The sequence below is a fragment of the Cupressus sempervirens genome, chromosome 5, assembly GCF_028749045.1.
Source record: "Cupressus sempervirens isolate cs-2001-9-10 chromosome 5, ASM2874904v1, whole genome shotgun sequence".
Classification (NCBI taxonomy): domain Eukaryota; kingdom Viridiplantae; phylum Streptophyta; class Pinopsida; order Cupressales; family Cupressaceae; genus Cupressus; species Cupressus sempervirens.
In genome coordinates, this window is record NC_143122.1 from 1,028,756,741 (window position 1) to 1,028,828,829 (window position 72,089).

A 72,089-nucleotide genomic window follows, 5' to 3' on the forward strand; every position below is an offset into this window, starting at 1 on the left:
ATGCAATCCTTTTGCATAAAAAAATACAATGTAGACATAGAATGACCTTTTCCACCTGAAGGCATAGAGTCATGCCCTAGACTATCAAAGGAAATTTGAAAAATTCTCTCATAAATTAGTGTACTTCATCAAGTAGCGTAGGAACATGATCAAAAGAAAAGAAAAGAAAAATAAAAACACTCACTAAACAATGTGAGCCAACAACCATTATGATCCTTTATTACTTGCTTTATTAAGTGTTGTTTGGGATTTCAATTTATTCTTATTTGATTAATGTTTGATAGGTTGATTGTTGAAGGTTGGTTCAAGTAGTTATATGTGCTTTGTCAAAGCATGATTTTGTTAAAGTGCCAAGTTAAAATCTGAATTTGCATGTGCAAGTGTTTAGCAAAAGGAGTGATTATTGATGATAATTATGTGCAATGTTTATTGCAAGTTTTCAGATGGTGTTGTTTTTTTTTGGGGGGGGAGGGTGGGGAGGTTCAAAGGTATTTTTTTTTTTTATGGTCTAGGTCTTTTTCAGGTTCATATTTTATTTTTAATATTTTGTTTAAGACATTTTATGATTTTTAGGGATTTTTCCAGGACAAGTTATGTTTCATTTCATTATTTTTTGCAAGATCATATGTGAAAATTTTAGATTTCTTTAGGATCATGTTTGATTTTTTATTTGGTATCATATGTGATTTTTTTGAATTTTTTAGGATCTTTAAGGTATGTACAAAGAAAGAATTTCCCTCGATGTCTAGCAAGGCTAGGGTACTGTGGATGGATGAGTGGAAAAGTAGATGGATAATGGATAAAGGTAACTTAGAATTTTTTCAAGGTTTGTTGGGTCACCAAGGACTATCCACAAAAATAGGAGGATATATTTTATGAAGCTTGAGGATTGGATATGATAATGATAGGCATTTAAGAATTTCAAAATAGATGGCAAGCAATGCATGAGGATAGAAATGCCAAGAGATTTTTTTGAAAATATGTTTTTCATTTTGTGTCTTTATAGGAATTCGGGAATAGATGGCAAGCAATGCATAGGGATAGAAATGCCAAGAGTTTTTTTTGAAAATATGTTTTTCATTTTGGGGATAGGAATTGTGATAGGAAAATGATAGGATATGCATAGGACAAGAAAGATCAATAATGAAAAGGGGATATGGACTAGAGGTTATGATTGGATAAGAAAAATATGGACCAAAGGGAATAGGATAGTATAAAACAGATAGGATAAGATGTGCTTCTAGGGGATCTATATCTTTGTCAATATCAAAGCTGGAAAAAAGGAAATGTGGAATGCTAATAGGATAGGGGGTATAAGGGAAATAGGATGATAGATGAAATGATAGGGATGACATGAGTAAAATGTGCCCCCAAGTATTGAATGCAAGATGTTCATAGACTACACATGATGCATGTTTGCCAGGTTTTCATCACACTACTTGTCCAAAGTGCCTATTTGCTAGGTTTTCACTGTTGTATGAGATGATTTCTCTTTATTCTTCTTTTTTTCATTTTTTTTTTAACATTATTTTAACTTTTTGACACTTTTTAGAAGACAATAGACATGTGAAATGACATGGATGAAGGACTCAAGCACCTTTATTCTTTGAATAGTTCTCTTGAAAGATGTGCAATAAGGGACCATGACTATGATAGTATACTTAGAGACATTGGTAGGATAATGAAAATGGAGATGAAATGGATTTAGGAAAAGGATTGGATAGGATTGATGAAAGGATTGGAAAATTATGAAGGAAGAGGGAGGGAGTGGAAGAAGGATTGATGTTTATTGGATGGAAATGGATGCAAGAAAAAAATTGGCACACCTTGCAGGGTGATAGAATTATGGAGGAAAATGAGATTTTGGATTTGATAAAGGAAGGGAAGTGGATTTTGGGACACAATAGTCCATAATAGATTTGGAAGATGGAATGATTTTTTATGGAGGGGTAACAATTTTGGATGCCAACTTTGATCTTTCTCTAGGACTTTGTGCTTGAAGAACCTTCTTGGGAATCCACACGTATTTTGACTTTTCATTCTTTTGTGGGTCCTTAGATTGTATTGATTGTAAAAGAGATTTAGGAACCCATATTTCTTTTGAATTTTTTTTTTTATTGATGGGCTTTTGTGGCCTTTTTGATAATTATTTTTCTTTTTGGATCTCATTTTTCTTTATTTTTACATGTCAATTAGACTAGACATGTTGATCCTTTATTTCATGTGGATTTCTTAACTTATAGATTTTATGCTTGGCATCCAAATTACTTGGAGATGGAATGGAGTTCATAGATGGATAGGAATTTTGTGGAGGAATTATGGATGGGTGGAAGGATCTCCAAGATATGTGCCTTTTTTGAATTGCATATGGGAAAGGGTTAGTGGATTGTGAACTAGTGCATGAAGGAACATATGGACCTAAAATGGATGGAAGGGGTGAAGAAGGAGGCATACATTTGGATGTTAATTTGGAAGGGATATGAATGCCTTGAGAGTGAGCTACAGGACTGAAGTCATGACTTTTAGAAATCTCTTTGATAGGTAAGGGTTTTGACATACTTTGTTCTTTAATGTTGGACCCTTTGACTTGATAGTGCTTTTGACCAGGGTGATACTTACTACTAGATGTGAGTCCATTTTCATGTGTATATGATATGGAAGACCTAATAGGATCATGAATTGGACTAGATTTTATAGAATAGGGGTTCATGAACATCTTGCAAAAATGTGTGTAAACCATAAGGGGGATCAAGTAGAATTATGGGACCCTTCAATAGAATGGGAGTGTTGATAGGATCATCTAGTAGGATAGGATCTTGTAGAGGATCTTGAGGGGTAATAGGAAAATGACATGAAGGGATGGTGGGATCTTTTTGAGGATTTAGGAGTGAAGGAATACTTTGATCATGACTTGGATGTAAATCATTAGGGAAAATGGAAATGTAATCTTGATCTTTCTTAGGAAGTGAAAGGTAAAGGGAAAATGGATCATCTTGGATAATGGGGTTATTATGAGGCTTGAGGGAAATGAGGTCTTGGTCAAAAATTGGATTGGCTTGGACATTAATAAGATCTAGATCTTGATTTATTTCAAGACTCATTTCTTTGCTCTTTGAATTATCCTATTGACATGGCATATGAAAGTTTGAAAAGGGATTAGTATTTAGATATGATGGATATAAATGTTGAGTTGGACTATATGAAATAGGATTTCTTGGAGATGGAGAATATAATCTTGTTGGATCTAGAATTTGGGAATCATGAAATGGACTTATGTCAAGGTTGTGACTAGTTTGAAGTTTTTCTATGGATAGCCCTTGGTAGGTTTCATCATTAAAAGTTGTCAGTGACCAAATTTTCTTTCTTTATTAAATTCAAAAATTCAATCTATGCCCAAGGTATGAGATCAATGGTGCTCACAACAGTTGGGTAAATGTTATGTTAATTGGTTCCCTCTAAATTTTTATAGGTACAACTCCCTTTTCAATTTTATCAATGAATCTGAATTAACCAAAGAATAACAAAAATGCACACTTTTGCCTGAAAGTGCTTAAGGATCTCTCACATACTCTTAGGTATGGAGGTAAAATTCACAAATTTATAGATTAAAAAAATAACTAAAAAGTACACAATCTTTCCACAATAGAATGATTTAAGAATAATTTGAATTCTACAACATCATAAACTGATTTATACTAAGGAAGAAACAAGTATAGCAATCACAAGAAATAGTAATAGATATTATCCATGATTAATAATAATAGTCCTCAAAGTAACTAAAAATGATTGAGTTTAAACTCCAAGTTTCAAACCATGGAAAAATATCGATAGATATATATATTTAAGTAAATTTCTCAAGCACCAAGTCCTTAAAGAAATAACAGTTGCATATGTCACCACCTTTTATCTATTACTATCTCAGCAAAAAAACTTCAAAAAGATACTAAGCTATGAATTTTCTCTATCTCAATAAAATCTAACCCTTTCCTAGTTTAATGCTCCAATGTTTATAGTTTTTCACAAACTCGAAAAGGCCTCCATCAAAACCCAGCATTTCGGTTACAAATGGTTACAGATGAAAATAGTTTTAAATAGTTTTTCAAAATTTAGAAACTAAGAGATAATTGTCCATAAATAAACTTCTTCATTGGGCTTCTCCCCATAATAGTGGCTTGTTTGACTAACTTCTAGCTCTCAAAGTCACTTGAAAATTCTTGGGTTGTGTGAGAATGGGGGTTCTTCAGACTGAGCAACTTTGATTTGCATGCATCATTCTACCACATTAGTTCCCTGATCCTTTCACTCTACCTAGGCATGAGTTCTTTTTTAAGGTACAACATTGATATAATTTTAGCTATTGTGGTGAAGTCTCGAGAGGTAGGGCTATCACTATCTCTGATCCTAGATATAGTATCATTAAAGGTTTTAGTCAAGGTATTAGGATCCATTCTACCATCATCAAATTTAAAGATATCGGTGGGTTTTATGATCTACATATCTTTCAGTATCTCCTTCTACATTCTAGTAACTTCAAGTTTGACCACTTGCATTTCTTCTATGGTTACCCTATAGATAGTGTCCTTCTAATTCATGTTGCTTTTTAGGATGAATAGCATGCAAGAGTCCATAGCCTTCATAGGGTTTCTCTTAGGAACTTCAATATGCCATACTTCTCCACTTCATGTACCTAGAACATGACTGCCTATCACCAACTTTGATCTGCCTCCCACACTAGAATGAGAATCTGAACTTCTCCTAACAACACTTCTCCTTATGTGTATGTAGTGGTGAAGTCCAAAATAAATTTTCTTCCTTCTTTCATAATGGACTCCACCCACTCATTCATTACTTCTAAAAGAAACCTTCCTCTCTACATTTTCCTAACCAGTTGTTGATTGTCTAATGAGTTAGGATCAAAAGATTGTGGTGTTTGTACCAGTGGAAGAGCACCAACATTCATCAAAGAGTCTATATACTCGACCATGGTGATTATCAACTTCTTCAGTTCTTTCTTTTTCTTACTATCCTTTTTAGATTGAATTAATATATGGTCCATGGAAAACTTGAAAAAATGATTCCTAGTGTCTCTAGAGATGGCTCCCAAGGCCATGGTAGTAATCTTGAAGTCCTTAGCATCAATTTCCCATATACCTTCATTTTTCTTGTAGGTATCAACTTCCACTATAACTTTTCCCATTACTAGATCCTTGATCAACCATGCATCATTTTTCATCTTCTTATTCTTTGAGGCACAAGCAAAATACTTCATGACTATGTCTTTAATAGCCATAGACATGGGTTGGAGACTAAATTTTCTGCTTACTGAATTGGATAGCTAGGGTGGAATAGTAGAAGTGGCTGCTAATCCTTGACTATTTTTAGGATTCATGAAACTAGACTAAACTACATTCAGAGCTTCTATCAATTCCACATCACCCTCTTGGTTGTTTGATAGAGTAAGTTCTTCTCCTTTATTCTGCTCTTAAGCCATGGTAGTTCTTCTTTGAACCATTTTCTGAGCGAGTGTTGCAGACTTGGTTTTAGACCTGGTTATAGGAGTTATGAGCCACTTTAGATATGTCATGTCCTTCTGCTTCTTAGATGTTGAAATGTTACCTACAGCATGGGATTAAAATGGGATGTCAAAGGTTAGAGGTTGAGAGAAAGAAACTTCTTTGGGAGATTTCACAATCTATTTCTAGCTTATTGATCTCATACTCTTCCTCCTCAACCATTTGTATGTACAAGCCAAAATGGATCTAGTCCTAAGATTTATATCATCTTCTTTAGATCTACTCCAATCTACTTCACGTTGAATTTTCTCCTTTGCTTCCTTTCAGCCTGGTTCAATGATTTATGAATCATCTTCAATCATTCCCTATAACTTAAACTTTAGCTTTAATGAGGTAATATGGGGGAACGTCAACCTTAAATGGTCTCTCTTAACCACTTCACACTCATCACCACAATTTTCCCACAAATCCTCTATCTGAGGAGCTAACTGAGATTGGCCCTTTATCCTAAGCACTAATGTTGCAAAACCTTTACTATAAAAATCCCTCCTCCCTTGATAAAACTCAAGGTTGAAGCTGAGTAGGTTACTTCTTATTATGGAAGCATTAATCATAGTGCTATAGGCCAGAGGGCTAAGTTTGATTGGGAAAACAGACTCCCATTTTTCCTAAGGAAGATTATCTTTAATTACAAAAAACATCTACCTACATATCTCAGTGATGACGAAGCAATCTAGGGCATACCAAAGCAATTTAATAGGTTCTTCTTCAAATCCCCCCACTCTCAAGTATGTGAACCTTGGAAATTGAATGTAAAAGCTCCCATAGATTTGGATTAGTTTTTTATCTTTTGGGGATATCCTCGACATTGGGGTTTTTTTGAGTCTTAGATACACATTCCCTATCAAAACATCATGTACTTTTCTGAACTCTTCTAACACTTTGTCCTTCTATAACAAGGGGCAATATTAATAGATAGTTATATCCTCATTCGAAGGCTCATGAGGGATGTAAGTAATATTACTGACACATGCAATGCAATAAGTCAAGTAAGAGGATATATAGAATTCTTGTTTTGAGATCTTTGAGTGTTCGAGTTAATTTCATAGTGAGCTAGCTATCAACTCTGCCTAATCTAGAAACTTCTTCCTAGTTAGGATAATATATATGTAATGATACATCTAGTCCTCAAAAATTAAGACATTAGTGGACCCCATAGCTCAGTGTAACATAACCACTAGGTCATTTATATGAGGTTTTATATGATCTTTGGTAACTATTTTGGGTAGCCTTAAACTTCCTTTATATATTTTTTCCATCCACTTCCATGCCATAAGGTTGCAATACTTTGTAGGGTTCTCTTGGTACTATACTAGGGAATGGGTAGGGACATAAGTAGTAAAGGTTCATTGTGGTAAATGTAGGACTAACAAAATGGTTTCCTTAGTGATGGACAATATTGGATCCCCATTATTATTCAAAAAACTTTTGGATCTTGCATCATAATGGTTAATACATAGTTGAAGCAATTCTAGGCTTAAAAGGGAAGGGGGAAAGTAGCAGTTTCAAGAAAACTACTTGTCAAAACATCTAGACACGCTTTTTCCTCATCAACCTTGTTGGCGCTCAAAATTGCATTCCCATTTTGAGCATCCATTTGTGGTTTTGAGAAAATCAAGCCCTATTTATGCCTTAATATCTTGCACCCAGAATTGCGTCATGACTTGCCTCTTTGGGAGTGTCTAGTATCCATATCTAAAAACCTATGTTTCAGATTTCAAGTCATTTTGAGTCTATTTCACTAGGTTTTGAATCCCTCAAAGTTGGTTAGTTACTATTTTCATACTTTTGCAATTAATTCCTAATTCTAGGTAGCCTTGTTTAACATGCTATAAATTTTGACCAGTTGTCCAAAATGAGAAAATTCCTTTTGTTTTACATTGTAGATGTCAGAGACTTGTTATGTTTCAAGTTGTAGCTTTTGACGAATCCGTTTGATCAGTTTTCAAACATGATTCCAAATGGAATTTCTATCCTTTTACTGGTGTCTAAATTTGCAGATTTGTTAGTAACCCTGTTCGTGATGTCATAACTCCTAATCCATGATCGGTGAGATCGAATGGTTTGTTCCCCTGTGTTGTCCTCTAAAAATTCTCTGAGTGTGTTCGTTTTCAAGCCTTGAAAAATCCATCTTCATACTTTACCAAGGTCATTCCATTTGCAAAAATGTTTTCTGTCAGTGTTTCCAGTCTGCCATTTCTGAGTAGCCAACTTTAGACGCTCGCCAAACACATCCTGTGATTCATCATGAGCCCAAACTATAGATCCATAATGTCCTCATGACAGAGAATGAGTGCCCTAATTTTCATTTCCCCATGTGCTCATTCGCCCAATTTTTCGAGCCAATTCTGAGCCCAGTTTGTTGTTTTTTGACTTGTTTACTTGCAGGTAAATCTGACAAGGCAACTTTGACAGCGAATATCTTTTGACCTCAAATTCTTCATGAGATGAGATTCGACAGGGTAGGAGTGTATGGAACAAAGATTCAATGTGCTAGTTTTTAGAGCCTAGTCAGTTGTTCAATTCGGTTTTCAAAGGCAGTCAACAGACCTCCTGACATCAAATTGAAAACTTATAGAAAAATGAAAAAATATGTTTAAATGATCAAATTGATGATCAAAATAAATGTCAATGAGTATTAGAAGGTCACTGGGCTAGTTTGATGATTTAGTTGCCTGAGAACAAAAAAAAAATTTAGTCAGACCCACTTTGGGGCCCGACTAATTACCTTAGAATCCTGAGATGTGGATCAGAAATGGGAAATGCTTGAGCAGTAATAAGAATTTATTGATTATTACATCATCCTAGTAAGAATGCAAAACTTTGTGAATCAAAGTGAATTTTATAATTTCTTGATTCACAGATGATCATAAAATTAATTAATGAACATGCACAAGGGGGTTGTTGCAAGTCGCTACACCACTACAAAAGCAACTGCAGCAGTTATAGTCAAACAAGCACATGGAAAATTTCAAAATGATCAGAACCAAAATATAAGCAACAGAGAAGAAAGAATAAGTAAAAGACAAAAGGAATGGTACACCTACTGATCATGAAGAGAACATACCTCATGCAAAAGGAAAGTGGAAGCTTTAGTTGTTTGCCTAGCACTGTTAAATGGTAGGCTCGAGGGTCAAATATAATTGATTCTACATACATTTCAATGAGCATTTTAGTTTCTTTTCAAAGTTGAGAAGGGAGATGTTTTCAAAAGGAGATCTCACGTGGCTAATTACAAATTTGAAACTCGCAGTCAACAGCAAAAAAGCTTAGGGCAGCACCAGTCAATAAAAGAAAGCTCATGCTAAATTGGTAGGAAAATGTTTGAAGAGAGAGGATGCCATGTCAAAACATAGGGAGAAAGAGTATCCCTTTGTGAATTAATTCTTGCTTTGAATGCCATTGAACTTGTAGCCACTAGCTTAATGCTGCAAAGCTGAAAAAGAAAAGATGTTCAGAGTTGTTGCCGTAACTATGAAGTTTGTCATGAGGTGTACAGGTTAAGAGATAAACACTATTCTTTTTGCCATGGCACTTTTGAAAACTCACATAAGTTTGAAGTTAAATTTTCTCAGCATGTTCTCGATTGCAAAGAAAAGATCCAAGCTGGAGATTGGAAGGTCTGAGTTGAGCCTTGCCATCAATAGTTCAGTTTCTAAAAGTTGCAATTGCTGCAGTTGAGGCATCTCTTCCTTCAGAAGCACTTAAAACTTTTTGGACAGAGGGATATCGGAGGTCATGGGGCCTGTCTCTAAAATCTACAGTATCTCTAGTTGAACTCCTTGAGATAATAACACAATTAGAAGGAGCTATAAACTGTGATTGGCTTTCTCCAAACTATGTGACAACAAAAGAATTGTTATATTTTATTAGAGGTGTATTAGAAGCCTGCCATTGCAAAGAGGCCACGGTTTTAGAAGGAGCCTCACGCATAGAAGAGGGTATCCACATGCAAAAGATTAGGAAGCAATGGATAGAGCTATCCATTGCAGGGAAAGAGCCCACGACTTGGAGCAGGCAACATGAAAGCCGGCTAAAATTTGTGGGTAGATGCCATCAGAGCTGGAGCAAAATCCCGTAGTCAAAGATGCCATATGGAAAAATGAAACTTTAGTATCAAAACAGAGAACATGCATTTAAAGGAATCCACTTTGTAAAGAAAAACTAAGCCACTGGTAGATAAGTAGAAGCCCACTGCAATAAAAAAAGAACATTTCACGCAGTCAAAGGCACCATTCACACAAAAACAAAGGCCTCCATGTTTAGAGGCAACCAAGAAGCTCTGCTCATGCATGGAAAGGAAGTCATGCAGTCAAAGAACATAAACACCCATGCATGAGTGTTGTAGGCAAACAAAATTGTGAAAGGCGTTCCAGCATAGGAAAAGCAATTTAATAGATTTATCCCACATTGTCTGTGGGAGATGCTTTTCAAATATTTAAATACCATCGCACACTACCAATAAGATGTGTCAAGAAAAAGGCTTTTGGAAGCCAAGGTTGCATGCGGGTCCCAGCTAGTTGGAATGATGTCAGCATAACACAAGCATAATTTTGAACAGAGATGCAAAGACACTGATGTGACAAGTTGATGAGTGGATGCACGACATGATACCACGTGGCGAAGATCGACGGATGCTCGCTTCGTCACAATATGAAGTTGCGCCTAGTTTTAAAAATGTGAGAAAGCAGGCTAACGACATGTGGAATTAGGTCCCCCGCATGTAGTGACATGGCGCAGATGACCAGTTGTAGACAGAGGCACAAGATGCTACCACATAGCAAATTCAATGCATTCTGCATTTTTGCAAAATGAAGATGCGCAATGGTTAAATAATGGGGGAATGTGGGCAGTTGACACGTGGCAACAGAGAAATCAATTAGGTGACATGGTAGGGCTAGAGGTAATGAGGTGGCAAATCAGCCGACCAATTAGGGGCTGCCACGTGGCAGCCCAGGTGGCGCCCAGTGGGCCCAGAGAAGCATAGAGGAAAATTCTAAATTGCAAAAAATAATAATTTTAAATTATTATTTCAAAAATCTGATTTACATGTATTGAAATTTCAAAATGGATTTATTCTAAAGTGCCAACTTTAGATATTTTAAATTTTTGAAATTTAAATTTTAAAATTTAAGTGCAGACCTAAACATTTATAATAGAGGGGCATTTTTCAAAATGAGATTCAAATGGTTTCCTAAAGGCCAAATAGGCACTCCAATATACCGTCAAAACCGGGAGAACCTAAACTTTTCAAAGCTAAAGTCAATTTTTGCACAGGTATTCAATGTTTCGCGTTGTAGGTCAGTTTGTGAAAATCAGGGGCATTGGCAACAGAACAAGAAGTTTTGATCATGAGGCATCAAAATTGGTTAGAGGGAAATTCTAAAAGCTTTTTGGGATTCGAATGTGAAGAAAATTGTCCTTAAGAATTTTTCTTGCATTCTGGAAGTTTCATTGAACTAATTTGTTACCTTTATCGAATTCATTTTTTACACAAAAATTAGTTACTTTTCTCATCATTATATTTTCAGATATTTTGATGTCTTTAAGAGGTGGAATGAAGAGGATCTGATATGCAGTTGTAGAGAGAGAGAGAGAGAGAGAGAGAGAGAGAGAGAGAGAGAGAGAGAGAGAGAGGTTTTTTCATCTTCTTGAAGGGAAATTTTGAAGGGACGCTTGTCAACTACAAATTCAATCCGAGAATTGGCCCCTTCATATTTATTCTTTCTTCTTCTCTGAAAAAGGTTGGTTGGTTTTCAATTTCTAGTTCTTGGAGCTCTACTCAGGCTATGAAAGCCACACACCCAGCATTTCTCTATTGTATTGAACAATATTTCATGTTTTATGTAGATAGTTCTGGTCTGTTAGGTGATTTATGAGTTATCTTCTATACATTTCATGTATTTGGTTTCAAGGAAAGCAAATAAAGAGCAGCAATGGTTTCAAATTTAGTTTGAATCTTGTCTCCTGTTTGTGGATCTGTAATCTTTTCTAGTTTATGATCAAATACCATAGATTAGGTTGCATCTCATTTAGTGATGTATGTGATTGAAATACCTTGCTTATGGAACCAAGAGCCATGTAACTGCTTGATGTTTATCACAAGGTTTACTGATTTCATGATGGGATATTCTGAGTATGAGATTCATTTTGATGCAGATGTCTATTCACAAGGTGAAAGATAGATCAAGGTTCTGGATGTAGTAATATGTCTGAGATTTCTAGGAGATGTATGGTTATAATTCATTTAATTTCCCAATAGATAAGGCACTGATCACACATAGGATCATTAAATTTTGTTTCTCATACCTGGGTCTTGCTGTCATCAATCTTTTAAATCATTTTCATTTTATGTTGAAAGGTATTCAAAGTAAACCCCACACTTAGCTTTCCAGTTTCATGATTTATGTTCTTAGCTATTTCATGCTTGTGATCTCCTGGTTAAGCACAGAAGAATTAGGGGTTTCATCTACTATCATAGATCCTGATTATGTTTATTACACTGGTTCCATATGTTAGATCTAAAGAGGTTTACCCACCTAGGTTTTGCAGAGCCTGAAGTGCAGAAGGAGTATAGCCTTATAGTTGGCCCAGGTTCTCGGTAAATTGTGTCCATTATTAAAGATAGCTGCCCATAGATGCATTCTTGCCTTGCATACTTGGTTGTTCAAATTCTGTTAAATCGAGAGCCAACAAAATGGCGACTCTACTGGGGACTCATGAAGAAATTCACTGATAAAAGGACAAAGATCTCTGGTGTAATATATTTCAGTCCAAAAATTTGCATACTTAGTTTTGTATGCAAGGTTTCATGTTTCCCAGTCAAGAATGTGTTCTTTCACTTTGTTAAGGGTGTGATGTTCCAAGGTTGTGTGTGAGTTTTCAAATACTTGTTATAAATTCTGGACCAGCTTGTTGTCTTATGCAAGCTAGGAATATATTTTCTCATTTAATGACTGGTGACTCTAAAGTATATCTCTACATCAGTGTAACTTTTTGAAGTGAAGGGTATTGTGAAAATTGCAACAGTTGGAATACAAATTTGAAAAAGTTATCTCAGGCCCTTGGCAGTGGTTGAAAGAAAAGGGTGATGTTGTGCAAGAGTTACTAAATCAAGCATGATTTGAATTTGTTATTCTTTACAGCATTGAAGAAGTTTGCAAGCACCATGGTTAAGGTATTTTCCTCTTTCTTGAATTTCTTTTTCAAGAAAGTAAGTTATATGAAAGTTTTCTCCATCAAGTGATTTTAAGCACTACATAGGAGAAATGTTTTATGTATCTCAGCATATTCTGTGAAGGATTGTTTCAGAAAGTGTATTTACATCTTGGAATATGTTTGGAGATTTGAGTTGGTAGACAAAGTTTTGAGATCTACTGCAAGTTTTAAATCTAGAAAGATATTAGGTGAAGTTGTTAGTTTGCAAGAGATGGAAAATATCTATTCACCTAGTGTGCAGTCCATTGACCAAAATCGTAGATCCTTTTCTACCAAGAGATACATGCCATTATGTTTTGATGGTATCTATGGTTTCCCTAATGTCATCCCAGATGATATTAGAAAGCATTTGTCTAAATTCAGTGGAAACCATAATGTTTCAGCTAGTCAGCATGTTCAAGTTTTTAGTGACTTGATGGGTGACTATGAGATTCCCCATGAAGATGTACACATGAAATTATTTGTTCAAACTCTAGAGGGTGATGCTAGAGATTGGTTTTCATTTTTACTAGCATGTTCTTTTTCATCTTGGAGTGAGTTGCATGTAGCTTTCATGGAGCAATTTGGAGAGAGGGTGAGCTTATCTGATTCATTTGATAAATTTTTAAGGATTCATATTGAGGAAGATGAGCTTGTTCCTCAGTTTAATATCAGATTTGTAAGAACCCTAAATGGGATCCCTAAGAAATGTAGACCGGAGGATAAAGTGTGCCTAATAGTTTACCTTGGTGCATTTGATAAGAAAATGAGTTACCGATTGAGGAATAAGGAACCTCAGACATTATATCAGGCCTTTATGACTACCATGGACATTGAGAATAATTTGATGTATGGAATTACTAGGAGTCATTTCTCTAGGGTTGCATGCTTGCATAATGAAGATAAAAATCAAGAGCAATATTATGTTGATTGTTCCAATACAATTCAGAATGTCAACACCCCTGCTGTAGGTTTTAATCAGATTGAGAATTTAAATCACAATGTGTGTATGAGAAAGGCTAGTCTAGTTGCAAATAGAAATGCACATGTTCATGATGCTACATTAGTGAATAATATTTCAGACTCTTATAGGTTTCAGCAACATGTTGATTTTATAGATCAGACATTGGTTACAATAGAAATTTCTTCTCACGATAGTTATGTGTATGATGATATTACTAATGTTTCCAATTTTGAAGTTGCTCAACCTAGATCTCAGTCTTGTGCAAGTGAGAAGGCTGAAAGTTATCTCTTGGATCATGAGTTTGATGTTTTTGATCTGACATGCCATGGGGAGTTAACACAAAGTGAAGAGCATGAATCACAATCATCTCAGCCACAATTAGAAGAACATAATGCACCTGTTGATAATGTTTTAGTAGTAAATGGTAAGATGTATTCTTTTAATCAGTCAGATAGGCAAGTATTGAATTCTCTTATTGAGAGGTTGCATTATGTTAATAATGAATTAGAAAGATATGAATCTCAATGTAGGTATAAAGAAGTTGTAAGTCATCTTCCAAATGATGACAATGAAGTTGTTTATCTGATGTACAATGAAGAGGCATCATATGAAGGAGATGATGAGAGTGGTTGCTCAAATCATAGTGAGGAAAAGGACACTGTATGTTCACCTTCATATGAATTTGATTTTGATTGGGAGGAAGAAAGCAATGATGGCAGTGCACATTCATCTAAAGCTAAAGGTATGAATTCTTCCTCTAATTCTGAAAAGGAAGGTGCAACTCAGTTTTTTCATCATACAAATCAGTTAACCAATGAAGAGTTTAATAGTGATCTATCCCCAAGGTATGAAGATAAAAGAATGTTGAGTCAAGTTTAGGTTAATAATTCTAAAGATTTCAGTAGAAGGTTGTCAAATGCTTTTACATCAGACAATAAAAATCCAACATGTAGTGAGGTGTTTAGGAATGAATCATAGTTAGTTCGTAATGGTTATCCTAAACAAGTTGATAAAGAGGATGTAAATATAGACACTATATGTTTGGTAGAAGAAATAGAAAAGGAGTCTTCATACAGTTCAGACTTTTCTTCATACGCTGAAAGTTTTGATGAGGATAGGGTGGGTAATGAATTTCAAGTCTATAATAATGTTTTATATGATGATACTTGTGAGGATAAGCATCCCATGTTTTGTCCTAATGTTTAGAAAGGATCACTACATGGATTTATTAACCCATTGTTTGAAGATGACATGGAGGTTTCAAGTTTAGCAGGGTTAGATGCAAATGATGATACACTACCATACTGTTGTAGTAAATCAAATTATTGTTCTTCTATTTCTGATATTGAATCTTCTAATGATGCTATATTTGGTAAGTGTCAAGATGAAGTGTGCGATGGAGTTGTATTTGAAGAGAAATTGACACTTCATGGTAAGTTCTATGATCATTCAAATAAGGTAAAAACCAATCAGCACTTCAATTATGAAGATATATCAGGTGGTTGTGAAGTGATGTTAGATTTTGATGATGATGTCATGTGTGAATATAAATCTGACTACTCTTTTGACATTTAGCCGGAGATACTTGAAGAGATGCAATGTCAAGGTGAGTTGAAAATTCATGATATATATAATTTTTTCTATGGAGTTGAGAATGAGGACTTTGTGTTTTTGCTAGACAGCATGCATGAATAAGTCAATAGGGATGAGTTTCAGTTTGATGTAAATATTCATGAGCATGCTGATGTTATCTTTCATAGTAAGCAAGAGGTTAAAGTTATGCCAAGTTTTTAAATGCATTATGAAAGTGAAGTTGTTGATTTCATTTTTCCAAGTGATTCGTTACATGATGTTAATCTGATTGGTGAAATTGATAGAAGTAATTTCAATTTACCTCATGAGGAAAGGAATGAAAATCAGGTGTATGACAAAGGTAAACAATTTTGTTGAAGACTATTGGCCCGAGGTCATCATGTGTACATAGTAGTATAGTTGTTTCCCTACTTTCAATAAGTTGTTCGAGAGAGAAAGTTTTTGTTGTCAAGTGTGTGGTCTGCTTCTCCCAGAGATCTAAAAAAATTTCATACCTGCAAGGGACATGCATCCCCAGATAGAGCCACTGTTGGCACTCAAAATTGAATTCTCATTTTGAGCATCCATTTGTGGTTTTGAGAAAATCAAGCCCTATTTATGCCTTAATATCTTGCACCCAGAATTGCGTCATGACTTGCCTCTTTGGGAGTGTCTAGTATCCATATCTGAAAACCTATGTTTTAGATTTCAAGTTGTTTTGAGTCTATTTGACTAGGTTTTGAATTCGTCAAAGTTGGTCAGTTACTGTTTTCATACTTTTGCAATTAATTCCTAATTCTGGGTAGCCCTGTTTGATGTGCTATAACTTTTGACCAGTTGTCCAAAATGAGAAAATTCCTTTTGTGTTGAATTGTAGACATCAGAGACTTGTTATGTTTCAAGTCATAGCTTTTGACAAATCTATTTGATCAATTTTCAAACGTGATTCCAAATGGAATTTCTATCCTTTTACTGGTGTCTGAATTTGTAGATTTGTAACCCTGTTTGTGACATCATAACTCCAAATCCATGATCGATGAGATTGAATGGTTTGTTCCCCTGTGTTGTCCTCTAAAAATTCTCTGAGTGTGTCAGTTTTCAAGCCTTGATGAATCCGTCTTCATACTTTACCAAGGTCATTCCATTTGCAAAAATGTTTTCTCTCAGTGTTTCCAATCTGAGATTTCTGAGTAGCCAACTTTAGATGCTCGCCAAACGCGTCCTGTGATTTTTCATAAGACCAAACTATAGATCCATAATTTCCTCATGATAGAGAATGAGTGTCCCAATTTTCATTTCCCCATGTGCTCATTCACCCAATTTTTTGAGCCAATTTTGAGCCTAGTTTGTTGTTTTCTAACTTGTTTACTTGCAGGTAAATCTGAGAAGGCAACTTTGATGGCGAATATCTTTTGACCTCAAATTTTTCATGAGATGAAATTCGACGGGGTAGGAGTGTGCAGAACAAAGATTCAATGTGCTAGTTTTTAGAACCTGGTCAGTTGTTCGTTCAGTTTTCAAAGGCAGTCAATAGACCTCTTGACATCAAATTGACAACTTGTAGAAAGATGAAAAAATATGTTTAAATGATCAAATTGATGATCAAAATAAATTTCAGTGCCAGCCACGTGACAACCAAAGAAGCATAGAGGAAAATTCTAAAATGCAAAAAATAATAATTTTAAATTATTATTTCAAAAATCTGATTTACATGTATTGAAATTTCAAAATGGATTTATTCTAAAGTGCCAACTTTAGATATTTTAAATTTTTGAAATTTAAATTTTAAAATTTAAGTGCAGACCTAAACATTTATAACAGAGGGGCATTTTTCAAAATGAGATTGAAATGGTTTCCTAAAGGCCAAATAGGCACTCCAATATACCGTCAGAATTGGGAGAACTTGAACTTTTCAAATTTGAAGTCAGTTTTTGCATAGGTATTCAATGTTTCATGTTGTTGGTCAGTTTGTGAAAATCAGGGGCATTAGCAACAGAACAAGCAGTTTTGATCATGAAGCATCAGAATTGGTTAGCGGGAAATTCTAAAAGCTTGTTGGGATTTGAATGTGAAGAAAATTGTCCTTAAGAAGTTTTCTTGCATTCTGGAAGTTTCATTGAACTAATTTGTTACCTTTATCGAATTCATTTTTTTCACCAAAATTAGTTACTTTTCTCATCATCAAATTTTTGAGATATTTTGATGCCTTTGAGAGGTGGAATGAAGAGGATCTGATATGTAGTTGTAGAGAGAAGAGAGAGAGAGGTTTTTTCATCTTCTTGAAGGGAAATTCTGAAGGGACACTTGTCAACTACAAATTCAACTCGAGAATTGCCCCCTTCATATTTATTCTTTCTTCTTCTCTGAAAAAGGTTGGTTGGTTTTCAATTTCTAGTTCTTAGAGCTCTGCTCAGGCTATGAAAGTCACACATCATTTCTCTATTGTATTGAATAGCATTTCATGTTTTATGCAGATAGTTCTGGTCTGTTAGGTGATTTATGAGTTATCTTCTATACATTTCGTGTATTTGGTTTCAAGGAAAGAAAATAAAGAGCAGCAATGGTTTCAAATTCAATTTGAATCTTGTCTCATGTTTGTGGATCTATAATCTTTTCTAGTTTATGATCAAAGACCATAGATTAGGTTGCATCTCATTTAGTGATGTATGTGATTGAAATACCTTTCTTATGGAACAAAGAGCCATGTAACCACTTGGTGTTTATCACAGGATTCATGATGGGATATTCTGAGTATGAGATTCATTTTGATGCAGATGTCTATTCACAAGGTGAAAGATAGATCAGGGATCTAGATGTAGTAATATGTCTGAGATTTCTAGGAGATGTATGGTTATAATTCATTTAATTTCCCAATAGATAAGGCACTGATCACACATAGGATCATAAAAAAAATTGTTCATACCTGGGTCTTGCTGTCATCAATCTTTTAAATCATTTTCATTTTATGTTGAAAGGTATTCAAAGTAAAACCCGCACTTAGCTTTCCAGTTTCATGAGTCATGTTCTTAGCTATTTCCTTCTTGTGATCTCTTGGTTAAGCATAGAAGAATTAGGGGTTTCATCTTCTATCATAGATCCTAATTATGTTTATTACACTGGTTCCATATGGTAGATCTAAAGAGGTTCACCCGCCTAGGTTTTGCAGAGCCTGAAGTGCAGAAGGAGTATAGCCTTATAGTTGGCCTAGGTTCTTGGTAAATTATGTCCATTATTGGAGATAGCTTCCTATAGACGCATTCTTGCCTTGCATACTTGGTTGTTCAAATTCTGTTAAATCGGGAGCCAACAAGCCTATTCAAGGAAATTCCCTTGTAACTTGTCAACTCTAACTCCCATCAAGTTGGTATCAAAATTTATGGACCTTCCACATTGAAGACTGGAAACATTCCCAAAAAAATGTAAGACTTCATTTTAACAAAAAGGAATTAAAAACTCCAACACCACTCCATCTTTCAAAACAACAACATAGAAGGAGAGATGATTTTTCACATTCTCAATTGTAATCTGGTGAAAGAAAACCAAAAAAATTTCCTTCTTCCACTATTTCTCCAACTTCAATTAATCCTCAACATAGAATGAAACAATTAAGTTGCAAACTTGGCATTTAAAAGATAGGCTAACATATTGGTGAGAGTATTGCCTCATATTGAGGCATTTATGATGAGATCATCACAGCCTAGCATGCATGCTTAAAAGAGTGATGGTACTTCCTCATCAAATGATCACTTAAGGGAAACATCATTGCAATCATTGTAAACCCCCTAATAATAGATTTAGCTTCCAAATAAAAGATCTACCTTTAATCGCTCATGGTGCCAAATCACTGTCCACATCAAGTGATGATGAATTGGAATGGACATCTTCATTATTACTCTAACATTGTATCTAACACTTGGGAGTTTTTGTCTTTTCAAGAATCAATAATACTCATGGGTGTAAATCCTTAGTAGTAGAACTACTTTGAACTACTTTGAACCAAGGTTCAAATTGGTTCAAAGTGGTTCAAAAGAACACTATTATCACACTCAATGGATCTCATCGGTAAAATCAAGACTTGGTCTCAAAACATTGGTTGAACTATTTCAAATTGAGGTTCAAAGAAGTTCAAAGTTGTTTGAAGGAAAATTCATGAAGAGGCATCACAAAGCTTGACTTTCAAATATAAGATAAGATGACACCCAAACAGAGGGAAATACAAAAAACTTGATAACGTAGATTTTCGGAGCAAAGGATGATGATGAAAAAAAACACAAGGGCTTTGACTAGGGATTGTGTACATGGAGTGCACAGAGAACTTATAATATTGGGAATACAAAAATGACTAAAAGGGAACAAAAATAGGAAACAAAAGAAAATAACAACAATAGGAAAAACTAGAAAAATCAAAGAATATGTAGATGGGAAAAGACACTTAGAGAAACTACAATTTCAACAATTTTAGGTCTTGCCCATTATAAGTAAAGGGTAGATCTATACCATTTGAGTAAGTAAGGAAAAGAAAATTTGAACCATTTCTTCCATGATAATAAATGGGCCTTTCCATAATGAATCAAATTTACCATGTGCACCTTTTGGCTCCCTTCTTTTATCCCACAATAGAACCTCATCACCTTTCATGAAATTTAGGCTCTAGCTTTCATATCAAAGATCTACTTGACCTTCATCTAAATTTCACTAATATGGTCCACTAGTTTACCCCTTTCTTCTTTAAGCTTATTTAGATACTTTTTTCTTTTTTCTAGAGAATCCTGAAAAAATGGGTCCTCGATTATTGATTGCAACTTCGCAACACATAATTCCAATGGCAGGGAAACTTGAGCTCCTACTCCAAAACCAAACTCAAAAGGTTCCATGCCAATAGCTCTCTTCAGTGTGATTTTTTTAGCCCATAATGCTTGATACAACTTTATATGCCAATTTTGAGCATTGTCATTTACCAATTTCTTCATTATGGTGACCAAGTTCTTGTTGCTAGATTATGTCAGCTCATTGCCCTAAGGAAAATAATCTAAAGAATGAACCAAGGATATGTTATGTTCATAGAAAAACATAGAAATTTCTTTAGATGAAAAATAGGTTGCATTATCTACCACTATCTTCTGTGGAACCCCAAATCTGACAAATATAAACTCCATCAAGAAATCACACACAACTTGGGAGTTGGCTTTCTTTGTAGGGAATTCCTCCACCCACTTGGTGAAATAATCTGTAGTCATCAAGATATAGACATGACCAGCACTATATGGGGGGTTCAAAGGCCCTATGAAATCTATAACCCATTGGTGAAAATGCTCATCAACCACTACACGTCTCAATGATAATGTTGAGAGTTGAGGGTGACCTGTAAAAAGTTTACACTTCTCACAATTTTTCACATATAGGTATGCATCCTTGAACATGCCTAGCAAATAAAAATAATTCTTGGGAATTTTGAAGGCAGTTATCGTTGAGGAGAAATGCCCACCGCAAACATCTGAATGATATAGTTTTAATAACTTTTCCTATTTCTCACTATCCACACATCTCAGGATGATTCCACCATGCCTCTCTTGTACAATATACCCTACAAGATTACGTACTTGGCTTCTTTCAACTTGAGGTTGTATTTTTCTTTATAATTAAAATTCTTCAATCATTCACCATAGCTGCATTAGAAAACCAAGGATCAGTTGAACTAACTAGAAAAACTGTGGGTTCAACAAGTATATCTCTTGGCAAAGACTCTTTATTTTTTAACTGTCAATTTGGACAAGCCCTGACCACTAACCAAGTTAGTGGGTTTAATTGTAAGATCATATTCTTGGATCCAAGCCACCCATACTAATCTCTTGTTTACTCCAATCTCTTTTCAAGTCAGTAAACTTTTAATTGTAGTCTCAAGTACATACATAGTAGAATGGGAATGTAAAATATAATACCTAAATTGTTTTAGTGCTTTCACCATAATGAACACATGTTTCTCCACCTATGTGTAATTCAGCTCATGCTTTTTCAATGGTATGCTCATGAAGGCAATTGGAGCTTCTTTATCCTGATCATTTTTCTAAGTCAAGATGCCATATAGGGTATGCTCTGAGGTATAGTAGTATAAGATAAAATCTTTCTTAAAATCTAGGTTGACTAACATAGGAGTATTTGAAATAGCTGTCTTGATATCCTCAAAAGCCTTTTTTCCTTCCTCTTGACATATGAAAGGGTGCTTCTCACTCATCATATTCAACATATGTCTCACCTTCTCTAAGAACTTAGGAACAAAAATTCTCAAGAAATTTATCTAACCAAAGAAGGATTTCAAATCACTTCTATTAGTATTTAGGGATAACTATTGGATTGCATTAATCCTATCTAGATCAATTCCTATACCCTTCTTAGAAATGATGAGCCCCAGAAGCTTGCCTTCTTCAAATAAGAAAATGGATTTTTTAGGATTTAGAGATATCCCATGCTACCTACATTTATTTAACAACACTTTTAAATCTCTCAAATGGTGCTTTCTCCTCTTAGAGTACAAAGTTAGATCATCCAGATATATTACGATTATCTTGTCTCGTAGGTCTTTGAAAGAAGAGTTCATTGCTCTCTGGAATGTTGCCCCTATATTAATCAAGCCAAAAGGCATCCTATTGTAAGCATGGGTGCCCTAGGGAGTAATAAAGGTCATTTTGTGTTGGTCTTCTTGAGATACACTGATTTGATTATACCCTAAGTAGTCATCGAGCATTGACATGACCTCAGACCCAACAACAAATTGTAGAACATGAGCCATGGTAGGAGGTTCATAATTGTCCTTTAGACTAGCCTAGTTTAAGTTCCTAAAATCCACACAAATCCTTATTTTTCCATTTTTCATTCTTACAAGGACAATGTTCACTATCCAAGTCAAATGGTAAATTGGATAGATTATACAGGCTTTCAACATTTTTTTTCATTTCTTTCAAAATTGCCTCAGACACTTTAGGGTTATAATTTTAGAGCTTTTTTCGATAAGGGGTTGCCTCAGGCTTTAAAGGCATGTGTTGTTTGAACTCTCTGTTCTTGAAGTTTTTCAAATCATTGTACCCCCAAGCAAAGACATCTTTTTATCTTGATAGAAGCTTCACCAGACTCCCCTTTTCCCTTTTAGAATAAGTTCTCTCAATTGAGATTCATCTGGGATCTCCTTCATCACTGATGATGATTCTATCACTCTCCTTTAGACCATCATTGTGAACATCTCCTTTTCTAATGGTGTTGTCATCTTTTCGTCTAAACATATGTTCAAGAGAGACCAACCCCCTTGGGATTTTGTTTCCCTTCAACTAAATCACTTCCTTGGATTCATCTAATTCTTCACCTATTGGCTTGCCATCCTTTTCTGACCCTTCAAATAAAACATTAGTAAAGCTTCTAATACATCCAATAAAATCCTTTAGTTGTGAATCATTATCAAAGACCTACCAGTGATCTACTTTGTCTAGTACACTAGGCCTATAAATCATTTCTATCCTATAGTCATCATCCTTGAAATCAAGATGTGACAGAAATAATGAGGTAGAGATAGCTAAGGATTCAGCTCTAGAATTATGCAAACAAGGAATGAACTCAATGGAGAAAGCATCAAAGAATTCTAACTCATCTCAAACTAAGTTCCTATAATGCTTAAGTCTATCATTTTCTACAAAGAATTGATTTCTTACCTATTTCACAATCAGTTCAACATCACCTTTTACCTTTAGTTGCTTGATTCCTTTTGCTTTGGCTTCTTGTAGTCCCAACAGTAGGGCTTCATACTCTATTGTATTGTTTGTGTTTTTGAAATCCAATTTAAAAGAAAATGGAAACAAGTCCCTTGAGGGAGAAGTCAAAACCACCCCAATGCCCAACCCTAAATTAGAGCAACTATCATTGAATTCCATCACCCATAGGGCTATTGTCTTAGCTCCATTCTCACCCTCTTCAGGATCGTCATTAGGAAGGATCACATAGTTTTTGAATTGACATTCTTCGTAAATATTTGGCTTTGGGGTTTTTCGAAGGCACCATAGTATATCTGTTCTTTGGTTATGGTTCCAATTTAATCTTCTTTTTACCCACCAGAACCAAAGCCTCAAACTAGTCTATTTTAATCCCCCTCCCATGTCCTTGCAAAATTTTCTACTTAGCAGCATTCCATAACTGGCAGGGGTATTAGCCACCTAGATGGTTAATTTCAACCTCTTATCTAGATAGGTAGAGAGAACAGTTTGCACATCCTTGACCTAACCCATGAGAGGTATTTTCTTCCCATCCATAGAATAGTAGTTCTTTGAAAGTCTTGGTGAGAGGAAGGTCGAGGGCTTTGGCCACTAGAGATGGCATGATGTTATCGAAAGCCCCCGAATCTATAATGCAATTACTAAGTTTTTTCCTATTTAACAATAGAGATACATAAAATGAGTTGGGTTTCCTTTCTTAAACTTCTCCTTCCATGGCATGAGCATAAGGTGCTACATTAGGATCTTCCCCAATGCCCTCAAATACAAAGATGAGTTTTTCATGACCGTCTAGGTGTCTATGACATTATCAGTGAATTGCACATTTGGGAGAGGTTCCCTTTTCACATATTGGACTAGCTTATCTAATTCCTTGGTGTTCATCCTTGGATATTTTGCTAGAGAGAGAAATAGAAGAAGATTTACAGAATTTAAATATGTCAAAGGTAAAAGAGCTAGCTTCTAAATATATTCTAGATAAGATATTAATGTCTACAGTCTTCCCCAAATTAGTATGTACATGCTCCTTCCCTTTGGAACCTAGAGTAGCAGCATTGGTTCTTGTATAAATCTTTTGATTTCTTTGATTTCAAGTCAAAATAGTGTAGATAGGGTCTTGCAATGTGCCAAAAGAATCTCCCCCTCTTTTCATGTCAGACTCGTATTCTAGAAAATAAGCACCAAAACTTTTGGTTTCAACCCCTTCACATTCTACCGGTTGTTCTGCAACAAGAACATCCTTCATCATCTAAACGTGCCTTAACCAATGATTACAAGTTTGCATGTCATGGTCTATTGTTAGGTGAAATGAACACATGGTCTCCTTAGGAACCTCTTCAATTTACAACCTTGGCTAAGGGGCTATTAAGAAAGGGGTTTTTCCATGGCCTAGGTGTTGCTACCTTTGATTAATGTCCTGATATGGTAATTGGTAAGGAGCACCAGCTCTATTTTGTTGCCTTTTCAACATGGCCATATCATTCATCAATCTCTACATGAAGGGGTCAGTAAGGGTAGAAGTAGAGGAAAGTCTAGAGGATTGTATTTCTCTTCTCCATTTACCAGCTATGATCAAGGAATCTTCCAGTTGAATAGATTGTCTCTGAGCAGTGGCCAAATTAGCTACTACATCTTTCAGCAAGTGAAAACTTACATTAGGTGGGACAATGTTCACAAACAAAATATTATGATTTTCACCATTTGGTCTAGAGGCAATAGGGATTCTTTGTATCAATCTATTGAATTTAGCCACGAATTCTCTCATGGGCTCATGTATTTCTTTCTTCAGTTGGCTCAATTGAAGCAGCAAAGAGCATTCATTTTCAAGAGTTTTGAACCTACTTTCAAAAGTTGTCTTTATGTCATTCCAACTAGCTATGGAATGTTGAGGTAGGTGATTGAAGCAATATTGTTGAAGACCAATTTTTTTGTGATGTTGGTGATGATTGAATTGTTTGCACAAAAGCTTGTGAAATTGTTAGAGGATCACTTGATTGAAATGTAGTTAATATTTGTTCAAAGTTAGGGTTGGTCCCCATTGGATTGTCTCACATGTTGTTGGAGTGTTTGGTGGAGAAATCATGTTGCACATGTCATTTGATAAAGATGAGGTATGTTTTTAAATAGGATTGTATTGATCATTTTCAAGGTCTTCATTAAGTATTTTTTTGAAATTTCTTTTTGCCTTTGTGAGTTGTGCAATAAGTTTTGGCATTTTTCATCTGTCCATGAGATATTTTATGTGACCTTTAGAAAACTTTATAATGGATAGTTATAAATTTTAGCTATCTCATAGCCTCATTTTATAATGGATTCTTTTTTTTTTTTAAACCTTTTTCGATTCTTTATCCAATTTATTTTGCAACCTTTCTATAAGGAGTATGTGAGATTCAAGAAATTGATCCTAAGTTGTTGAGGGTGTCTTTTGCATTTGATCAAAAGAGGTAATGTCATGTGAAGTGTATGTCATGTTGAGGTCAAAACCCTGTGTTCAATCAAAAGGTGTTTGTGAATTATTTGTGGTGTTGAGTTAAAGACTTGTTGTTGCAAAGGCTTGTTTTGTCTTGGGTCAAAGAATGTAAGTGTGTTTTTGTCACTTGAATTGTTTATGGATTGGTATAGACCTTGTTGCCTTGTGCAAGTTTGTGATCTTTTCAAAATTGGCATGATTTCTAAATGAAAATGCACTTAAGTATGAGGTATGTATGCAAAATGCACTTTATTTTTTTAATTTTTGGATTTTGAAATGAAAATGCAAGATAAGGTATGCAAGATTTTTTAGATTTTTGAGTTAAGATATGAAAATACAACTAAGTTATGATAATGAAAAGGATCCAAAGGTATGGATTCCAAATGAAAATTTTGATTGGATTCTTTACTAATGTATAAAAATGCAAGTATTTTTTGTTTTTTGGAATATAGAAATGAAAAATGTACACTAAGGGTGTGTATGCAAAATGTTTTTGGAATTTTGGATTATGAAAATGTAACTATGGGTTTATGTATGCAAGTTTCAAAGGGGTTAGCAATGTTTTAGGACATACAAGATTGAAGTGGGTTCAATGATGTTTCATGTTGATGGGGAGCTTCTTCACTTTAGAACTTTATTGCTCTTCCAAGGCTACTCCTAGCCTACTTAGGGTTACTATCCCAAACCCAAACCTATAGGACTCCTTCCCAACCCCCTTTCACCAAGAAACTCGCCGAACAATTGAAGTTTCCACCCTCTACCTTCAGTTCACCAACTATGTACTATTTGACCTAGTGTACCAAAACCTCACCAAGTGCTCCAAGAAAGACAAAATCAATTTTGATACCCCCTTATGAATTTCCTGACACAATTCCTACCATTATGAATCAGTCTTTTGGGTTTTATTCACATACAATCCAAATTATCCTCTTTAGCATTGTAGCCCTAAGAGCCCCTATTAGCCATCCTAAAAACAAGGAACAAGTTAAAGCTCCCAAAAGATCTTAACAAGGCCACTTGGTGTCTTCATGACTTTGATTCCTATTGACCTAAACTTGAATATTTTCTAGGTCTTAGGTCTTTGTGGTGATCGTATAGTATGACTTCAAAAAACCCTCATTTTAAGGGTTTTAAAGGAAATGACAATGAAACTTCTACAAATAGATCCAAACTCCACATCTAACTTCCTCCTCTATGTTATAATCCTAGTGCATTAATCCTTCATTTCCTAATCAATATTGGCATGTGTCAATCCTTTGTTCTCTTCAAATCTCCATTACAAGCCTTCATTGCACCTTGCCTACTTCACTCCCACAAACCCCAAAAACACTATTTACATTATTTACAAGGTCTATTTATTTAATTCCAAATGCCATGGTGTTTAGACCAAGGAAGTTCAAACCATAGCCATTTTAGTGCTGGTAACACAAAATTGAATAGCAGGAAGGTAAAACTTAATTAATTTTTAAAACCCTAGTAAATGAATCCTTGAAATCTAAACAAGTATGAACAGATTTAAAACATGACCCCAAGACACTATTCCATCCAAAAAAAAAAAATTATTCAATCCACTTTCTCTATTCAATCCCCCAAAACCATGTTTTTGGTTACAAAATTACTCCACTATGACTGTTGTCCATATAAGTGAATATCCAACAGAAGGTTTAAATAGATTGCCTATTTCATATTTTCCTTTGGTTCAAACCATAACTACCCAGGTAGTTGGTTCCTCAAAATTGTGCAAAAAATTGCTATGCAATTTTGCAAAATTTGTAAAATTGTCAATGCAACTTTTTGACAACTTTTGCAATTTTGCACATTGAGTCTTCAAAATTGGCTAGTCTATTTCCAAACATTCTAAAATTACCTTAATACACTTAATGACCACTCTTGCACACATCTTTCCCCCCTTTTAAGGAATTTTCCACATTTTGCCTTATTGAGAAATTTAAAAAAAATTGCCTATCATAACCTAATTGACAAAACTTGACTCACATTCCAAATCCCACCTATTAAAACCTCCTATACTCACCTAGGGAGTTTATTCCTATTCCTTATTTCCTCAATGGTTGGTTAGACCATTTACAAACCAAAAATGCATTAGGGTTTCACCTTTACCCCTAGGTGCTCCTGCACCATTCTCACCCTACAAGAAGAAAACTAAGGAACTGTTGGAGAGAGAAATTCCTTGCTAATTCCATGCTTTTTAAAATAACTCTCATCAATACAAGAGGCCTCAACTTCAAGTTTACCCAACCACTTCACTAGATGTTCCTTGTAGACCTTGTTTCTTGTACTCTTCTTCACTCTAGAATCCAAAATCCTCTCCACCTATGGTTGCTTCTTTTCAGGTACTTGCAGGTCTAAGATATCCTTTCCTAGCTCTTCCCAATACTCTACTTCATCTACCTTAGGATCCTTATAAGCTATTAGTTCTTTGACATTAAAGATGTGAGAGATAGCCATGTCCTTGGGTAAGTCTACTTTGTAGGCATTGGCTCCATACTTCTCAAGTACCTTACATGGCCCAATCCTCTTCATCTACAATTTACTTTGGATGCCCTTGTGTAACCTGGCCTTGTTAAGATAAACCATCACCAAGTCTCCCACTTGAAATTACAACTCTTTTCTCCCCTCATCCTTCTTCTCCTTCAATTTTTGATTTGCCTCCATCAAGGTCTGCTTAACCTAGTCATGCACTTCCTTCATGGATTGAACAAAGTCATCAACATGTCCACTGATGTTGGCTTGGCCTACTAAGTCCCTTAACTCTATGATGCCCCTTGGATGAGTCCTATACACTATTTTGAAAGGACTTAACTTTGTTGTTATGTTCTTACTATCACTATAGAAAAATTCAGCTTGAGGGATGACTTGTTCCCAACTTTTCCCATACTCCTTGGTAAGGCACCTTAATAGGTTGCCTAAGACCCTATTGATGACCTTTTTCTGTGTTGATCTTAGATTGGTTTTGACAAGTGAGTGTCAACACACTTAAGTTATTTAGTTAGTTCAAGTTGAACAAGTAACATATGTTGAGCAAAACATAGAGCATGTCCCCTCCATAGTGAGTGTTGAGCCACTCATGTGTTGAGTCTCTCAAGTACTGAGTAGAAAATGTATGCTGAGTGATTTAGGAGCCATGTGAATAGTGGATGTTGAATAATATAATTGTTGAGTCACAACAAAGAGTTTAGTATATGTCAAGCATCAGAGACTTCAGGTGCTAAGTAAGATAGTTTTGACATATTTGTTTGTAATGGCACAAACAACTATGTAAACCATTTTTGAGATGACATAAGGATGATTACGATATTTTGGAGATAAGGACAAATCTTAAGTTGGATTCCCAATGCAATTACATGTAACCAATTAGAAAATGGGAAGGATTAAGTAGCAAAATGGATGAATCTCAGTCGTAGATTCATACCTAACCCTAAGTCACCAAATTCTTCTTGAGGAGGACAAACCCTAAAATCTTTAGTGAGTGTGTAAGGTGTTGAAGCAGAGTATAGAGAATTTTGCATGTGTAAATAGAGAATTCATGGTGGCTAAGGAGTTATGAAGTAAGATTACATTATAGAATTAGTTAGAGTAGAGCAAAGGAAAGAGAAGAGTATACAGCAAAGAAACATATGATCAAGAAGGATCGAGAAGACATCAGTTTAGAAGTGATATAATATCAAGCAATAAAGTGCTAATCAAAGGATCAATGCTAAGACATTCTAACAAGTGATTTCAATCAAAATATCTTAACAGAGTAGTCCTAACAAGTTGTATTGAAATCCTTTAACATGGTGCTTACTTATTTGTGAGTTGAAGTCCTTTAGCAAGGCACACTTCTAACAGGGTGTTGAAATCCTCTAACAAGGTGAGACCTAGCAGTCTTTGTAAGCCTTTAATAGAGAAAACCTCTCACATGGTAGATCATGTCTCATGATCAAAACTTTGTAACCTTCATTGGATATACTTTATTACTACAGTAGTGAAGATTTGTGGGTGTCATCCCCACCCCAGTTTTACCTTCTCATTGGAGGGTTTCTGGGTAATCATATCTAGTGTGATATTTGTGTGAATGCTTATATGTTTTATAGGTTTTAGATGTACATGCTTTACATGTTATTTTAGTTTACTCATTGAATGCATGAGATGGATGTGTGGTGAAAATTTTCTAGGTCCAAGTTTAAACTATTGATTCACCCCCCCTGGAAGTTTACCTTTCCTATTGTAATTCCAACAACTAGTATCAAAGCTTTGTTCTCTGAAAGAGAAGCTTTGCATATTTGAGGAAACATCTTGGAAATGGAACTCTACAAGTTGGGAAAGACTATTGAGAATTAAGAGATCAAAATAGATCTCATTATAAATCAACTAAATAAAGCAAGAGAAGAACTAAAGAAATCCTTGAAGAGAAGGAAGGAAATTGTTGTTGTGAAGAATGAGGCATAATACAGAACACTACCAAGCTATTTGCAAATGGAGACTCCAATGAATTTGATGTAGCAGTTGTAGATCTAATGGAAAAAAAATAGAGCCCAAGCTGAGAAAATCAAAAATCTCAAGTTAGAGTAAGAATCACAAGCCATATTGCTACGTGAAGTAACTAAACAAAAGAAGAAAGCCATGGAAGAAAAAGCTATGATTGAAGAAGATAAAAGATTTTTGGCTAAAAGAATGGAAGAGAAATCATCAAAACTAACCAAGATTTCCAACATGCAATTGGATACTCTAGGTTAAATGATGAATGCCAACTATGAGTTGAATGTCAAGGAAATTGAGATAACAACATTGAAGTTGTAGAATGAGCAATTGTAGAGTGACCTCAAAAGGGAAGAGGAATTTTCTAAAAGTTTCAACAAACCAAGTAAAGCCATCAAATACTTTGAGAAATTATTGAAATCCCCTAGATCTAATAATGACACATCAGGACTAGGATACACAAGTACTAAAGAAGGAGAATCATCCAAAAGTGCTAAAGAAAGGAGAAACAAAGGTAAAAACTCCAAACCTACTTGTCATAATTGTGGTAAGAAAGGACATACTACTAATGTGTCTAGGATCAAGACTATAAATTAGAATGTTAATCATAAGATCATGGTTCACTATCATAAGTGCAAGAAATAAGGTCATCAAGCACATGAATGCAAAACCAAGACCATGCACACCGAAAGATTTGAAGGATATTTCTACAACTATCAGAAGTATGGACATAGAGCTTTTGAGTATAGATCCAAACCCATGTGGTCATCAAACAGGCAAGCAAAGGTAAGGAACAATGGAAACTCTTATAACTAGGATGATAATACAAGAAATAGTTGTCATTATTGTCAAGAATATGGACATGTTTTAGAGAATTGTATTAGGACACACTTCAAAGGTGACTACAAAAGGTGGTAGAGTCAAACCACATATTTTAGTTATTTGAAGACTGGTCACATCAGTAGATATTTTCCAACAAAGTTAAAGGGACCAAATTTTGAATCTGATAAAGACAAAGGCAAGGCAGATGTTGAAAATGTTAGAGTTGAAATGAATAAGACATGGAAGAGAAAGGATGATTGCAGCACATCAAATGGAGAAGGGATCACTTTGCCCAATGGATTAGGTGATCACACCTCATCAAACTAAGCAATCAAAAGGTATGTGGGACTAATATTTAAAGGCTATATCATACATCAGTTCCAAAAGGTTTTAGTATTGAAAGGATTACATTAGCATGAACAAAGATGCAAGATGTTATTAGAAATCCAAGATAAATCTCTACGTTTTTCATGATATTATAGAGCATGAAATATTTCCTATGTGTGTCGAGTAAATGCTAGAGGATGTTGAGCTAACAAACTAGCTAGTTGATGTTGAGCTCATAATGGTTGTCGAGTGAATGAAATGTTAATGGATGTCAAGTGAGCCTTAAATTGGTTGATGTCAAGCCTATAGCTGTGTAAGCACTAAGCATTTTTTACAGGGGTTTCAAAGGATATTTTATCAATTTTAGCTCATTTCACATCATTTCAAATTTGAGAAAGAATGAGGAGAGGAGAAGGAAATCTAGAAATCCATTCAAACTAGTTGCAGAAGATTCTAGCAAAGATTTCACACTAGTTCGTCAGAACTTATAAGTTATTTATCAAGAGCTAAGCTACGCAGTTTATATTTTGTAAACCCTAGTTTTGCACAAATGGTATCAAGTTCATAGAATGTAGAGGGAAAGGAGGTTTTGAATGTTCAATTAGTGAGTAATGAAGTTAAACAAGCCATATTCAAAGATATTCATGATATTTCTTACAAGCAAGACCCTTTTAGTGCATTATCCATGATTTCACCAAATTTTTTAATGGTGCAAGATGTTAGGAAATGCTATAACTATAAAAGTGATAGCATTGGGGATATGGAGATTAGGGAAGCATATGGTAGATTCTGTGATAATAGCGTACTAAATGAAGAATTCAAAATTGTAGAGAAGAAATGGTTGACACGAGCCCTAGAGTTTCCAAATGTGTTTAAAACATAATGGATTAGGATAATGCTTAGCTGAATTCATGATGGTTCACTATGGCTAGACAATGGACCTATCAAGATAAACAAGAGAATAATCCATAGAGTTACTGGTTACCCAACCCTAGATTGGCCTAAGACACTAAGAAGTGATTCAAAGGAGTTAATTGAAAAATATTGGAGTTATATGGAACAAGAGAGGCATGACAATTGATACAATTACTAATCCATTGATTGAGTTGGTTGTCAGGGTGATTACACACAAGTTTTACCAATCTTTTAGATTAAATAGTGTGCCCTGTATAGCTATTGATGTGGGATATAAATTTTTTAATAAAGATCACACATGATCTTGCAGAGTTACAATTACAACAACTAATGGAGAACTTTGGAGCTATAAGGAAGACGAAGAGTGTACACTGTAAATTTGGTTCTATTTTGGTATGCATATTCTTTTATGTTCAAATCATATTCCATTCATTTGGCACTGTGGGATGGAAAACCAATAGATCAGTATTAGTACAAACTGGTGAATATATTGAGCAATTAGGTGAGAATTTTGAATCTTTAATGACAAGTTATTTTGAAGACTTCAAGCAGTCAATGAAGGAGAGATTGAGAATACTAGTGTCACTAGTAGAGAAACACTATGATGATGTATGTTTTCTAGAGGATGTTGATTATACTTTTGTACAAGCTACTACACCAAGGGTGATATGGTTGAGGGCACTTGTTTATGAAATAAATGTGGATTAAGCCTCTATAGCTATTATTGCTTTACTTGCAGAAGAGGAAGATAAAAGTGCAAAGGTATTTGGAAACTATGAAATGGTAAAGTCCAAAATTACTATGGAATTAAAGACTACCTCTACTATAAAGAAAAAGGAGAAGGTAATGAAGAAATTGAAAGCTAAATTTGGAGAGGGTGTCGAGCAAGAAGAAGAAGAAGAAGAAGATGAAGAGGAAAAAGATTCTCAAGCACAAGCGCCTCTTGCACTAACTTACGGTATGGGTGAAGATTAGCTAGAAGAGGAGGAGATTGAAGTAGCTAAAGGTGTTGAGGAAGAAGAAGTCGAGGAAGCACCTACACCCACTGATACAAAGAAGAGGAAGGCCAAGACACAACCTATGGCAAGGGCTAAGAAAATTGTAAAACCAAGCCAAGCCAAGCCTAAAACACCTACTACAAGGGCTAGTACACATGCAACTACACAAAAGGCTAAGGAAAAGACCAAACCATTAGAGCAAGGAGGTCAAGAGAAGAAAAGGCTAAGAAGGAAATATGTGACATAAGTTGAGTTTGATGAAGAGAAAATAGAGTCAGATGACAACAATCAATTTAAGGTGGTGAATCATAATCCTCTTTTAGACTTGAAAATTTGTGTGAAAATGTCAAGAATAGTGTAGATCTATCAAGATTTTCTCATATAGACTTTGATAGATTGGGTAAAGTACAGAAAAATCAAGTGGAGGAAGCCATATATGCCATGATAGAAAAATTCAAGACTACCCCACTAGAAATTGCCAACTCAAAACCAAAGAGTTTATATGACAGAGTTGAGTAGAAATGGCACTATTGTCTAAACTTGGGGAGACAAATAAGAGAAACCTCACTTACACAAGTGATGCCTGAACTCACTAAGGCACAAATTGCTAAGTTTGTGAAGAAATATGTAGTTAGGTTTACACCTAAATATAGAGCCTTTGGCATTTTACAAAATAATATTGAAGATGTTGTTAAGAAGTCCACACAGATGTGGAAGCTCACTTATGGGTTGACTACAATCAAGGAAGGACAGCAAGCACCCATTCAAGTGAAAGATGATGAAGAAGATGATTGAGATGACACTATTAAGGGAGGATCGGAAATGCATATAGATGACAAGGAAACTACTAAGCCAAAGCAACAACAAGAAGAACAAAGTGTGCAAGATACACAATTGTTGAATGTCAGCCCTCAACATGTAACTAATGAAAATACTAAAATAGTAACTATTTAGGATGTTTATGATCTCACAGCTTAGGACATCAATCCCCTAATAGAGGAAGATCTCAAGAAGATACTTGATCAATCCACACTACAAGAAAAACTTTGTGATAATCCTATATTGGTGAGTGTGGAAGAATTACAAAAGATAGTGACTGATACAACAAGGGTAGAGGTGAATCCACAAGAACCACCTTCTATCATCCCTCAAGTCACTCATGTACAACCTTTGGTCAAAGTTCTAGAAGCCACTTCAAACAAGGTTGATATAATTACTAAAGTTGATACAATTGAGCATAGTACAGTGGAAACACAAGGTACTATAGAAACACAAAGTGGAACAGGTCTAATAATTTTATTTGCACCTAAAACACATACATAAGGTGCATCACAAGGTATTTTAACAAAACAAGGAAAGCCTAAAGAGATAGAGTTATCACCTAAGGTGAAGGAACAAGTTGCAACATCTGGCACTCCTTCCACTAATACTCTTCAAAAGCCGAGCATAGATGCAACACCATTGCAAATTTCAATGCCAAGCCTGAGTTCATCAAAGCTAGAAGAAGTGATCCAATATTGAGATGTGAGCCTTTATGAAGAAATTGTTCTACCATAGTATGACTATGCTACAATGACCATAGAGTAGATGGGCATACTCCAGAAAGCCCTAGCAAGGAAGAACCATCGAGAAATGCTTAAAAGGGAGCACAGGCAAAAGCAAGCACTATAGGATATAAAAGGCATCTTTCTAGATGCATTTAGTCTACCAACTCTTGATAAGACCAAGCCACTGATAGAATAACTAACAAATATTGTGGAAAAGGTCAGTGATGCTAACATAGATACAAATTCAAAATTACTTGAATGGTCAAAAAAGAAGTTCCAAAGCAAAGTAAATGAAAAGATATCAGGTGACATAGCACTGACACAAGTTGCATTGGCAACTAAGGTTGAGGATGTGGAGAAGGTACTTGAGAATATCTTCTCATTGTACACTAAACTATGTAATCCAACACTCTTCACCCAAGAGACTAGAAGTCACATTTTGAATTTGGAAATCCAAATTACTACATCAAGTGCAAAACTACCAATGAATCCAGCTTAGAGTGAAAAGCATTTTAGATCATTACTTCAAACCCAGAGTTAGTTAGTTACATTGTTAGCAGATGAGGCCAATATAAGGGCCAAACTGATTAGCATCCAGACCACTCTAACCCCTCACATAGAAATTTTGCACAAGGAGCTAGGCTATTTTGAAACCCTAATGAAAAAAGACCCAAATCTTTCTACACTAGATGGTCTAGTCCACCTTGTTGTCGAGCTTGCTATCCAAATCAAGTCTTTGGATGTAGCATGTGAGAATTGGGATGTAGCTCTCAAGATAATCCTAGATGTCCATTAATAATTTTTGGAAAAACACACACTAAGTGTATAGCCCATTGACATAAGTTTCAAAAAGGGGGAGAAATAAAGGAGAGGAGAGAATTTTGGAGAGTGAGAAATGGGGGAGAGTAAGCAAAGGGGGAGACATAAAGATAGGTTAAGCTAAGGGAGAGCAAGCATGAAATAGCATAAAGTCAAAGAGTGTCAATTTAGGCATGTTTACTCAATAGGAATATGGAATTTTGGTTATAGAATAGACCTATCAATCCAGGGGAAGTTATCAAAATTTGAGGTATCTAAGTTGCTGCAAAATTTTGAAATTTTGAAGTTTTGTATAGAGATTGAGTTAGAGATATGTTATGCTCATGAGGTGAAGGATATTAATGCATACTCAAGTTTTTTTGACACTCACTTCAAAGTGGGAGATAGTTGATCTCAAATTGGTTTTGACAAGTGAGTGTTAACACACTTAAGTTATTTACTTAGTTCATGTCAAACAAGTAACATATGTTGAGCAAAACATACAGCATGTCAAGTCCATAGTGAGTGTCAAGCCACTCATGTACCAAGTCACTCAAGTGTCAAGTAGACAGTGTATGCCAAGTGATTCAAGAGCTGAGTGAATAGTGGATGTCGAGTAATACAGATGCCAAGTCATAGTAGAGAGTTTAGTATATGCTGATCATCAGAGACTTCATGTGCCAAGTAAGATAGTTTTGACATATTTGTTTGTAATGGAAAAAAGAACTATGTAAATTGTTTTTGAGTTGACTTAAGAATGAATTACAATATTTTGGAGATAAGGATGAATCTTAAGTTGGATTCCCAATGAAATTACATGTAGCCAATCAAAAAATGGGAAGAATTAAGCGATAAAATGGATGAATCTCAATCGTAGATTCATACCTAACCCTATGTCACCAACGTCTTCTTAAAGAGGACAAACTCTAAACTCTTTAGTGAGTGTGTAAGGTGTTGAAGCAGAGTATGGAGAAGTTTGCATGTGCAAATAGAGCATTCATGGTGGCTAAGGAGTTATGAAGTAAGATTACATTGCAGAATTAGTTAGAACATAACAAAGGAAAGAGAAGAACATACAAAAAAAATACATATGATCAAGAAGGATCAAGAAGACATCAGTTTAGAGGTCATTTTTTATCAAGCAATCAAGTGCTAATCAAAGGATCAATTCTATGACATTCTAATAGTTGATTTTAGTCAAAATCTCTTAACAAAGTAGTCCTAATAGGTTGTATTGAAATCATTTAATAGGGTGCTTACTTAGTTGTGAGTTGAAGTCCTTTAGCAAGGCACACTTTTAACAAGGTGTTGAAATCATCTAACAAGGTTAGACCTAATAGTCTTTGTGAGCCTTTAATAGGGCAAACCTTTTACAGGGTAGATCATGTCTCATGATCAAAACATTGTAACCTTCATTAGATACACTTTATTACTACAGTAGTGAAGATTTTTAAGTGTCATCCTCACCCCAATTTTATCTTCTCATTGGAGGGTTTCTAGGTAATCATATCTAGTGGCATATGTGTGTGAATGCTTATATGTTTTACATTTTTTAGATGTACATGCTTTACATGTCATTTTAGTTTACTCATTGAATGCATGAGATGGAAGTGTGGTGAAAATTTATGGGTCCAAGTTTAAACTACTAATTCAACACCATCCCCCCCCCCCCCCCCCCAAGAAGTCTACCTTTCCTGTTGTAATTCTAATAGTCTACCCATCTGTCTAGGGATGGTAGGTAGAACTATGTGGTAGGTTTGTTCCAATCCTCTTCCATAGGATTTTCTAAAAGTGCCCCATAAACTTGAAATCTATGTCAGAAACTATGCTCCTTGGTAAGCCATGTATTTTAACCACCTCCTTGAAGAATAGGTTGGCAATATTGCTTGCATCATAGATTATCATGCATGGGATGAAATGGGTAATCTTGTTGAACCTATCCACCACCATAGATACACTATATAACCATGTCCTAGTCTTTAGAAATCCCAATATGAAATCCATGTTGATGCACTCCCAAGGCCTATTAGGAATGGGTAGAGGCTGGTAGAGTCCTGCATTTGATGAAGTACCATTTTCCTTTTGATATATGCTACACTGCTCCACATACCTTCTTACATCCATTTGCATCTTGGGCCTATAATAGAACCTCTCCACAAGGTCTAAAGTCTTATTAAGACCAAAATTCCCACTCATGCTTCAATTGTGCTTTTCTTGTATGAGATTTTCCATCATAGATCCTGTTGGGATGCACAATTATTGACCCTTGAACAATAACCCATTCTACAAGGTGTATTTAGCAAAGTTACTATGAAAATGATTAGAAAAGTTAGTACATACCTTGTAGGCCTCTAAAAAGTTAGTATCCTCCTCATATAGATCCTTGAATCCATCCAATCATATGCTTTGCAACTTGACCTCTTGTAGTGTCAACAACCTCCTGCTCAAAGCATTAGCCACCTTGTTGTTTGTCCCCTTTTTTTGCTTGATAGTGAAAGTGTAGGACTGCAAAAACTCCATCCATTTGATGTGCCTTGGACTTAGCTTCTCTTATGAGTTTATAAAGCTTAATTTTTTATTGTCTATGAAGACTACAAACTCCTTAGGAAATAGGTAATGCCTCTACTTCTTGAGGTCTTGGACAAGTGCATAGAGCTCTAAATCACATGTTGAATACCTTGTCTTGGATTCATTAAGCCTCCTACTGAAAAATGCTACTAGTCTACCCTCTTGGCTCAAAAATGCCCCAATTGCTATGTTGCTAGCATCATACTCCACCATAAATGGCTCCTCAGAACTAGGAAAAACAATATAGGTTGCATTGCCACTTCTTTCTTCAACCTTTCAAAACCTGCTTCTATTGCCTTAGTCTATGTGAACTTAGTCTTCATGCCTCCTTTGATGGTATCATTCATTGGTGCACAAATTTTACTAAATCTCTCCACAAACTTCCTATAGAACTATGCTATACCATGGAAGCTTCTGACCTCAGTAGTAGATCTAGGAGTAGGCCAACTCAAGATTTCCTCCACCTTGTCCTTGTCCATTTTTTAGATTCCCTTGGGATACTACAAATCCCAAATATACTAGTTCCTCCTTCATGAACTCACTCTTTTCTAGGTTTACTGTCAACTTTTTCTCTTGAAGTTTCTTCAACACCATTTCTAGGTGTTTTATATGCTCCTCCTTTGTCTTGTTGAAGATGAGGATATAATTTAAGTATACAACAATAAATACTCCTATACAATCTTTCAAAAACCTCATTCATGACTCTTATGCATGTACTTGGTGCATTTGTAAGACCAAATGGCATTACCAACCACTCATAGAGACCCCCAATAATCTTAAATGCAGACTTCCATTCATCACCCTCTTTCATCCCAATCTAATAATAGCCACTCTTAAGGTCAATTTTGGAAAAGTACCTAGCTCCAACTAGATAGTCCATTATATCCTCTATCTTAGGAATGGGAAATCTATACCTAATTGTGATTATATTGATTGCTCTAGAATCAATGCACATTCTCCACTTACCTCCCTTTTAAGGTATTAGGACAACTAGTACAAACATGGACTAATTCTCTTCTCAACCCCTGATCAAGCAACTCTTGGACTTGCCTTGCAATATCCTTATTCTACTCTGGAGTCATCTTGTATGCATCTATTTTTGGTAGTGATGCTCCTGGTATGAAGTCAATTTGATGACTTATGGCTCTCTTTGGGGGTAAGGTAGGTGGTGCTCCATCATGAATTATATCCTTGAACTAATCCAATAAGTTTTGTACCTTAACAAGTATAGGGGCCTATGAAGATGACTTCTCCTCCTTAGGCTTCACCATGATGACATACCCTACTCCTTCACCTTCCTTCAATTCCTTAAGGAACTCTTTCCCACTCATCAACTAAGTCCTAGCGGTTTCCTTTTTCACCTTATCTTCTTCCACTATGGATTGTATCCTGTATGTGACCCCATCCTTCTTGAAAGAATACTTATTTTCCTTCTAATGATGTACTGCCTCCCTGTCATACTACCAAGGCCTTCCTAAAAGTAGATGACAAGCATCCATGGGAAGCATATCACATAGGATCTTATCATGATACTTTCCAATAGTGATGTCTTCCCAAACTTTCTCATTCACAAGGATATTTTGCCCCTTGTTCAACCAAGTCACCCTATAAGGACACACATGTGGTATCTTTATTAGTCCAAATTTTTGTACTCCTTCCTCTAACATTACATTGTCAGTAGACCCTAAGTCTATAATCAACTTTCATACCTTACCTAGTAGCTTGCAAGTAGTCCTAAATAGTGTTCTTCTTTGTTTGATTTCCTCCTCTACTAGTTCCTTAACCAAGACTCTCCTCAACATGAGATTTTTTCCCTTCTCTATGTCAAGATCCACTTCACCTACCTTTTGATTATCCTCCTCTTAGATGTATGTGATTTTCTTCTCTCCATAGGATGTTGATGCCTTCTTTGGACATCTATAGGTAGGGTACCCTAACTTTCCATAGTTATAACACTTCATATTATTGAAGTGTGAGCCTCAATTTTTTTTCCTATATCTTCCTTTATCTCCATTATTGGATCCTTTGCCTCTACTTGAGCCTCCCCTTTAAGTGGTCTCATTGGCCTACTCATTCCATTTGGAATCCCCATAATTTCTATGCTCATTGGTTATGCCCCTAAAGCCTCCTCTTGAGACACCTCTAAAGTCTTTACATATGCCTCTATTTTTGGAACTTGAGCCCCCTTTCTTTCTCAATTTATCTTCTACTTTCGTAGCCATTTGAAAATAGCTCTACAATATGGTGAGACTAAATAGACTCAACTCTTCCTAAATAGACCATTTAAGGCCATTTAGATACCTAGCCACCTTGTTGCTTTTTGTCTCATGCACCCTTGACCTTAGAACCAACTTCAAAACTCCAATGTATAGATAGCCACATCAAGATCCTTCTACTTGAGATTCTACCTCTTCTTGAAAATCTAAATCTTATAGTCTTCTAGCAGATATGTTTCTTTCATCTTTAGCACCATAGCCTTCCAATTAGTTATAGGTTTCTTCCCTTCAGTCTCTCTTTCCTCTTGCACAAACTTTTACCATGTCAAGGCTTGACCTTTCAATCTAGATTTTACAAATTTTAGCTTTTAGGCCTCTATTGTCCCCTCACACTCAAAGTAGCTTTCAATACTTTCAATCCATTCTAGGACCCCCTCTACATCCATCTTGCCATGAAATACTAACACAGTTTCAAGATTCTTCTCTCCAAAAGCCTTGAGGGCTTTGAGGAGTGATTCTTTCTCACCAAGAGGAGGATTTGGTTTAGGTATCTCATCCTCCAAACTCACCTTCTCTTTACCCTTTTTGAAGTCTCCATCTTCCTTAGCTTCAGCTGCATCTTCCATCTCATTTATCTTTTCTTTCACCTCCTCTAGGGCCTCATCAAGAAGCTTGTTCTTCTCTTTTATGAGCTTCTTTTTGTAATGCCCCACCCGGAGATCCTTGGAACAAGGATTCAATACAAGCCAAGATTTTATTTTTTTTTACAAGTATTAATGCACATAACAACATCATACAAGGATCATATAGATCAAAATGGAAGACTTCACAAATTTCTTGACAACCAATGAATCTCTGAATGCCATTAACAAACTGACCAAAATGACTGAAGATGAAGAATGCATAACTGAATTCAAATTGAACATATTATGAATTCAAAATGTGACACCAAAGGACTAAACAATGTCTAAGAGGGTACCCCAAACAACTCCCAAAAAGTTTGGATCAAACTAAAAAGTGCTTATTGCCTGCCCACACATGTCTTTGCAAAATCCAGGCGATACTTTAATTTAACATTAAAAAGTATTGCACAACATTCCTAAAGAAGGAGGGTGACACTTTCAGGGACTGGGTGATACATCTCTCAAAGGCATGCAATACTTTAAGGGTATTGTATGATAGTTCTTACAAGGAGGTGCGATACTAGAAAGTATCACAAGATATTTCTCCAAGAGGTGTGTGATAGAATCAGGAGACACACGATACAATTTCAATTGGCATGTGATACAATATTGTATCACACCATGCTAATAAATGGTCACCCAAAGAACTCAAGAAACACTTAAAGACAAACAACAGACTACAACTAAGTATAAAACCTCCACACCAGGGAGTACCGGATCCACATAAATCGAGGAATGGATACTTGAGTGCATAAATAACAAGGAAAGAGGAACATCTAACCATCTAAACCAAATCAGTAAAGAACATACTAAAAGCAACATCGCAGTGAGTAGAAGTAACATCACAATGTACAAAACAACTAACTAAGTACGTGGTTCCTCCCAATCGTCAATACCATCATAAGACCATCATGGATCCTAGCCATCCCTCACGTGTAACATTCCAAGCCACCGATCAAATTGTCGATACTATTGTAATAGGGACGTCACTACTAAAATATGCTATAATATAAGCATAAGGAAATCTAACATGCTAGTAGTAAAGCATAAGATAATCCTTCAAGTAGATAACATCACCTATTACATGTTGAACATCATAATAAGGAAATCTAACATGCTAACTAATAAGCAATAGATAATCCAATACAGTAATTTACATCATCTAGTCATATGCTAAACATCATAATATGAGAATGCGTCAAATAAACTAACATTGTCTAAACATGATATCCAAGCACTCCAATGAAAGCATAAATCATAAGAAAGCATACTCTGAAACCTGAAGCATCAAGTGAAAACATCCAACAATGGTCGCACTAGAACAAAAGACCATCTCTATACATCGGTCCCTAGCAGTGGTATGGGTAGCTATGCCTCCCAACCATGTGGCACCCATAGGTCCACACCCACTGTGCTGATGGAGATAACGATCCAACTACAAACACACAAACACTACATCCATGGCTAACACTCATGCCAAACAGTATGATGGCTAAAACCAAGAACCTACAACAATGTAAGAAGTATAGGTCCTGGTCAGACACTCAATAGGCTACTAAGTAGGGGCTGACATCCTGGAGAGTCACTTGGAATCCAAAATCCCAAGCTTGGATCACATGTGGCAATACTCTCAAGGGACTCCCTTGGAATCATCACACGAATGTGGAACTTTTCATTATCTTATGTTTTATTAACACACACATTTTAAATTAGTTATCACTTACTTAAAACTTCCTATCCTTCACCAACCTTCAACGCCATGATCACCAAGTTGGAAGATAGAAGCTCCCTCCAGATGCTACCCTACCCTACCCATGCTCATCCTATGACAAGTGCCTGTGGGCATGCATACTCCCAACCCAACCCCAATGATCATAAATTCTAAAAAATTCATGGAAGATCAAATGTACGCACATGTACTTATGCATGGCGCACCACCATCACGAAGATCATAACACAAGGACTGGATGAGAACACAAAGCAAAAGATCACTCAATTGAAAACAACTTAGGAGGATGGATTATCCACGAATCTCACAGATAATAAAACCACACATCATGAAATCACTCAACCGGCCTCAGTCTGAGAGTATGGATTCTACATGAATCACAATGATGCAACAAGACCAAACATCATGAATTCACTCAACCGGCCTCAATCCGAGAGTATGAATTCTACACGAATCTTGGTGTCCACAAAACAATAACAAAGGTTCAAAGAAACCAAAATAATAGGTATAAATTCACTCAACTGAACACAATGTCGGGAGTATGAATGTGACATGCATCCCAATGCAAACATAAAAGTATAATAAAGGTCTAACCAACATCCAAACAGATGATCTAGGTCCAGAACCCAACTTGTGTGAAGAAAACTTGAGAAAATAGGGTGACACACAAAACGAGGTAAAAATCCCAAATTTTGGAAAAACTTCAAAATTAAAACTCATTTGGCCTTTGGGTACAAAAACCTTGAAAATCCAAAAATAATCAAGTTTGGACACCGTATGCAAAAGCAGCTAGCATAACGGTGCAAAACTCCAAACACTCATCTCAAAAAATAGGAAAATGTTTGTACCCGCCCAACTAGGTAGAACTAACATACAAAAATGGAGGGGAACACTAGTTCTCAACCTACAAACAAATGGCTACCAAAAAAAAAAGTAGACACGGAGCCAAAACCATAAAATAGGAAAGCCCTACCTCACAGCCAAAAGGGCAAAATAGAAATCTAAACCATAAAATAAATAGCTTGCAGAAGTAGCTGAAAATCATAGCAATCCAAGGTTTCCCTGAGCTGGATCCAATGAGCTCACCCTCATGATGATCCCATGCCCGTAGCTCCCAGAACGAAAAAAAACAATATTTCCTCATGAAGAGGATTTTTGGTTTTACTCTCCAACTTTCTAATTCAAAAGTGAGAAGTGAGGAATTAAATTCCTTTTTGGAAATTTATTCATTTTTCAAGTGAATAATCAATTAGGGCAAATAACTAGCCAACCTAGTTAAACCCCGAATCAACCCAAATGAAAATAGGCTATTCTTAGAAATAGGAATTCATCTATGGGAAAGCTGCCAAAAATTAAAATAAATCAATTAAAAAACTCGAAAACCCAAAAACACAAAAATCTCCTTAACAAATTTTGTGACAATGTGAAACTCTAAATGCACAAACATGCTCACTGGTCTAATCACATAATGCAAATGAGTTCAGATTTAATAATCACCGAAAAATTTAATTAAACAAGTAAAATAAGGATACGTCGACCATACAGGGATGATATTGGTAAAATATGAATAGCTGAATTATTAACTCCATGTGCCACTACCAGGGATATAAATCCCACACACTAAACAATGCAATCAAGTGCAATAGCATATAATAACATATTTGAAGCAATAAATGCATTAAATCACCTAATTTAACCATTTATTTAATTATATTAAAATAATCTATTTACATCACTCACGTTCACATAAAGCATAACAACACGGGAAAGAAGTAAATAACCATAGCATTAAATCCATCACATAACATAATCAGTGATATGTCCAAATATCAGATAACTAGATAACATCATAAAACACACTGTCATCTCAAATGGCATCATCATGCAATATGATTAAATGAATAGCATAGTATTCTAAGAGACTGAAATCAAGGTATAACATCCGACCCTTGGGTCATCTCAAATGTAAAACATAACATAAGTAACAAATATCTCTCAAATCAAAATATAACAAGGTAAATGTCTGCAGCACAAAAGCAAATAATCCAATATGGACAATCCATTTCTAATTATTAAGCATTTAATAATGATTGTCTAAAAAACAACAAGGAGGAACTTAAAACACATAAGCAAACATTGTCATAAAGATGACTAACCATTGCTACAAGAACCTAGTCTAGTGTAGCATGGTAATAGTACATAGTGCAATATCTGCACACATCTCAGGGTAATCATAGAACAACCTCACGATACCACATCGGTCATGGTAAGCACTGGCACAAACCTCAGTGAACCATAAATCACATCATAATCTCATAAATCAGCCAAAGCATAATCAAAGCAATTGATACAATAACATAAATCTAATCACCTCAACGGTGTAGACCATTCATGGTCCCAATCATGATCCATCACAACCAAAAGCTCAACAAGGTTGCATCCATCAGGATGACTTACAGAAGTTAATGGGAGATGCACTACATCATCCCCCCCAAAGACTAGGCTTACTCCTGGAAGCCTACAATCCAAGAATAGAAACCAAAACACATCATGAACCAAAAAATCAAAACCGAGCAATTAGAATGACTTAGCAACTCTCCAAAAGTCAAACCCAAATCACTCCAATATTCTCAAACCATCATTTAAACCCCCAAATAGGTTAACCATAAGAGAATTGGTGTCACACTGACACAAGGTCCTCCAACAAGGAACCTTCTAGGTGCTAGGAAAAATCCATCTAGCCATAAAGTCAACAATACAAGGTAAGGAACAAGCCACTCTACCTTGTCAACAGGTGCCCCAACTAAACATGCACCTACCACATGACCACAAACAAGGTCAAAACATGACACACTTCCAACAAGAGTTGGAATTATGGGGAATAAACATCCCAAAATTCCCTAGAATACTATCATGTCACACATGATCATTCTGGATTGTGCTTCCTTACAACCAATCAAAGAGTGACACATGTCACATGGTGAGAGGATGGAGGAAAGGGGAAGGATGAGTCAACAAAGGAGGCTCAAGGGATAAAATCTTCATAAAGACCCTCATAATGACTTGTAAGAGCAATAAAAGGGCTTGTAAGAGTCATTTATGACCTAGTGGACTTCATAAAGTTTTATGGTTGAGATATTTTGAGGGTGATGAGAGCAATTTCGACTTGGACTTGATTAAGAAGGTTTTAAGCTTGTTTAGGCTTGTGCAAATGATTAGAGGATGGATTAGGATGGTTTAGGATTAGCTTAGGGATAGGCAAGTGGATGGCATTTAATGAGGGTGGGTGAAGGAGGAGATATTCGTTAACTTTGGCTTGGGTTAGTAAGTTTTAACCCATGTTTAGGGAATGTGACAAGGTTAGGAGGGGATTAGGATTAAGTTTAAAGACATCTTCTAGAAGAGTCTAGATTTTGGATGAGGATAAAGACTTTCTAGAATAGTCTAGAATTTCCTAGGATGAGGATAAATTAGATTTTTAGGAAATAAATAAAGTTTTATTTATTTCAAGGGTTTGGGTTGAGGAGATATTTATTAAAACTTTTTTAATAAACATGAGGATTAATATTTAATTTTAATTAAATATTTTAAGTTGGGGTTAGGGGTAGGAAATGATGAGATTAGCCTTTAATCGAAATTAAAGAAGGATTCGAAGATTTTGGAAGAGGTTATTCGTCATAAGGAAATTGGCCAAGTTTTGGGCAAAAAATAAATTTTTTATTTATTTTAGGATTTTTGATCAATTTATTAATTAAATAATTAATAAATAAGGAAATAATGTTTAAATAAGATTTAAACATTTTTGGGAGGAATTCCTTAATTAAATATTTTTAATTAAGATAAAGGGATTTAATGGCATGAAAATTAATTAATTAATTAATTAATTAATAAATGATGATGTCATCAGGACTTTTTCAAAAAATAAAAATACTTTATTTTCTAAAGAATTTTAGGTGTCTACATTTTGCCCCTCTTTGATGTGATGCCGCAAGTGGCATGGCATCAAAGATAAGAAAATAAGATGCCCAAGGCTAGAGCAGAAAAGGAGAGAATGGACTGCAAGATGCCCCCTCAAGAAGGCGGCGGGGAGAGAAAGAGAGCCTCGACGACTTCTTGAAAAGTACAAGAAATTGAGATGAGCTAAGACACAGGTTTGGCAAAGAGAAGGGGCTAAATTAGCTCAAACTCTCACTGCGAGAGGATGATAAAGGGAAATCAGGGGCACAAGAGGAAACAAGCTTAAGACTTTTGGGATTGGGGGGAGGATGAAGGAGCAGAGCACTATAAAAGGAATTCAAGATGGGGAGATGGATGAGGGGATTAAAAAGCTAATGCAACAGGATTTCAAAGAGTCAAATTGGCGGAAGATGCATTTTCGAAGATCCCTCGGACTAGGATTGTGGATCTTGAAAGATGAGGCTTGGTGGATTGATTTGATTGGTAGATCCCTAAGACTAGGATTGTGGATCCCTAAAGCTAAGCGTGAGGAGTGATCCAAAGAGATACTGATGCATAAGATGGGATAGGTGCTAGATATGGATGGGGGATAATGGAGATGAAGGGAATCCATTCAATCTTTTTGAGCGGGGGGATACTTCAAAGAGAAGTACCACCATGTAGTTGAGCACTAGATTTGCTATAGGACTATTGGTTAATTGCCAATGTTACCAAGAACATCAAGGCCTTTTCACCAACCGTCCAAAGGACTGACAAACTAACTCAAAACAAACACGCAAGGATTGCCCCAGCATCACACATGAATCCTAGAGGAAGCAGCGTGGAAACGACACTGGAGAACCCACAAGCAGAAAAGAAAAACAAACGAAAGACCTGATCAAGACCTTACGCTCTAATTTCCCCATTCGCAGCATACCATGATATGGAAGATCATGGCAACCTTGAGGAGAGAACAAGGAGATTGCTTGGAAAAGATACTTCAAGACCCAAAAGGGAAGATCCCGAATCAAAAGAAAGTGAAAATCCAAAAGAGAGTCGTTTGCCAACGAGATGGGTAGGACAAGGTACTAACGGACCAAGATCAGACATGAGGAAAGCTATATCCTGCAAGGACCTATCGGAGAGCACCAAAGCTGGTGAATTTGGATGAGTGATGCGTCTAGCAAGCTGAACTAAGAAAGATAACACTTTGGTGACAGGAAATCTAGCTAAAGGATGTGTTGGAATAGCTAACCAAGATGTGTGATGGGTGCAAGATGTTGATCAAGGACGAACCGACACAAACGTTGGATAGATACAATGGTACTAAGCTAAAGAGGATGTACAAGCTGACAAACCAAGATATTTACAAGCGAGCTAATCAAGATATGGTACAAGCTAGGCAAAAGCTCAAGACGATAGGATAGCGGGATGGTTCGATGTTGTGCAAGATGCAAAAGCTAAGGGTGGGGTGATAGCAAAAGATATGGATTTGACAGGATGCATCCAATGATGATGAGAGATTTTGTGACCAAGGATAGCTAGAGGAGCAGGATGAGATGGCTGGATAGGATGGTAGATAGCTAGGATTATGATGGATATAAAGAGATGACATTGGGTTTGCATGAGGATAGCCTAGAGCTAGATACCAATGACAAGGGAGGATGGACAAGACAAGATCTCCAAGGAATATAGTGCCCCCAATCAGAAGATAACATGCAGAAGGAGGTCTTATGATGGATGTGATAGGATTGAAGCTAGGATGGAAAAAGCTGAAGGGGCTAGGGAGATGGATGATAGCTGAGATGATTGGCTGAAGTTGTATAAGATTAGTGGATGGTGTGAGATGGAAGTTGGAGGATGGAGGATAGGTGGATAGATTGGAAGATGGAGCTAGATGGAAGGATGTGACCAAAAGTATGAGGATGATAGGCTAAGCTGGGGATGGCTAGATTATGCATGATGCTTGTTTGCCAAGTTTTCATCATGGTACTTGTCCAAGGCGCTTGAATTGCCAAGTTTTCACCAGTGGACGCTTTTTTTTTTTTGACTTTTTGACTTTTGGACTTTTGGACTTAGCTAGAATGATTTTGGCTTTCTTCAGCTATTTTGGCTTTTTTGGGATTTTTCACTGGCTGTTGGAATGTTCAATTTTGTTGCTAGTTGTTGGTACACTGGAATAGATTGGATTAGATGGGATTGATGGTAGGAGATGGAGGGATGAAAAGGTTGGAAAGGAGCATGATATGGGGATGCTTGCAAGAGCAACATTGGCACATGTTGGGATGGGTGTGAAAAGAGCATATGGGGGATAGATGGTAGATGCGGGTGTGATGGAGGATTTTTGGAAGCGTGCTTGGGGATATAGGCACCCAAGATGGAGTTAGGAGATGGGGGACATGAGTCACTAGATGGGGGATTAGCAATGGTGGATGTCATTATGCATTGGGTTTCAACTTTTTTTTTGGGGATCCACATGGTTTTGGATTTTCTTTTCATAGGCTTTTGCATTGTTTTGCATTCTTTGATTGGATTTTTCCTTTTTGGAGTATGTCTTTTAGAATAGACATATGATTGCCTAGGATGTGGATTTTTAGCTTTATGCATTTTGAAGTTGGCATTCACATTGCTGTGGTAAGCTTTGGGAAGATGGTTAGGAGAAGCTTTGTGAGATGGAGAGGATATGAAAGAGCATGTAGGGGGATGATGATGGATGATGTGCCCTGATATGTGCCTTTGTTGATCTTGCATATGAATGGATGGAATAGGATTTTTATGATGGCTAATAGGAGGATGGAGGATGGTAGATTTTGGGACATAGGGACCCAAAATGGATTTAGCAGATGAAGGGGGGATACGGTAGGTTGTTTTGGGTTGCAAAGATAGTGGAGGGGGGATGACTTAAGATTTCTTGAAGGAGTGATGGGAGGCTGGCATGGTGAGCTTGGAGATAGGCTTGGTTTGGGGGTGTGGTGTACCAACACCTTTAGATGGTGAGCCTTTGGATACATATCCAAGACCATGAAATCCTAGATTTTTTTGTGCAATAATAGGCTCTCTAATTCCTTGCTCTTGTGGTCCTAAACCTTGACCTTGATAATGCCATCAATTGAGCATTTGAACAAGCTGAGGAAACTTTTTGCTTGCAGAAAATGGTAGAAGTGATTTATTAGGTGTATTGCAATGGGGAGATACTGTTCTTAATTCTTCTGCTGAGAGAGGGCCACCATGGATGAATGTAAGTGAACCAAGAGGGTAGATTATAGATGGTGGAATAGCTTGGATAGGTGGTAAGATGGAAGCATGGAGCAGGGGAGATGGAAGGATAGGATCTTGATGTAGCTGGTGGGATGACAAGATATCTTGTAGTGGAGGAGATATGGCTTGAGGTTTTGGAGATGGTGACTGCACTATGGATGGAAGACATGGTACGATGATATCTTCATTTATGCTTTGGGGGATGTCAACATGCTTTTGGGTAGGATCTTGATAGGATTGGTTTTGAGTGGATGGTGCGATAGGAGGTGAAGGGATGGATTCTTCAAAGGCAGAGGATGGATAGATGGGAGATTCAGTAGTGGAGATGGGTGAGTAGAAGATGGATGCATAAGGGTCATTATGAGAGATTTGGGAAATTCTTGGAGGTGATGTGGATAGGATTTGGAGGGATTTGACGGGTGGTGGGATTTTGATGCTTGTGGGAAGTGGAAGGATTTTAAGCAATTTGATGGATGGTATGGGGATGATAGCTATGGGAGATGGAGGTGATATTATAGATGGGGAAGCTTCATCACTGACTACTTCACATGGTTGGATTAGATGACATGGCTTATCAACTGTTGGAGGCAACTTTTCTTGTATTTCCTCTAGGAGATTCCTTGGAGACTCATGTGTCAAAGGTGGAGGTGGATTGACAGGAATAGCTAGTGTGATGGGGGTGGAAGATTGGAAGCTTGGTTGATGGGGTGATGGAGGGGAAGCTGGAATATTAGATGGCATGACTAGATAGTTTGGAATAACTCTTGGATTTTGGGAGATGCTTGGGGGAATGTTTCTAAGGCTTTCAATACACCTGTCATAGTCAACAAGATTTTCATCATCATTGGAATAGGAGGTGGCGGGAGCAAGGACAATGCGGCCAAACACATCATGATAGGATTGGTACTTCATGCTTTGATGGTGAGTTTGATGGGGATGGGGTCTTGCATATGGATGAACACAGAAGCTCATGGTTGGATTTGGATTAAGCACAAATTTTGGATTGGTTGATGAAAGATTTCCTAGGGAGAGTCAAAGCTGCATGACAGACCTAAGGAGGATTGGCTAGAGATTTTTGGCTTTCCTGTGGATGGAAGACTTCAAGGGCATGCTGTCAAAAAGTGAGAGTTTTGCTTTCCTATGTGCTAGATTTGATGGTGGCTGTGTCAACTTGAGGATAGACTAATGATCCTATGGGCATGACATGAGATTGACCACTTGTGGATCTCAACCTTTAGCTCAAGGTGATGAGGGATGCAAGTGACAAAGCTAGATTACCCTAGACAATGCTCTGTCAGAGGGATAACCTTGGTGAGATTGATTGATTGGTAGGATAGATTGATTGGATAGAAAACTTTGGCAAAGTGACAACAACTCTTTAAAGGCTTGGGTGATTTTGGATTGGGTTGCTAGCTGGCTAGGGGGATGATTTGGATAGACTTTGGATTTGGGATTGTTCTACGGCAAAGAACTAGATAGATTCGGTTGTAGTGGGGGAGCCTGGATAATTTTTTGATAAGGCAGTGACTACGCTAAGTATGCCTTGAGCTGGGAGATTTCTACTTTTCTGGGATTTTGACCAAAATTGGCAAACATTCATTCAAAAGCTATGAACAAACAAGCAGACAAAAGTTTTCAGCAAGCACGTCAAACACACCAACATCCTAGGAAGCTTTCTACAAGGATGAAATTTTCTTTAGATAGGGAGTCCTCAATATACGCAAGGTACGTGAGGCCCAAATTTGTAGATGAAACCAAAAAGATGTCACACAACCGAGAGGAGCAGCAACCCACTTCTCCTCTTTCACTTCTCAAGGGTATAAAGTTCCTTGAGGCTTAGCCTGATTGACAAAATTTTGATCCCAAGAGAGGTGTCTTTAGATTCACCTCCTGATCTTTATACTCCACCAGAACACTGGAGTTGAGATCGTCCAAGGGGTGATGAAATCCCCAAGCAAGCCTCCTAAAACTAAAAACAAGGTTTTGGATCCTAGTCTTATGCACCCAAGATGGCCTGCAAAGGCGACAAGGGGAGAGAAGATTCAGATGACCTTGGGCTAAAAAGCAGAGTTCTTTTCCAATTGATGATTTAGATTTTGTAAGCTATGATTGAAGACACTTGTGATTATGGCATACAATGTTCATTCCAACTTGATAGTGTCGTCAGCATAATGGAAGTCGAGAGATCATCAACATAAGAAATGTGAGCGCCATTGAAAATGCGTCAAGACCATGCAATGTTCATTGATTGTTAGGCATTCAAGATTGAGTGTGAGTTTGTTTTAAGCCCAAAGCAAAGATGTGTGAGACTCGATTTGTCAAGCGCGCACCCGGAGGCCCTCCACGTCAAGAGTTTGTTCAATTTTAATGTCCAAATGAAGTGTTAGCGAGCCTAATTTGCATTTCAAGAAATTTTCTAAGTTAGAAAAACTACTAAAAACCCAAGTGAGTGGAGTTTGATTTGCGTGGAGCACTTAACACCCTCTTAGGTTAACCCATCCCCATAGATGGCACTGAGATTGCAACCAATGGTTAAATTGATGGGTGATTAAAGAGGGTGATTCCAACGACAAACTCACTCAAAGCATTTTTATTTGTTTTTATAACTTAAAAGATTACAAAAATGTAGATTCTTTTTATACTCCAAAAGATGATTATTTGATCTATGGCATTCAAGATTGGATTTGTTGTTTTAATCATGCATTCAAGAAAAATTTGATTTTAATCCATGGCATTCAAGAGTGTGTTTAGCAACATGCATTCAAAGACAAGTGATTAAACATTCAAGTTTTTTTTTTCTTTGAGCATTCAAGATTGAGATTTTGTGTGTTGTTTTAAGAACTTTGAAGTGCTTTGTTTTAACCTTAGATCATTCAAGATTGTTTTTGGACTCAAAAATGAAAATGACTCTTTGGACTTTGCTTTTCATTCAAGATTTTGTGTTCTAGTTTGCATGTTTTAAGCCCAAAAATGATATTCCTAGATTGTTTTGATGCATGAAAAACCTAAGAAACAATCAAGATTTTGCAACAAAACATTTGTTTGGAACAAATAACAAAACTTTTAGGAAAATTTTTGGCAACCATTTAGGACTCTTAGTTTTCATGAGATTTTTAAAAGAACTTTAAAATATTTGCAAATGAGGTTCATTTTATCCTTGATTGATGCTTTGAGTTTGATTTAGATTTTAGTGTGCACTTAGTGTTGATTTTGAACCTTTTGAAATGGAAACTTGAAGTTCTTTTTAAATTCTCAAAAATGAAGTGTTCCTAACTTTGCATGAATGCATCTAAAACCTTGATGTTGCAAGGATGCAAATGATTAGATTGGTTTAGTTTCACTTGTTAAAAGATTTTTTCTTTTTTGCAAATTTATAATTTTTAATGGATTTAAGTATGATTTGGGGGTTCATTTTAAGCACTAAAAAGAAGTGTGTATGATTTTGCTTCCTTAAAAAAAAAATGGCCAAGATCTCCCACAAGAAGAAGAAGAAGAAGTAGATGGAATAAGAAGAATATAGACAAGAAGAGGAAGAAGAATTCCAAGTGCTTTGTCCACCTATAAGCTTGAAAAATCTGCAAATACTATGAGATAGACTATGAGTTCCTTTGTCTTCTTCATGCTCATGTGGACCTACAAAACCAATTTATACAACCCTACCAATCACAAAAACAAGCAAAATTAGCCAAAATCAGCAAATGACATACAAAACTTGACTAAAAAAGCTAATGAAGATGACCCATGCGAGGTTCCACCGGGCGTGCCAAAATGTATATGAGCAATGTTAGTATGCTAATAGAAACCAAATTTAAATAAAGCTTCTACAAACTAAACAAAATTCATAAACTTCAAGATAGACTAAGATGAGATCTCAATTTAAAATATGAGCCATTAATGGGCTCTCTCAATGAGAAGCTCTCTTGTTGAGTAGCTTTATCTAAATGGATAAGATGTATGCTCAATATGCTTCCAAAGGCTTCAATTGATGATTGTGGATTTTTGGTGTGGATAGATAGCTTTAGTATGGATTTGGCTCTCAAAATAGCATTATAACTTTACTTCATGGATTGTGTTATTTTGCAAAGGGGAACGATCCAATTTATAGGCAAGAGGCTTGAGGGATTGAGGGCTAAGATACAAGGATGGGAAAAAGCTCATGGAGGGCTTAGATTGCATGAGAGGAGAGCACATGGATTGTACTTCCTTACAACCAATCAAGGAGTGACACATGTCACATGGTGAGAGGATGGAGGAAAGGGGAAGGATGAGTCAACAAAGGAGGCTCAAGGGATAAAATCTTCATAAAGACCCTCATAATGACTTGTAAGAGCAATAAAAGGGCTTGTAAGAGTCATTTATGACCTAGTGGACTTCATAAAGTTTTATGGTTGAGATATTTTGAGGGTGATGAGAGCAATTTCGACTTGGACTTGATTAAGAAGGTTTTAAGCTTGTTTAGGCTTGTGCAAATGATTAGAGGATGGATTAGGATGGTTTAGGATTAGCTTAGGGATAGGCAAGTGGATGGCATTTAATGAGGGTGGGTGAAGGAGGAGATATTTGTTAACTTTAGCTTGGGTTAGTAAGTTTTAACCCATGTTTAGGGAATGTGACAAGGTTAGGAGGGGATTAGGATTAGGTTTAAAGACATCTTCTAGAAGAGTCTAGATTTTGGATGAGGATAAAGACTTTCTAGAATAGTCTAGAATTTTGTAGGATGAGGATAAATTAGATTTTTAGGAAATAAATAAAGTTTTATTTATTTCAAGGGTTTGGGTTGAGGAGATATTTATTAAAACTTTTTTAATAAACATGAGGATTAATATTTAATTTTAATTAAATATTTTGAGTTGGGGTTAGGGGTAGGAAATGATGAGATTAGCCTTTAATCGAAATTAAAGAAGGATTAGAAGATTTTGGAAGAGGTTATTGGTCATAAGGAAATTGGCCAAGTTTTGGGCAAAAAATAAATTTTTTATTTATTTTAGGATTTTTGGTCAATTTATTAATTAAATAATTAATAAATAAGGAAATAATGTTTAAATAAGATTTAAACGTTTTTGGGAGGGATTCCTTAATTAAATATTTTTAATTAAGATAAAGGGATTTAATGGCATGAAAATTAATTAATTAATAAATGATGATGTCATCAGGACTTTTTCAAAAAATAAAAATACTTTATTTTCTAAAGGATTTTAGGTGTCTACAGCATGTTCTCTGTGATATTATCCCTTATACATACTACCAGGGGTTCAAGATGAACATGGTAGAGTCATAACACACAACTGGGTAGTAGTTAAAACACATTTAGAATAGTCATCATGAAACAAAAAAAAATTCCAAATGGGTAATTTGTCCACTTCAACAGTAAATCACAAAAGAGCTCATTTCAACAATAAATCAAGTGTGACAATGGCCACAAAGAGAGTGATAGATAAAATTTGATGACTAGTCCAAGAGAGCAAAATTTAAAAAACCAATGCTAGCCCAACAACATGATGAAAGTACCTCCAACCAAATAAAATAATGCATCAATTAAATCACATTACATGTGATGACTAAGTACAGTCACACAAGAGGGATAAATCATTGCACAATGCTAAGGAATACATCATCCTAGCAACATTAGAGAACACACTCACACACATCAAGCAATATACCATCAATAATTTCATGCATATGCAGACAATAATAATTTCCTTAATTATTTTCCATGCAATGCAACATATAGATATTCATCAATTTAATGCAAATTTCCATAAGCTTAAGAAGTAATCAAATTAGAGACTTAAGTCATTAACCCGAAAGATCTAATACAAACCTACTCCTTTGCAATGATTCACAATAAACACTCATTTTTCAATGAAGGGAACCATTTCATTACTATAATGATTAAACTCAGAATCATAAATAAGATTCATTTATTTACTTACAATAGGAGAAAATAGGGAAACAATGCACCTTTATCCACAAGGAGAAACAAGAGGGCACTCAAAGCTAACATAAGGACACCAATCACTGGTTCCATCCAAAAGGGTCACACAAGCAACCAACCAAACAAGGCACATCAATTCCATCTACAAAATAAGGAAGACTCACTTCCTTCTCCTCACACTGATATAGTCACATCTATTGGACAAGCAAGTCCATCACAAGTAGATGCCAAAGCAACAAAGATCACAAGTTCTCACCAAGACACTCGCACTCACACATGAAGCACCAACCATATGGGAACCATATACACAGAGATCCCAATGTTTGAACATGGGCTCTGATACCAGATGTAATGCCCCGCCCAGAGATCCTTGGAACAAGGATTCAATACAAGCCAAGATTTTTTTTTTATAAGTATGAATACACATGAAAACATCATACAAGGATCACACAGATCACAATAGAAGACTTCACCACAATCTCAACAACCAATGAATCTCTAAATGCCACTAACAAATTGACCAAAATGACTGAAGATGAAGAATGCATAACTAAATTCGAATTGAACACATTCCAAATTCAAAATGCGACACCAAAGAACTAAAGAATGCCTAAGAGGGTACCCCAAACAACTCCTAAAAAGTTTAGATCAAACCGAAAAGTGCCTGTTGCCTACCCACACAGGTCTTTGCAAAAATCTAGGTGATACTTTAATACAATACTAGAAAGTATCACGTGACATTCCTAAAGAAGGAGGGCGACACTTTCAGGGACTGGGTGATACATCTCTAGAAGGTGTGCTATACTTTAAGGGTATCGTACTATAGGTCTTACAAGGAGGTGTGATACTGGAAAGTATCGCACGATATTTCTCCAAGAGGCGTGCCATAGAATCAAGGGATGCATGATACAATTTCAATTGGCATGTGATACAATATTATATCACACCATGCTAATAAATGGTTGCCCAGGGAACTTGAGAAACATTTAAAGACAAACAAAAAACTAAAACTGAGTATAGAACCTCCACACCGAGGAGTATCGGATCCACATAAATCGAGGAATGAACATTTGAGTGCATAGATAACAAGGAAAGAGGAACATCTAACCATCTAAACCAAAGTAGTAAAGAACGTACTGAAAGCAACATCGTAGTGAGAAAAAGTATCATCACAATGTAAAAAACAACTAACTAAGTATGTGGTTCCTCCCAACTGTCAATAGCATCATAAGACCATCATGGATCCTAGCCATCCCCTGCGCGTAACATCCCAAGCTACCGATCAAATCGTCAGTACTATTATAATAGGGATCTCACTACTAAAATATGGTACAATATAAGCTTAAGGAAATCTAACATGCTAGTAGTAAAGCATAAGATAGTCCTTCAAGTAGATAACATCACCTATCACATGCTAAACATCATAATAAAGAAATCTAACATGCTAACTAATAAGCAATAGATAATCCAATACAACAATTTACATCATCTAGTCATATGCTAAACATCATAATATGAGAATGTGTCAAATAAACTAACATCATCTAAACATGATATTCAAGCATTCCAATGAAAGCATAAATGACAAGAAAGCATACTTTGAAACTTGAAGCATCAAGTGAAAACATCTAGCAATGGTCGCACTAGAACAAAAGACCGTCTCTGTACATTGATCCCTAGCAGTGGTATGGGCAGCTATGCCTCCCAACCACATGACATCCATAGGTCCACACCTATCATGATGATGGAGATAATGATCCAACCATAAACACACAAAAACAACATCCATGGCTAGTGTTGGTGTTTGAAAATGTTGCAGGATTTTCAATTATCCCCATGAGAACATGACACATCTAGGGGCAGCTAACTCCCATTATCAACATATCATTTCAGACACAAGGCCAACTATAAGGTATGACCCTTCTTCTACTTCAGGCTCTACAAAACCTAAGCAGGTGAACCTCTTTAGATCTGACATATGGAACCAATGTAATAAACATAATCAGGATCTATGATAGCAGATGAAAACCCCTTATATCTCCTAGTGGCTTATGAAACAACATAGATTCTATAATAGCTAGATGCAAACCTATATTATTCATAAACTGAGTGAGGGTTTAAACTTTTATGTCCACTTCAACATGAAGGGAAAAAGGATTGGTTTATATTGAGAAAAGACAACATGTCCAATATGTAGCAAAAACTTAGTGATCCTATAAATGACTAGTGCCTTATCCATTAGGGCAATCTTATACTTCAGAATTACGCATCCTTGAACATTAATCAACATATGGCATATGTTGAGACATTCTTGTTCAGTATGTTCACTTTATGAATTAGACAACAATATCCAATATAATTCCATATTTTCACACATCCTTCTTAATGAATCTCCAACCTTGTCTGAAACCATGAGCAATTATATGACTCCTTGAGTCAAAGGCAAGCAAACTTCAAACATACAACTGGGTAATTGCAAATAAGTTCAAGCTCTTTGTTCTTGAACATATAAAATTACAAATTCAACAAGAAAGGAGATAGAATTATATTGAAATTCAAAACCTTTTGTACATTGTATTTATCTCCTTGACATAAGTACATTAGGAATGCATAAAAAAAGATACAAGACCACACTACTGTATCAAAACTATTTATGAAATCCATATGCTATTCATACAAGATATGCTGGGTGTGTGGCTTTCACAGCTTAAGCAGAGCTCCAAGAACTAGAAATTAAAAACCAACCAACAACCCTTTCTCTAGCCCTAGGATCTCACTTAAATACTGTGAGATGCAACAAGCTTTAGGCGTAGAGAACTGACAAGTGTCCCTTACAAAAGATATCACCAGTTTATAATAGAAAAAGAAGAAGAATGATTAACAGAACATCACGTAGATCAAATATTCTCCTGTAGGCTCCTTTCTGTTACAACTTTTTGCTGATTCGGCTCTACCACTAATTTGTTGTGTGCGCAACTGCTAAGACTACCCCATCAATGACAAAATTGACTCTGAAAAATACACACCAACCTAGGCCTGTGGGTTTTGTCAAGATGACTACTGAATGAGAATCATCTTTACTTCCCACTCTTTACTAATCATGCCAAGCTTCAAAAATAATAGAATCATTACTTAGCATGTAGTACAGAAGCCAAAAAATAATGTGGCTATTAGAAATAACAAAATAGGGATCCTTTGATCCCCAGCCACGTCTGCTTCCTTAACCAACTTCCTGCCAAAATTTTCCATCCACTGACACAAGAAGCGGGTATGCACATAAAAAATGAAAAAGACTATACTGAAGGGTATAAAATCTTCCTCACCCTCTTCCAAAACTATGCACAGGGTCTCAAAAATTTCTGCTACCCTGACATCAAACTAAGATGCTTTGAAAATTTGTTTAAAAGATGATGTTACTGCTTAAAAGGTTGTTAGCTTACCAAGTCTATTCCTTGTTCTTCTTACCACCTTGGTGACTTGACTACGACACCTGATTACTAGCTTTCCTCTATCAAAAAACCATACACAGGCATATGAAGCTAACCATTTTCCTTTTGCAAACCATCCTTTGAAAATAAATAAATCATTTTTCAAAACATCAGTGCCCCAGAACCAATTACTCTTAACAAGCAATCCTTCTACTATCCATACCCTTAGACTTGGTGAACATCTTTTGAATAAATCACCAAGACTGAAAAATGCAGAGACTATGGTATACAAACTTACCTGAAGCTTTTTCTTTTTATCTCTGTAACTCTGCATTTTATCCTTGAGCCAACTACTTGACACTCGTGCCAAATTTATCTCAATCCTAGCAGTAATTGTTTCCATTCAGAAGTGACTCATGAATTTCTACTCGCACAAGTTGAAATTGGGAAAATCTTACCTGTTACACTCTATTCTTCACTTTCACACGCGAAGGTTTTCAAGTCTCATTAATGTGCAAAATGACACCACCTTCAATAGTAAAATATGCATCGTTGATCTTGAAGATCTTACAAGTCGAAACTATGAGCATGATGACTTCGAAATCCACTAGACAAGTTGGTCTGAAATAAGCCAATCATAATTAGCCATGTGTGCAATTCCTCTTTTAGTTGGCACTTCTTGCTTCTAGAAAATGAAAATGTGCAAGAGCCATAGATCTGAATTGAATCAATAACCTGAGTCCGCCCCATGTGTCAAGCTTGCGCATTCCCACATTTCTTATCTTGTGAGCATCTTCAAAAAGTGAAAATGTGCCGGTCATTAATTTGACTAAGATTAACGGTCAGGAAAGATCTGTTGTAAGCTCATAAGGCAGGACTTGATATCACCAGGGACACATGTCTTTATGACACATTCCCGCATTCCTTAATCTCCCTGCATGTTGATAAAGCAGGCCAGCACCCTTCGTCGATCTAAAGAAGATCAACGGTTGATGAAAAAATGCTCAATAACCATTGCATTGTTCCTTTATCACAAAACACGTGGCATTTCAAAATGACATGACTTGGTCAATTGTGATATGTGTCCACAACCTGTTTACCTGCATTATTAAAAACATATTGAGATTAAATAATGCAGGCAAATGCTAGCCCTTGATGCTGGCTTAAATCGACGGTGATTCAAAATTTCAATATTTGGCGGCCCACTACAATGATCCTGACCAATGAGAAATCACCTTTTAATGCACGTGCTCTGACAAACCTGACCACGACATTCAAAACTTCGGCGCCCATGGCATCGTTACTTCCACGCTTGGTCCCATTGTGCCACATGTCGCAAAGTGGCATTCCCACAATATTTATCTATCTCGCATCTTGAAAATGTGGGTATGCCTCATCCGTTGATCTCTCATAGATCGACGATGTTCATAACTTGTTCTCTTCACTCGTAGGAATACCCCCTTGTGTCTTCACAAGGGACAAATGTCACTTATGTGCTTGCTCGCTTTGTTTAAACCATGCTCGTCTTCATCTTGTGGGCAAGCGGCATCCGTTGATCTATCCAAGATCAATCGTGAGTCAACCTTTGAATTATCTTGGACCCACGTAATTAGACTATGCTACGTGCCCTCTTCATGCTTCCTCGCATTTTGTAACAGCCTTGCATCTCAAAAATGCGGAAATGCATGGTCCGTCAATCTGAACAAGATCAACGATCACCGAGACTTGCATGGTAAGTTTGAAATGCAACTCTTTTAGATTTAAAACCATGTAAACCATGATTACCTTAAACTTAAAATAGATTTAATCAAAACATTATTTCATACTTGCCTAAGGTTTAAAAGGCATGCTCTAAGCAAGAATTTGAGAAGGGGCTAAAGGATTTCAAAAGATGTGGTAAATTTGCATAAAGTAATAGGTTCTTGACTAGATTTTGCATATTAATTGGGGTAGAAAGTAGATTTAGGATTGGTTCAAAATAAGACTTTGTCAGATAACTCAGCATGACAAATTATCATCATGGAATGATTAGGCAGATTGAATGAAAGGTATCAGAAACATTGAACTCCTTAAGGGCTTTAAAGGTACAATCAATTACACAAGCATTTATGGGGCTTGATTTATCAAATTATTTGAAATGGGACTAAAAGATGGAGCATATAATTTTTCATCCCAATAGCTAGCACTCACACTAGACAGTATGATGGCTAAAACCAAGAACCTACAACAATGCAAGGAGTAAAGGTCTTGGTCAGACACTCAATAGGCTAATAAGTAGGGGCTGACATCTTGGAGAGTCACTTGGTATCCAGAAGCCCAAGCTCGGATCACATGTGGTAACACTCTCAAGGGACTCCCTTGAACCACCACATGAATTTGGAACTTTTCATGATCTTAAGTTTTATTAACACTCACGCATTTTAATTTAGTTATCACTTACTTAAAACTTCCTATCCTCTGCCAACCTCTGGCACCATGATCGTCAAGATGCGAGATAGAAGCCCCCTCCAGATGCTACCTTACCCTACCCATGCTCATCCTATGACAAGTGCCTGTGGGCATGCATACTCCCAACCCAACCCTAATGATCATAACTTCTAGTAAATCCACGAAAGATCGGGCCTCACAAGTCTCCCGAAAAATGTACATACACATACTCGTGTGTGGCACACCACCATCATGAAGATCATAACACAAGGACTGGATGAGAACACAAAGTAAAAGATCACTCAACCAAAAACAACTCAGGAGGATGGATTCTCCATGAATCCCAAAGACAACAAAACCACACATCATGAAATCACTCAACCGGCCCCAATTTGGGAGTATGGATTCTACATGTATCCCAATGATGCAACAAGACCAAACATCATGAACTCACTCAACTAGCCTCAATCTGAGAGTATGGATTCTACACAAATCCTAGTGTCCATGAAACAATAACAAAGGTCCAAAGAAACCAAAACAATAGGTATAAAATCATTCAACCGAGCACAATGTTAGGAGTATGAATGTGACATGCATCCCAATGCAAACATAAAAGTACAATAAAGGCTTGACCAACATTTAAATGGATGATCTAGGTCCATGACCCAACTCGTGCTAAGAAAACCTGAGAAAATAGGGTGGCACATAAAATGAGGTAAAAACCCTAAATTTTGGAGAAACTTCATAATTAAAACCCATTTGGCCTTTGGGTACAAAAACCCCCAAAATCGAAAAATAATCAAGTTCAAACACTGTATGCAAAAACGGCCAACATAACGGTGCAAAACTCCAAATCCTCATCCCAAAAAATAAAGAAATGTTCATACCCACCCAACTGGGTAGAACTAACATACAGAAATGGAGGGGAACACTAGTCCTCAACCTCCAAACAAATGGCTATCAAAAATAGAAGTAGAAAAGGAGCCAAAACCATAAAATAGGAAAGCCCTACCTCACAACCAAAAGGGAAAAATGGAAATCTGAACCATAAACTAAATAGCCCACAAAAGCAACTAAAAATTGTGGCAATCCAAGGTTTCTCCAAGCTGGATCCAACGAGCTCACCCTCATGATTATCCCACACCCGTAGCTCCCAGAAAAAACAAAACAATATTTCCTCATGAAGAGGATTTTTGGTTTTACTCTCCAACTTTCTAATTCAAAAGTGAGAAGTGAGGAATTAAATTCTTTTTTGGATATTTATTCACTTTTCAAGTGAATAATCAATTAGGGCAAATAACTAGCCAACCTAGTTAAACCCTGAATCGACCCAAATGAAAACAGGCTATTCTTAGAAATAGGAATTCATCTATGGAAAAGCTGCCAAAAATTAAAATAAATCAATTAAAAAACCCAAAAACATAGAAATCTCCTTAACAACTTCCGTGAAAATGTGAAAATCTAAATGCACAAACATGCTCACCGGTCTAATCACATAATGCAAATGAGTTCAGATTTAATAATCATCGAAAGGTTTAATTAAGCAATTAAAATAAGGATACATCAGCCATACAGGGATGACATTGGTAAAATATGAATAGCTGAATCATTAACTCCATGTGCCACTGCCAGGGATATAAATCTTGCACACTAAACAATGTGATCAAGTGCAATAGCATATAATAACATAGTTGAAGCAATAAATGCATTAAATCACCTAATTTAACCATTTATTTAATTATATTAAAATAATCTATTTACATCACTCACGTTCGCATAAAGCATAACACTGCAAGAAAGAAGTAAATAACCATAGAATTAAATCCATCACATAACATAATCAGTGATATGTCCAAATACTGAATAACCAAATAACATCATAAAACACATTGTCATCTCAAAATGGCATCATCATGCAATATGATTAACTAAATAGCATAGTATTCTAACATCTATGATACTAAAATCAAGGTATAACATCCAACCCTCGGGTCATCTCAAATGTAAAACATAACATAAGTAACAAATATCTCTCATATCAAAATATAACAAGGTAAATGTTCGCAGCACAAAACCAAATAATCCAACATGGACAATCCATTTCTAATTATTAAGCATTTAATAATGGTTGTTTAAACAAAAACAAGGAGGAACGTAAAACACATAAGCAAACACTGTCATAAACATGACTAAGCATTGCTACAAGAACCTAGTCTAATGAAGCATGGTAATAGTACATAGTGCAATATTTGCACACATCTCAAGGTAATCACAGAACAACCTCATGATACCACATCGATCTTGGTAAACACTGGCACAAACCTCAGTGAACCATAAATCACATCATAATCTCATAAATCAACCAAAGCATAATCAAAGCAATTGATACAATAACATAAATCTAATCACCTCAATGGTGTAGACCACTCATGGTCCCAATCATGATCCATCACAACCAAAATATCAACAAGGTTGCATCCATCAAGATGACTTATAGAAGTCAATGGGAGAGGCACTACACTTTTTCTCATCTACCTCCTTTGCTAACTTTGCATTGGTAACCATCTTTGAAGATCCACTTGACTCAGTAGAATACAACATACCACGACAAGCCACAATCTTATTGCTTCGATACCACTTCGATGGGGAGCTTCTTCACTTTAGATATTTCTTTCTATTCCAAGGTTACTCCTAGCCTACTTAGGGTTACTATCCCAAGCCCTAACCTAGAGGACTCCTTCCCAATCCCCTTTCACCAAGAAACTCACCCAACAATTCAAGTTTTTGTCCTCTATCTTCAGTTCGCCAACTATGTATTATTTGACCTAGCATGTCAAAACTTCACTAAGTGCTTCTAGAAGGCCAAAATTATTTTGATCCCCCCTTATGAGGTTCTTGACATAATTCCTACCATTCTAAATCATTCTTTTGGGTTTTACTCACTCACAACTCCAAATTACCCTATTTAGCCTTGTAGCCCTAAGACCCCTTATTAGCCCTCCTAAAAACAAGGAACAAGTTAAAACTCCAAAAAGCTATTAACAAGAGCACTTGGTGTCTTTAGGAATTTGATTCCTATTGACCTAAACTTGAATATTTTCTAGGTCTTAGGTCTTTGTGGTGAACATACAGTATGGCTTTAGAAAACCCTCATTTTAAGGGATTTAAAGGAAATAACAATGAAATTTATACAAGTAGCTCCAAACTTCACATCCAACCTCCTCTTCTATGTTATGTAATCCTAGTGCATCACTCCTTCATTTCTTGAGAAATATTAGCACGTGTCAATCCTTTGTTCTCTTCAAATCTCCATTACAAGCCTTCATTGCACCTTGTCAAGTTATCCTTGCTTGCCTAGGGATCACTTGTAAAAATAGCTACTTCACTCCCAAAAACCCCAAAAAAAATATTTACATTATTTACAAGGGCTATTTCTTGATTTCCAAAGGCCATGGTTTTTAGACTGAGGAATTTCAAGCCATAGCCATTTTAGTGTTGGTAACACAAAATTGGACAGCAAGAAGGTAAAACTTAATTAATTTTCAAAATCCTAGTAAATGAATGCTTAGAATATAAAAAAGTATGCACAAATTAAAACATTACCCCAAGACACTATTCCATCCAAAACAGTCATTTATTCAAATCTAGTTTCTCTATTCAATCCACCAAAACCACGTTTCTGGTCACAAAATTGCTCCACTACATCTATTATCCATACAGGTGAATATCCAAACCTTGTAAATGAGTTGATGAAGGTTCAAATAGACTCCTTATTTCATATTTTCCTTTGGTTCAAGCCATAACTACCCAGGTAGTTGGTTCCTCAAAATTGTGCAAAAAGTTGCTATGCAATTTTCCCAAAATTGTGAAGTTGTCAATGCAACTTTTTAACAACTTTTGCAATTTTACACATTGAGCCTTTAAACTTGACCAATATATTTAAAAACATTCTAAAATGACGTTAATACACCCAAGTACCAGTCTTTCACACATATTCCCCGCCCCCCTTTAAAGTCATTTTCCACATTTTGCCTCATTGAGCAATTTTAAGCAATTTTGCCTATTATGACCTAATTGACAAAACTTGACTCACATTCCAAATCTCACCTATTCAAACCTCCTAAACTTTCCTTGTGAATTTATTTCTAGTCCTTCTTTCCTCAATGGTTAGTTAGACCATTTACAAATAAAAAATGCATTAGAATTTTACCTTTACCCTTAGGTGCTCCTACACCATACGTCAACTCTTTCATCACTCAAAAATAATTCACATCTACTCTTTCATTACTTTTACATCCTAACTTATCCCATTTTCTCATTTCACTAACTTTGATCTTCTGGTCAACTTCATCATCATTCAATCAAAATGCAGATCATCTCAGAATCAATTTAAAACCATTTCAATGTCATCATCTTATCGTCTGCAATACTTTAGGCATTGTTATTTCCTTCAGTTCCTTATCAACATTCATTAATACATGTCATGTGTCCTTGGCATATCACCATTTCATCATTAAATCCTTGGCATTGTTACATCTTTGACTACCTTATCAACATTCATTAATACATGTCATGTGTCATTGGCATATCATCATTTCATCATTAAATCCTTGGCATTGTTACATCTTTGACTACCTTATCAACATTCATTAATACATGTCATGTATCCTCGGCATATCATCATTTATCATCAATTTGATCCTCAACATTGTTGAGTCCTTCAGTATCTAATCCTTTCGTTCTTCAATCAATTTAATAGCATTGACTATTTTTTTTATGTTATTTTAGTCAACCCTATCAATCGATTTCAATCAATCTTGTGGTATCTACAATGTTCATTAATGGCATATGTCATAAACCCTTGTCATATGTCCTTGACAAGTCATCATATCATGTCATTAATCTAGCATCATTTATTTCATCAATTGGATTATGGCTTTGGTCCAATCCAATATCATCACATTTGATTTGCATTTTCATCACAGTCCTTCAACAGGGTTATTTTACATTTATTTCATCATTTTAGCAAATTGATTTGTCAATTTCTCTTATAGGATTAGATAACCCATGGTCTATTCCTATGTCTTAATCATTTAATTTCATCCCCCTTATAAATTATTCCTCTTTACTAACATTTTCTTAATTAATTAATCTTTATTAATTAATTGATTCTATTTTCATGAATTATGGAAATTCCTAATTTCCTAAATTCTAATTCTAATTTCCCATTTCCCATTTTCTATTTTCTTATTTCCTAATTTCTATTTTCCTATTTTCATATCCCTAATTCATAATTTCTAATTTCCATTTTAGAGAGAATTATAAGTTTTTAAAATTCAAAATTTCCCACTCTTACAAATTCCTAATTTTTAGTTTACACCTCTTACATCTTTCTATGCATTTTCTTACACTTTCTTCTTCCATTTTTATTACACATTGTGGTGTAGGAGCACCAGGACCAAAGACAAAGGCCTAAGAAGACACTAGGGTTACTAAATAGATCCTAGGTGGGAGCAAAGAATAAACATGACCATGTTGGGTCATTTAATGTCCATTAAAAAGGATGCAATGCACTAAAAGTTCCCAAATGATGTAATTTGCCTAAAATGGCAACTAATTGTAACCGTCATAAAACTGACTGATTGCCAGTTAGGAGGAAGTTACATTGGGTAACTGGTTGGGAAAGGTTATTTGGTTGTGTGAACAGGATTTTTTTTTTAAGGAAGGGGGGTCTTAGAGAGTGAGTAGTGAGTTTTTATTGAAGGAAAAAGTAATGTAATGAAGTTTCATTGAATACAGAATTAATTTTCTACAATTTTCTTTATTCTTTGTCGTGAGAGAACAATCCTTTGTTGTGGATTGTTAAACTTTTTTTTTGAAGGAAATATTGATTAATAATTGAGTAGGATAGTAAGGGTTTGAGTCATTGTTCATTCCCATGCTCTGGCTTATTGTTTTGTGAAGTTTAAAGCAAGAAAAGCTCATATTGTTTTGATTGTTCCTAAATAGAGGTTTAAGTGCAACCAGAGATTTATTTTGAATTTGCTATGAATACCTATGCCCTCCCACTTACTGTGTCTATTGTGTCTTGTGGGGGGAGCCAATCCATGTATCATATGTTTCTATAAGTGTTTATGTACAAGAATGGACAAGGGATTGAAGAAATGGATCACACATTTTGAAGAAAGTTGAAGATGATCAGTCCAGAAAAATGCAGTTCAATACGGGGGCAATACCTTTCCAACCAACCATTGGATCTTTCTCAAATTTACATATGTTTGTGAGAACCTAAGTAGACCCATTCTCACTGGAGTGGTTGAGAAGTTTGTAACATCTTCAAAAGTTATACTTATTTGTGTGAGGGTATGTCCAGAGACAACAAGGAAGCATATTTTTGGTGATTGGGCTAGTGAGCGCTTAGTAAGAGATAGTTTCTTGGTTGAAGACATTAATTTATATGAGGGATATTGGTGGTGGTTATAAAATGTGTAGAGCCTATGGTGGCATAAAGACAATGTGTGCACTCTGATAGGTTGTGGAGTTGGCTCAGATCAAGGAGAATGATCCTCATGAAGATGCTTGGTTGTTGTTGTAGAAACACTATTGAAGTCCCTTTTTTATTTGTTGATTGCAAGTCCACCAAGGTCCTCTGCATCACATTGTCATATTGTGGCATAATTTTCCAAATTTCATTTTTTTTTCATAGAAATTTCTAAGTTTCGCACATGATTATGACATCTTTCTCTTTTGTATTCTTTCTTTCCATTTCTTAGCTTTGGCTTTAAAATTCTATAAATTGAGCCATTATGCACTTTTTTTTTAACCACACTCTTAGTATTCTCATTATCATCTTGTCATTTTTCTACCATTTATATCATATAATCCTTTTAATCTTGCTCTTAATTGTAGGTACATCTTGTCAAGATCAAGAGCTACATCAACACTTCAACATTATGGAGAAGAAAGGAGAACATGGGAGTTACATTTGAAGGGGTATTTGTGTTTGAAATCTTTTATTTCAAATGGCTTTCATGGTAGACTAGGATTTTTTGCATATGAGATTATTGGTTCTCTCATTTATGCAAATTAACTCTTTTTCTAGTCCTACATTTGGTGAACTCAACGTGAATCCGATACTAATGTTCTCTTTTCTTCTTATGTGATTGTAGGTGTAAGGAGAAAGCTTGGAGCACTTTTTGGGAGTCTTACTTTTTTGTTGTGCAATTTTTTTTTTTGGAATTAAAATGAACAAAGTCAAATAGTTTAATTAGGAGGTGAATGAACATCAAGTCATCTCATCTAGCCTAATTAGGAGGATCAAAGAACAACAATTATTTTATTTTTATGCTCTCGAATTTTCCTTTCTTAATGGATCAAATGAACAATAAAGTCACTTAGATCTAATTAGGAGGTGAATGAAAAACAAATCTCATCTATCCTAATTAGAAGAATCAGAGAACAAATTTTTTTTGTATTTTGTCAAACTTTCCTTCTTAATGGGTTAATAAATAATAAATATCATACAAATTTAATTAGGAAGGAAAAGAAAATTTAAATAATATTTTCTATCACATGTCCTTTCTAATTAGATGAATAACTTTGAAAGACTTTTTCTTTTAAGTGTTTGGCATGTCTTATCATTTCTAATCCCAAAGGGCTATGTAGATGTATCCTCTCGCCTCTCCTTTATGGAACTTGGGTGAAGAGAAATCTATGTAGTTCTTTTAGGGTAGCATTTTTGGTGTTACTAAATGGTCTCTTTTTTTAGCTTGTGGTAATTGTGGGATGAAGATCATATCATAAAACTACTAATGCATTTGATGTAGGATGTTTCTTGAAGACCTTGTGTATTTTCTTTAAAACCAATGTGTCTTTGATTTCTTAGATTAGCAAACACTTCATTTCGTGCTTAAAATGAACTTTTTAAATTCTTCTTGGCACATCTATAGTGTCTAAAATCCCAAAGGATTATACAGACGTATCCTCCCCCCTCGCTTTCATGTATCTTAGGTGAAGAGAAAGCCATGTAATTATTTTACAGAAGCCTACCTTGGACCAAGATATATGATATTGGGTATGTCAGGGGATGACTTCAAAGTGGTAATAGGCCAAAGCCAGATCTTCACTCAAATTTCTATATAAAGGCTTGGTTGTGGGTAATTATCAATCAGTGGCATGGTTAGGTGATAGCTCTCCTCTAGTACCCTTAAAGGTGCGTCAAACCTTGGATCTCAAGGCTAGGAGACCTCCTATGGGAGTTTATCATCCACCTATTGAATAGAGTGTCCCAAACTAAAAAACCTTTGTTGTAGTGGCCAAAATCCTTCTATCTACTAGCTCAAGGGGTCACCCATGCTCGTGAAGACATCTCACACTTTCGCAGTCCTTAGTAGAGACAACAATTCCTTGGGAAGTGATGCCCCTTGGAAAGCAGATCTTGGTATGCCTAAGAAGTGATTGCACTATAAGGGGGGAGCGTGTGCTACCAAGATTCTAGGTTGTCTGCTCTAGATAAGCATGGTTGAACTTTGGTTCAAGTGAGAATTCAGTGGATACTTTCCTTTCAGCCTGGGTTGTGGTGTGTTTGTGCACTTTTAACAACAACCATTATGTTTATTGTGTCTTGTATGAGTGTTTACACATTAATGAAGATAATTTCCCAATTGAAATTGTTACACAAACACTTGTCAAATACCTTCAAAACATTTTCAAAATATACACTTGTCAAACTTATTTAAAACTTTCAAAAACATTTTGCAAACATACATTGTCAAACTTGTCCCAAAACATTGCAAAACATGGAAACTCAAACTTGTTGCCTTAGGATCTTATGGAATGTCTCCTATAAATCATTTTGTATATACATCTTTATACATCTTTCATTTTTCATATCATGTCCTTGTCATAGTCCTTGCATAATTATCATTTTTCACTTAGGATCCTTATTTTGGCATATTGCATAGTCCTCAATTTGATCTCAACCTTATTCTCATTTTGTACTAAGGCCTTTGGATTTTTCATATCTTAGTCCTCATTTTGATCCTATCATTTTGTAACTAAGTCCTTGCATAACCCCAATTTTGATCCTATCATAACCCTCATTTTCAACCTAGAATCTTTAAGTTTTGTTGAAAATCCAAACAAAATATGAGTCCTAGAATATTCCCTTATTTGGATCAATAAAGGATCTTGACCTTAGTCTTTTTTTTTATCATTTGTCCTTCTATCATTTTCTTTGTGTCAAATTTTATCTATGTTGTGATGGATTTGACTTGGTCCTTTTTATCAAATTTGTCCTTTTAATTTTGTCCTTTCTCTTTCTTAGTCAAGATCCAATATTCATCCTTGTAAGGCTAGACTCTCAGCCTTTTATTTTCCAAAGATTTTCCTCAAAATTAAAACCTTACTTTGCATAGCACTAGGTTGCATAACCTTGTCCTCATTTTGCATGATCCTAGTTTGTATAAACCTTGGTTTGCATATCATTTATTTATCCTAAAAATCCAAAAACATGGTTGTATTTTGCATTATCATTTTCAAACATTTGCATAGAAATATCCAAAACATTTTCATATCATATCCAAAAACATTGTCCAAAAATCAAAAGCCCCCAAAGTCCAAGGAGCACTATCCAAACACCAACTTTGCCCAAGTCCAAACATTTCAAACCAAACATTTTTTTGTAGAGTCAAACCTTTGCATACCCCTACATTACACTTCAACATTGCATGTCCTAAACATCATTAATCCCTCGCATACTTTAAAATAAGAGAGAAACAATAAGACTGGAAAAAGGGTAAGAATGCATAGTAAGATAGAACCACAAATCTCATTAAACTATGCAAACAATCATAGTCTTAATTAACATAAAAGCCATTTGAAATATAAAAGAATTTAAAATAACAAAACTCCCTTCAAGTGTAGCTCATATGCTATCCTTTATTATCCATAATGAAGTTGATGTAGCTCTTGATCTTGACAAGATGCACCTACAATTGAAAGCGAGATGAAAAGGATGATATGATAGAAATGGTAGCAAAATGACAAGATGATAATGATAATACTAGGAGTGTAGTTAGCCAAAACAAGTGCATAATGGCTCAATTTATAGGATTTTGAAGCCAAATGCAAGAAATAAAAAGAAAGGATACAAAAGAGAAAGATGTCATAATCATGTGTAGAATTTAGAAATTGTTATGAAAAAAATGAAATTTAGAAAATTATGACACAATATGAAAAATTATGACAATGTGTAATAATTGTGCATAGAAATGTATAAGAAAAATGGAAGAAGAGAGTGTAAGAAAAATGCATAGAAAGATGTAAGAGGTGTAAGCTAAAAATTAGGAATGTGTAATAGTGGGAAATTTTTAATCTTAAAAAATAATAATTCCCTCTAAAATGGAAATTATAATAATAAATTAGGAAAATAGAAAATGGAAAATGAGAATTTAGAATTAGAATCTAGGAAGATGGAAAATTTGAATTAGAATTTA